Source organism: Mus musculus, chromosome 8 (genome assembly GCF_000001635.26).
Source record: "Mus musculus strain C57BL/6J chromosome 8, GRCm38.p6 C57BL/6J".
NCBI classification, from domain to species: Eukaryota; Metazoa; Chordata; class Mammalia; order Rodentia; family Muridae; genus Mus; species Mus musculus.
Window position 1 is genome coordinate 13,857,561 of NC_000074.6, and position 70,305 is coordinate 13,927,865.

General features: G+C 46.0%; 3 protein-coding genes, 1 non-coding gene and 1 pseudogene across 10 annotated transcripts in view; 4 read left to right on the forward strand and 1 right to left on the reverse strand.

Moving 5' to 3' along the window:
• Positions 1 to 12,080: 12,080 nt before the first annotated feature.
• On the forward strand, positions 12,081 to 24,079 carry Champ1 (chromosome alignment maintaining phosphoprotein 1). Of its 2 annotated transcripts, none has more exons than NM_001363455.1 (2): positions 12,081 to 12,278; positions 20,238 to 24,079. In NM_001363455.1, the coding sequence occupies exon 2, from the start codon at positions 20,284 to 20,286 to the stop codon at positions 22,690 to 22,692; it is 2,409 nt and encodes an 802-aa protein (NP_001350384.1). In that variant the 5' UTR covers positions 12,081 to 12,278; positions 20,238 to 20,283; the 3' UTR covers positions 22,693 to 24,079. The 2 variants fall into 2 exon arrangements, with proteins under 2 accessions (NP_001350384.1, NP_862902.1); NM_181854.2 differs by having other exon boundaries at positions 12,081 to 12,251.
• On the forward strand, positions 18,537 to 18,666 carry LOC115485642. Its single transcript, XR_003947678.1, has one exon. It is a non-coding gene; the product is annotated as a small nucleolar RNA SNORA3/SNORA45 family (small nucleolar RNA).
• A 3,147-nt stretch (positions 24,080 to 27,226) lies between the features above and the next one.
• Coprs (coordinator of PRMT5, differentiation stimulator) lies at positions 27,227 to 32,792 on the reverse strand. 3 transcript variants are annotated; one of them, NM_025556.3, is made up of 4 exons: positions 32,607 to 32,711; positions 30,200 to 30,266; positions 28,106 to 28,321; positions 27,228 to 27,641 (listed from the first exon to the last, which is right to left on the reverse strand). In NM_025556.3, exons 1-4 carry the CDS (start codon positions 32,673 to 32,675, stop codon positions 27,472 to 27,474), a joined length of 522 nt encoding a protein of 173 aa, NP_079832.1. In that variant the 5' UTR covers positions 32,676 to 32,711; the 3' UTR covers positions 27,228 to 27,471. The 3 variants fall into 3 exon arrangements, with proteins under 3 accessions (NP_001345988.1, NP_079832.1, XP_011240372.1); NM_001359059.1 differs by lacking the exon at positions 28,106 to 28,321 and having other exon boundaries at positions 27,227 to 27,641; XM_011242070.3 differs by lacking the exons at positions 27,228 to 27,641; positions 28,106 to 28,321 and adding an exon at positions 28,485 to 29,348 and having other exon boundaries at positions 32,607 to 32,792.
• Gm7676 (predicted gene 7676) lies at positions 38,595 to 39,258 on the forward strand (annotated as a pseudogene).
• Positions 50,176 to 70,305, forward strand: part of Fbxo25 (F-box protein 25) — a 35,140-nt gene continuing 15,010 nt past the window's right edge. For 3 of the 4 annotated variants that reach the window (NM_001359061.1, NM_025785.3, NM_001347316.1), the window contains exons 1-6: positions 50,179 to 50,303; positions 57,384 to 57,524; positions 63,388 to 63,488; positions 64,325 to 64,374; positions 66,365 to 66,457; positions 69,388 to 69,481. In NM_001359061.1, the coding sequence (NP_001345990.1) occupies positions 57,391 to 57,524; positions 63,388 to 63,488; positions 64,325 to 64,374; positions 66,365 to 66,457; positions 69,388 to 69,481 (472 nt within the window). In that variant the 5' untranslated portion in view covers positions 50,179 to 50,303; positions 57,384 to 57,390. Of the gene's footprint in view, positions 50,304 to 57,383; positions 57,525 to 63,387; positions 63,489 to 64,324; positions 64,375 to 66,364; positions 66,458 to 69,387; positions 69,482 to 70,305 lie in introns of all 4 variants that reach the window. The other variant, XM_030243729.1, reaches the window with a different exon arrangement.

Below are 70,305 nucleotides of genomic sequence, written 5' to 3' on the forward strand. Positions count from 1 at the left end.
AAATCTTGGTTCTTACTGTAGTACAAACCCAAAATAAGAACAAATTTTAGACATTGGAATTCACTGTAATAAGGCTGTACTTTAATGTCCCTCACATCACCAAAGGTTTTTACCTCCATAGAAGCCAGGCTAAGAGTTGACAGTTCTTCTGTGCTAAGGAATGAATTGTAGGCACGATTATTTCGATACAGATTTCCTGCTATGGTCAAAGCTATTTGACTTGAGTGATTGTCGTCATTCTCACTCCGCAGGGAACTGGTTACATTCATTTAAGAAACGGTGTGTGTATTAAGATGGTCTATCCATGAAGTCATTCATCAACTGTGTCAATGAACTGTTCTGCTTGGAGGGAGGCACAGACGTTAGGTGAGGGTAGGATTCTGGCTCATTGGATGTGATGAATTTGAAAAGCACTCATTTCAGAAAAAGAGTGACTTATAAGGTCCTCTTCTTCAAAATTGATACAATAATTATAAATGTCAAGCAAAACATTCAGTCTCACTCACTGTTGTTCTCTTACAAGCCACCTCCCAAATTAATTGTCTATATTCCTTTTGGCTGTATAAATAATTTTCAAATATGTAAGCTGTTCTGAAAACCATAGTATAGTATAAAAACATCAAGTAAACAACCCTACTAATAGAGAGGCTGAGACAGAAGAAGCATGATTTCAAGACCATTATTTGGTACAAAGAAAGACACTGTCACGTACAAACAAGCAGAAAATGTATATGGATTGTACAATATTGGACCTGTTTCTCCAATTACCAAATTAGAGAGACCACTGGATGACAACCAACAAATTTCTTTTTTGTGTGTGTGTTTGTTTGGTTTGGTTTGGTTTTTTCAAGACAGGGTTTCTCTGTATAGCCCTGGCCATCCTGGAATGGACTCTGTAGACCAGGCTGGCCTTGAACTCAGAAATCTGCCTGCCTCTGCCTCCCAAGTGATGGGATTAAAGGCATGAGCCACCACTGCCCTGTGATAACAGCCAACAAATTTCTAATTCCTCATAATTTTTAATTCCAATTGGTTAGGATATGTTGGTAATATTAATTTTCATATTAAGAGATAGTAAGGAAACGTGATTGTTACTTCCTGTTATTTTTGTTGTTAGAGGTGGAATTATGTTTGTGTGGGTTTGTTGGAAGATTACGTACTTGCTTTTTCTAGGGTGTAGTTTCCTGCCTCGTGCTGGAGTTTTCCATCTATTACCCTTTGTAGGGCTGGATTTGTGGAAAGATATTGTGTAAATTTGGTTTTGTCATTGAATACCTTGTTTTCTCCATCTATGGTAATTGAGAGTTTTGCTGGGTATAGGAGCCTGGACTGGCATTTGTGTCCTCTTAGTGTCTGTATGACATCTGCCCAGGATATTCTAGCTTTCATATTCTCTGGTGAGAAGTCTGGTGTAATTCTGTTAGGTCTGCCTTTATATGTTACTTGACCTTTTATATGTTGCTTTTAAAATTCTTTCTTTGGTTAGTGCATTTGGTGTTTTGATTATTATGTGACAGAAGGAATTTCTTTTCTGGTCTAGTCTATTTGGAGTTCTGTAGGCTTCTTGTTTGTTCATGGGCATCTCTTTCTTTAGGTTATAGAAGTTTTCTTCTATAATTTTGTTGCAGATATTTACTGACCCTTTAAGTTGGGAATCTTCACTCTCTTCTATACCTATTATCCTTAAGTTTGGTCTTCTCATTGTCTCCTGGATTTCCCAGATGCTTTGGGCTAGAAGCTTTTTGAGTTTTCTTTGACTGTTGTGTCAATGTTTTCTATGGTATCTTCTGCACCTGAGATTCTCTCTTCTATCTCTTGTATTCTGTTGGTGATTCTTGCTTATGTCACTCCTGATCTCTTTCCTAGATTTTCTATCTCCAGAGTTGTCCCCCTTTATAATTTCTTTATTGTTTCTACTTCCATTTCTAGATCCTGGATGGTTTTTTTTTCATTTCCTTCACCTGTTTGATTGTGTTTTCCTGTAATTCTTTAAGGGATTTTTGTGTTACCTCTTTAAGGGCATCTAGCTGTTTACCTGTGTTCTCCTGTATTTCCTTAAGGTAGTTATTGATGTCCTTCTTAAAGTCCTCTATCATCATCATGAGAAGTGATTTTAGATCTGAATCTTGCTTTTCTGGTGTGATGGTGTATCCAGGACTTGCTATGGTGGGAGAATTGGGTCCTGATGATGCCAAGTAACTTTGGTTTCTGTTGCTTATGTTCTTATGCTTGCCTCCCGCCATCTGGTTATCTCTAGTGCTACCTGCCTGGCTATGTCTGACTGGAGCTCATCCTTCCTGAGATCCTGGTTGTGTCAAAGCTCCTGAGAGTCAAGCTGCCTCTGTGATGCTGTGATTCTGTGGTCCTGTGATCCTGAGATCCTGGTTGTGTCAGAGCTCCTCAGAGTCAGCTGCCTCTGGGACCCTGAGATCCTGGTGTGGCCAAGCTCCTGGGATCCTGGGTGTGTTAGAGAGCCTGGGAGTGGAGCTTCCTCTGGTTGTTGTGGAACTGGCTGTGGAGTCTGTGCCCAAGGTCTGCTCAAGGCACTGGCCCAGACAGACTGAAAGGAACTTGTGCCACTGATCTGGCAGAGTTTTTGCGTGCCTGGGTACTACTGGCCCAGTTACTCCGGTGTTGGGACAGATGTTTTCACCATATACTTTTCTATAAAGTAGTCTCTCTTACCTTTTGTCAAAGGAATAATCCTAAAAAGTTACAAATTTTCCACATTATATTATCCATCAATATCCCTATGACAAAAAAATCAATGGGACCACATTGTAGGAAAAACAAAAAACAAAAGCAAAAAACCTTTATTAGCTAAAACAGACACCATGGACCTGTGAGATGTTCTATCAGTTAAAGGCCTTTGCCGTGCAAGCCTGAGTTTCATCTTTGGAACACCCATGCTGTGAGGAGAGAATGGAGCTACAAAGTTGCCCGCCACACACAGCACACACACACACACAGCACACACACAGCACACACACACACACACACACACACACACGACATGTATTCTCTCTCCAGTGAAAGGGGATGCCTTCAGGACACCTGGCTCTGTTTTCTAATAGACTTATCCTCTGCAGTCATGTGACTAGGGTATGGAGTCCAGATCACTTGAGGTGTTGAACACAAACTACTCTGTACTAACTTGACCCGGTGTATTAGTCAGGGTTCTCTAGAGTCACAGAACTTATGGATAGTCTCTAGATAATAAAGGAATTTATTGATGACTTACAGTCGGCAGCTCAATTCCCAACAATCGTTCAGTCACAGCTGTGAATGGAAGTCCAAGGATCTAGCAGTTACTCAGTCTCACGCAGCAAGCAGGCGAAGGAGCAGGAGCAAGAGCTAGACTCCCTTCTTCCAATGTCCTTATATTGTCTCCAGCAAAAGGTGTAGCCCAGATTAAAGGTGTGTTCCACCACACCTTTAATCCCAGATGAAAGGCATAGCCCAGATTAAAGGTGTGTTCCTTAACTCGGAGATTCAATCTTCTGGAATCCATAGCCACTATGGCTCAAGATCTTCAAACCAAGATCCAGATAAGGATCTCCAAGCCTCCAGATAAGGGTCACTGGTGAGCCTTCCAATTCCGGATTGTAGTTCATTCCAAATATTGTCAAGTTGACAACCAGGAATAGCCACTACAATCCACCCCTTGTCAACTTGACACAAATAATATCTCATGTTCACATGAAACAATAACAAGGTTGTAAATACGCCTAACATGATATAACTATCCCTCGTACAATCACAAACGCATTAGTAAATTTACAATGGGCATTCATATTACTTTATAATCCTCGTTTCTGCAACTGGTTACGTGGCCTTAATTGGTATTTATAACTACCTTCCTCTACTACCCATTCTGTATTTCCTTCACCTTCAGCCAGCACCTCAGCAGGTCTTGGCTCTTTTCCTGGAGGATTGACCCATACCTTCATTCCTGATGGGTCTGCGTCCTTTGTCATCCTGCTTGGATTAGGCTGTTGTAGTTTCCCATTGACTTTAATCACAGGACATGGTAGTACTAAGAGACGCCCTAAGGGATCTCCTGCACTCCAGACATAATCTTGCTTACCACCATTGTGAAGAGGTAATCCAATTTCCCCATGGTAATCTGGATCTATCACCCCTCCTAACACTGTTATTCCTTTTTTAGCCTGTTGGTTTAAGGGCATTAGAAGCCCAAAATGACCAGGGGGAAGTCTGAGCTTCCAGTTCAATGAAATGTTTGTTGTAGCTCCTGGTAGGAGCACTCCCCTCTCTGGAGCCAAAACTTCTAAGCCAGCAGAACCTAGAGTTATGGGGACAGGAAGCAAAAATTTTCCTAGAGGGTCACTAGGAGTGATAGTAAGTGGAACTATTCCGTTTTCCACCCCTTGATTCCTGGACCCATGAATCCTGGCTATGGGTGAAACTGTACCATATATCGAGCGCTGATTCAAAGCATATACTGCCTTCTGAAGAACTCTGCCCCAGCCTTCCAAGCTGTTACCACCTAATTGGCGCTGTAACTGCGTCTTCAAAAGGCCATTCCATCTTTCTATCAGCCCAGCTGCTTCAGGATGATGGGGAATGTGGTAAGACCAGTGAATTCCATGATCGTGAGCCCACTGTCGTACTTCTCTGGCTGTGAAATGAGTTCCTTGGTCAGAAGCAATACTGTGTGGAATACCATGACGATAGATGAGGCATTCTGTCAGTCCGTGAATGGTGGTTTTAGCAGAGGCATTACGTGCAGGAAAGGCAAATCCATAACCAGAATAAGTATCTACTCCAGTAAGAACAAAACGCTGTCCTTTCCACGAAGGAAGTGGTCCAATGTAGTCAACCTGCCACCAGGTTGCTGGCTGGTCACCTCGAGGAATGGTGCCATATCTGGGGCTCAGTGTTGGTTTCTGCTGTTGGCAGATCTGGCAATCAGCAGCAGCTGTAGCCAGGTCAGCCTTGGTGAGTGGAAGCCCATGTTGCTGAGCCCAAGCATAACCTCCATCTCGACCAGCATGGCCACTTTGTTCATGTGCCCATTGAGCAATGACAGGGATGGCTGGGGAGAGAGGCTGATTGTCCACAGAACGGGTCATCTTATCCACTTGATTATTGAACTCCTCCTCAGCTGAAGTCACCTTTTGGTGAGCATTTACATGGGACACAAATATCTTCACATCCTTTGCCCATTTGGAGAGATCTATCCACATACTTCTTCCCCAGATGTCTTTCTCACCAATTTTCCAATTGTGATCTTTCCAAGTCCCTGACCATCCAGCCAATCCATTGGCTACAGCCCATGAGTCAGTGTATAATCGTACATCTGGCCATTTCTTCTTGCAAACAAACTGTAATACCATGTGTACTGCCCGAAGTTCTGCCCACTGTGAAGATTTCCCTTCACCTGTGTCTTTCAAGGTTGTCCCAGAAAGGGGTTGTAATGCTGCAGCTGTCCACTTCTGGGTGGTGCCTGCATAACGTGCAGAGCCATCAGTAAACCAGGCTCTAGTCTTCTCCTCTTCGGTCAGTTGATCATAGGGAACACCCCATGAGGCTATAGGCGCATGCTTGGCAGCAGATGGCATTGTAACAGGAATAGAAACCATAGGCATTTGAGCAACTTCTTCATGTAACTTGCTTGTGCCTTCAGGACCTGCTCTGGCCCGATCACGTATATACCACTTCCATTTGATAATAGACTGCTGCTGTGCACGTCCCACTTTATGACTTGCAGGGTCTGATAGTACCCAGCTCATGATGGGTAGTTCAGGTCGCATAGTGACTTGGTGTCCTATTGTCAAACGTTCAGTTTCCACTAAGGCCCAATAGCAGGCCAAGAGCTGTTTTTCAAAGGGAGAATAGTTGTCTGCAGATGATGGTAGAGCTTTGCTCCAAAATCCCAAAGGTCTTTTCTGTGATTCACCTACAGGGGCCTGCCAGAGGCTCCAAACAGCATCTCTATCAGCCACAGATACCTCAAGTACCATCGGGTCTGCTGGGTCATATGGTCCAAGTGGTAGAGCAGCCTGCACAGCAGCCTGGACCTGTTGAAGGGCCTTCTCCTGTTCCAGGCCCCACACAAAGCTAGCAGCTTTCCGAGTCACTTGGTAAATAGGCCTAAGTAACACACCCAAGTGAGGGATGTGTTGTCTCCAGAATCCAAATAGGCCCACTAAACGTTGTGCTTCTTTCTTGGTTGTAGGAGGGGCCAGGTGCAATAACTTATCTTTCACCTTAGAAGGAATATCTCTGCATGCTCCACACCACTGGACTCCTAAGAATTTCACTGAGGTAGATGGTCCTTGAATTTTGGTTGGATTTATTTCCCATCCTCTGATACGCATATGTGTTACCAATGAGTCCAAAGTGGTTGCTACTTCCTGCTCACTTGGTCCAATCAGCATAATGTCATCAATATAGTGCACCAATGTGATATTTTGTGGAAGATCCAAACGATCAAGATCCCTTCTAACTAAATTATGACACAGGGCAGGAGAGTTAATATATCCTTGAGGCAAAACTGTGAAGGTATACTGTTGGCCTTGCCAACTGAAAGCAAATTGCTTCTGGTGGTCCTTATGGACAGGTACTGAGAAGAAGGCATTTGCCAGATCAATAGCCGCATACCAGGTGCCAGGAGATGTGTTAATTTGCTCAAGTAACGAAACTACATCTGGTACAGCAGCTGCAATTGGAGTTACCACCTGATTTAGTTTTCGATAATCAACTGTCATTCTCCATGATCCATCTGTTTTCTGCACTGGCCAGATAGGAGAGTTAAACGGAGATGTGGTGGGAACCACCACCCCTGCATCTTTCAAGTCCTTGATAGTGGCAGTAATTTCTGCAATTCCTCCAGGAATACGATACTGTTTTTGATTCACTATTTTCTTTGGCAGAGGCAACTCTAAAGGCTTCCATTTGGCCTTTCCAACCATAATAGCCCTCACTCTACAGTTCAGGGAACCAATATGAGAATTCTGCCAATTTCTGAGTATATCTATCCCAATTATACATTCTGGAACTGGGGAAATCACCACAGGATGTGTCCGGGGACCTACTGGACCTACTGTGAGTCGGACATCAGTCAAAACTCCATTAATCACCTGCCCTCCATAAGCCCCTACTTTAACTGGAGGGCCACAATGTTTCTTGGGATCCCCTGGGATCAGTGTCAACTCAGAACCAGTATCCAGCAGACCCCGAAAAGTCTGATTATTTCCTTTTCCCCAATGTACAGTTACCCTTGTAAAAGGCCGTAGGTCCCTCTGGGGAAGAACTGGAGAAAGGGTAACAGCAAAACCTTTGAGTGTCTTATCAAGATCCTTCCTCAGCGGAACCTGGCCACCCCTTCATTCAAGGGGTTCTGGATCTGCAAACTGTCTCAAGTCTGGAAATTGATTCACTGGCCGAGATTGCTGTTTACCACGATCTAATGTAGCCTTTCTTTCATTTGGCTGTTTACCACGATCTAATGTAGCCTTTCTTTCATTTGTTTGAGAATTTTTCTGCTTATACAGATCAAACAAATATGCAGTAGGCTTCCTATGTATTTCATTCCTGGAAACACCATGATTGGTTAGCCAGTACCAAAGGTCCAACCGAGTCATGCCATTATAAATTTCACCTCTCCTGTGCTGACCATTACTGGGTATGTTATTATAAACATTCTTTTGTCTACGCTGTCCATTATAATAACTAGAATCACCTTGTCTCCGGCGATTCAATGCTGCCACCTGGCCCTTGTTACCTCGGAATCCAACTAAACCCAGTGAATTTAATTCATCTAATTGAGCAGAAGCATCTCCAATGCTAAGATCTGGCACAAGGAAAAGGGAAAGAACAAAACCCTTCAAATGTGCTGGTGCCCCTCTCACCAATTTGCGTCTTATAGAGCTAGTGAAAGGCATATCTTCTGGACCTTCCCATTGTGGACAATTATGCTTTACACAATATATCCACTCTAGCATTGCAATTTCCCTAAGTCTTAAAATCCCTTCATCAACACTAAGCCACGGAATATCAGGCATCTCCAAGTCATTTCCAGTAGGCCATCTTTTGATAAACACCTCAGCCAACCATTCAAACAAACTTTTGACACCTTTTTTAACTATGCGAGCTTCCGTATTAAACCTAGAATCTCTACTCAGAGGACCCATGTCAATAAACTCAGCCTGCTCTAGTCTTATGTTCCTTCCACCCTTATCCCACACCCTTAAAATCCATTCCCACACATATTCACCAGGTTTCTGCTTGAATGAATTAGCAAACTCATTAAGCTCTTTAGTAGTGTAGCGAATTTCCTCATGGACTACACTTTCTACCTCCCCTCTAGGAGCCTGTTTTGCTTTGAGTCTGGTTACAGGTCTAGAAGAAACTATTGGTGGGCCGTGAGCAGACTCTGCAAAATTAATTTCCTCATGTGGGGAAGGCATTATTTCAAGGGGTGGGGCTGAGGGTACTACTTCCTCAGGTGGGGCAAACCCTTGAGAATCTGAGGATTCAAAATTCTCAGCTTCAACATGGTCTTCCCACACATCCCCATCCCATGTTGTAGGATCCCATTCTTTGCCAATTAGAGCCCTTACTTTAACTGTCGACACACTCTGAGGCTGAGACTTGAATTTTCGCTGTAGTTCAGCCAACCTTACAATGAGAGTTTCTGTTTGATTTTCTGCAACTTGAGCTCTATTGCTACAAGAGAGAAGATTCTCCTCAAGGACACACTTAGCAACTTTTAGATCGTTTACTTGTGTCTGGAGCCTTTCGATTTTATCACACAACTCCTTCCTTTCATTCATCATTTTTTCCACAGATACTAAGAGCAGCCAGCCAGTAAAATCATTTTTCGATTTTTTCCCCATCTTGTAGAAAGCTTTGTGCACTGAATCACCTAATTCATTAAGAAAATCAAGGGCATTAGCTTCTTTAAGTTCGGAATATAGTTTCAACCATGGGTCTTCAAAATTCTCTGAGCTCCCAGGAGGGAGAGAATCTGGAGAGGTTTCAATAGTTGAAAGTGCTGGTGGATCAACAAGCCAATTCCAGAATTTTAAAAGATTCATCCTTGTACTTCTGTTACTCTAGAACCACTCCTGGTACCAACTTCTGTATTAGTCAGGGTTCTCTAGAGTCACAGAACTTATGGATAGTCTCTAGATAATAAAGGAATTTATTGATGACTTACAGTCGGCAGCTCAATTCCCAACAATCGTTCAGTCACAGCTGTGAATGGAAGTCCAAGGATCTAGCAGTTACTCAGTCTCACGCAGCAAGCAGGCGAAGGAGCAGGAGCAAGAGCTAGACTCCCTTCTTCCAATGTCCTTATATTGTCTCCAGCAAAAGGTGTAGCCCAGATTAAAGGTGTGTTCCACCACACCTTTAATCCCAGATGAAAGGCATAGCCCAGATTAAAGGTGTGTTCCTTAACTCGGAGATTCAATCTTCTGGAATCCATAGCCACTATGGCTCAAGATCTTCAAACCAAGATCCAGATAAGGATCTCCAAGCCTCCAGATAAGGGTCACTGGTGAGCCTTCCAATTCCGGATTGTAGTTCATTCCAAATATTGTCAAGTTGACAACCAGGAATAGCCACTACACCCGGTGACTGACTCTGGTCCAGGACTTGGTATAGGACCTCTATCATTCTATGGAGCACTCCTAAGTGTGACCAAGGAGGTGTGCAGTCTCTGCTCAGAAGGTTTCAGGAGTGGACAGAGCCTGGGTTCCCAGTAGGATATTGTTTTGTTTGCTTTTTGTTTGTTTTATCTGTATGGGTGCATGCCTAATGCCCGAGGAGGCCAGAAGACTATGTCAGATCCCCTGAAACTGGAGTTACAGATGTTTGTGAGCTACCATGTGTGACTTGGACCAGCAGATTGGTTTTTTTTTTTCAGTGATAAGAGCATGAGAAGAAGGAGCAGGGAGTAAAAAGATAGGCAGGTTTGGGATCAGGAAGTCTAGCACAGCTATGGCTCATGCCAGGCAAGGTTACTAATAAATGCAGCATCTTACATTCTCTTAGTAGCAGGAAATGGGCCAAGGTCAACAGAAAGCTAAATCAGTGTTGGCAAAGAGAACATAGACACAGCTGCCTTAAGACCATACCCTGGGAGTGGGGGTAAAGGAGAAAGGAATGTTGGCTTCCCAGGGACTGAAACTTTAACTCCTTTCAGGTCCCGGCCCTAGCCCCAAACTAGACCTACCAAGTCAGCCTCTTGGCAAGGACACAGAACTAATGTTCCCTTTGTCCTTTCATTGGAACCTCTGAGGAAGCCTTGGATTAACCTGGCTCCAAACAGGTTCCAGGAAGAGAAGAACCCAGATTCTCTGGAAGGGCAGCCAATGCTCTTAACTACTGAGCCATTGCTCAAGTCCTTCCTGGCTTAATATGCAACAGAACCTTAACAAGCAAAATCATCTGTCCACTACAGTATAATTCTCACAATGGGGTTCTCCAGCCAGAAGCAGTTCTGGTGCCTTCTGGGCACTTGCTAGATTCCTCAGACCTGCCTCAGGACTCAGCATCAGATGCTGTCAGCCTGGGGCCCTGGCCTTATTCTTCAGAGCACTAGGATATCTGTAGAGAGCCTCAACAGAGGGATTTTCTGCATCAGATTGACTATTGGACATTTTTTTTTTTAGTATAGAATAGAGTTTATTCAGGGCATGGGGAGGGGAGTTAAGAGGGTAGCAGAGGCAGAGAGAGGCAGAGAGAAGGAGAGAGCAGAGAAGCAGAGGCCAGCCATGAACATATGGAGAGAAAGGGGAAGGGAATGGGGAGAGATGAGGAACAAGGGGGCGAGAGGCAAGAGAGGCAAGAGTGTAAGAGCACTAGTGGGCATTTTTGTGGAGCATTTTCTTGATTGCTAACTTATGTGGGGAGACCCCCACACACTGGGGGCTGTTCCGTACCTGGGCAGGTGGGCCTAGGCTGTATAAGGAAGGTAACAAGCCATCTAGAAGAAAGCCAGCTAGGAATAGCACCAAGGTCTCTGCTTACTCAAGGTTCCTGCCTTGAGTTTCCTCAGTATCTTATAAAGTAAACCCTTTCCTCCCCTAAGTTCCTTGAAGGTGCCAAACATCCTCACTTAGAATAACAAGGGTTAGACTTCCAGCACCTCAAAAATTGAAAACAAGTTGGGCAGTGGTGGCACTCATTTTTTTTTTTGTTTGTTTGATTTTTTTTGTTTTTCTAGACAGGGTTTCTCTGTATAGCCCTGGCTGTCCTGGAACTCACTTTGTAGACCAGGCTGGCCTCAAACTCAGAAATCTGCCTGCCTCTACCTCCCGAGTGCTGGGATTAAAGGCGTGCACCACCATGCCTAGCGGCACTCACCTTTAATCCCAGCACTTGGGATCAAGAAGTGTGCTTGCTGACTCTTAGACAGTGACTGTTGGTGCAAACGGTCATGGATTCCCAAAAGTGGGTTAGGAATGCTTGTGGTGGCTCGTGCCTTTGAGCCCAGCACCTGAAAGGAGGCAGAGACAGGTGGATATCAGGGCTACATAGGGAGAGACGGTCTTAAAAAAAAACAAAGTCACTAATGTGTTATGTGTCAGACAGCGTGGGATGCTTAAATAAGGTGGCCCTGGGTTCATTTCTATCATCATTCAAGTCCAAAATGCAAGGAATCAAACCACTACCACCACCAATAACAACAAAAAGGCAAAAGCTTAAGAAATTACATAGGTGTATAAAGTAAGGTAAACTAGGTCCTCACAATCTTTCAAAGCAAACAGACTAATACTAAAACTAAAAGTGAATACATTTCAATTGCAATTGAAGCCAATTTTTAGAGTTTTGTGTTTGGAGACATGAAACCTGTTTACTGCCTTCGAAAAGCTTTGTATTTGCCTTGTATTTCTAGTTTAGACAGTATGTCTTATTGGAATGAATGAATGAACGCATCCTTATTAGGAAGGAACAAATCAAAAGACAAAAATAATCAAAACGAACCTACCAAACAAACAAACAAACAAAAAACCCAAACAATCAAAAGAGGGGTTAAGCAAAGAGACAGAAGCCCAGGCCTGGGGCTGGGCCCTTGCTTCCTCCGGCACAGCCCAGCTGGGAACCTTAGGGGCCGGGGGAAGGGGGCGACCCGGAGGCACGCGACGGCACTTCCGGTGCGAGCGCGCGGTACTTCCCGGCTGGTCCTGCGTCCAGCCGCCATTCCCGAGGCCGCACAGCCAGCCCAGAGTTTCCTGTGGGCGTTTCCTCCTCTTCACTTCAGGACGCCTCGCCGGATGGTGAGGAGCGGGCGGGCGGGCGCCTCGGTACGGGCTGCAGGGTTCGGCGGGAGGGCGGGCGCCGTGGTGCGCTTGGCGCGGCCTGGAGGCCGGAGCGCCCGGTGGCCTCATCCTTGCTCTCCGCCTCCGGGGCCAGCCTTGTGTTTTTCTTGCGTGGCGGCGCACAGGATGGGAGGGGGCGGTATCGGTCTGGAATCTGCTTTAGGGCTGCTGTCCCGAGGCTCCGAAGGTCTCTGGACGTGGACCGTATCCGGGCTTAGCCTCGCCCAGGTACCCTTTCGGATGGATGGCTGCAGCCTAGCGGGGTGTTTTCCCGAGAAAGGGCCAGCGCTTTGGCACTTGACTGTGGAGTGTAAACCGGTGCCAATCTAGTATTCCCAAACATTTAATTAATCTAAAGATCGCTCGGTGCCCAGAAGTTCTACCCCCAGGTCAACGGATCTTGCTTGTCAAGAACACAAGGAACTCAGAGCCATTAGCTACACTGTTAGTGGCACACACGTGGCCATGCACTGTCTCTCCTGTAAACTGTGGATCTCCTAAATTAGGCTGACGCTGCGGCTCGATGGTGAGCCCGTGCTTAGCAAGAGTGAGGCCTTGGGTTCCATCCCAGGACTTGGGAACAAAAAAGTGACACTTGTTACAAATTAGCTCACTGATCAACACAAGTTGTTAATGGAATTGGAAAACGTGTAGAAACGTAAGGGTTATTTGTGCTTTGTGTTGTTGTTGTTGTAGTTTTTAAAGAAAAACAACCAGTCAAAAATGTATAACCTTAAAAAAAAAGGCTATTCATAAAGAACAGTCTTATGGGCTGGAGAGATGGTGGCTCAGTGGTTGGGAGCACTGACTGCTCTTCCAAAGGCCCTGAGTTCAGATCCCAGTGACCACGTGGTGGCTCACAACCATTTGTAAGACAGCTACAGTGTACTTATATATAATAAAATAATAATAAGAAAAAACAGTCTTGGGCTGGAGAGATCACTCAATGGTTAAGAGGTCTGACTGCTCTTCCAAAGGTCCTGAGTTCAAATCCCAGCAACCACATGGTGGCTCACAACCATCTGTAATGAGATCTGATGCCCTCTTCTGGGGTGTCTGAAGACAGCTACAGTGTACTTATGTATAATAATGAATCTTTTTTTAAAAAAAGAAAGAACAGTCTTATTAGTATATACGTAGACTAATAGTGCCAACATCCTAGGTTGCTTTCTGTTGCTGTGATCAAAAAACACCTGTGGGGAGGAAAGGATCAATCTCATCTTACAGGTTATAGTCCATTGTTGAGGGAATTAAGGGCAGGAACTCAAGCAGAAAACACAGAGTAGAGCTGTGTTCTAGCTTGTTCCCAAACTCACAATTCAGTTCCCTTTCTTATACAGCAAAGGCCTACACACCTAGGGACAGTACCTGCTACCGTGGGCTGTGCTTCCCACATCAATCATAAATCAAGAAAATGCTCCACAGATGCCTATTAAATCACTATGATGGAGACAGTTCTTCAGGTGAGGTTCCTGTATCCCAGGTGTGTTAAGTTGGCAACTAGTGTAGCTTACATATCCACTAAGCTCACACATGTTCTGTGTTGGAGTTTTAACATAAAACATATATCAAAGTGTATTTTTAAGGGACTATCAAGACCAGGTATGGTGACTCGATGCCTTTCGTCCAAGAACTCGGGAGGCAGGGGAAAGTGGTGCTCTGTGAGTTGGAGGCCAGCCTGGTCTACATGATGAGTTCCAGGACAGCTAGGACGGCCTAGAGACCCTGTGTCAAGAAACAAAGCAGGACTGTCCATAACTAGTATTAGGTCTCCAGGAAGAAAGTGGGAGGGAGTAGGTGCGGATGCCAGAGTGCACCAGGGACCAGCGCGCAGACTTTTAGAGTCTTTTTACAGTTAGTGTTAGAAGTGCTGGAATCCACACTGGAGTCTAGGCACATTGTTCAGCAAAGACTCAAGAGTCAAGCCCTTGAAGAATTACTTTCAAGAAAGGGCATGGACTTGGGTTGGTGGGAAGGATCTGGGAAGAGTGAGGGATAGGAAGTGATCAGACTATACTGTATGAAAACTATTTTTTTTAATTGAAAAGAAAAACCTCAAAAATGCTTATAAAATTTGAAAAGAAGAGTTACTCTGAGCATTTTTCTCTATTGTAAAACAAAGAGGTTGAGCTCTTAGTCCTTCTGGTCTTGTATTGATTGCTAGCTTCTCAGTGTGTGGTACTGCTGACAAACACTTTGTTCCAATTCATGATAAAGCATTTTATAAAATGTTCTGGGGCTGGAGAGCTGGCTCAGCCGCTAAGAGATCTTTTTGTTGCTGTAGAGAACCCAGGTTTAATTCTCACCACCTACTTGGTGGCTCACAATCGTCTGTAGCCTCAGTTGAAGGAATCCAATGCCCTCTTCTGACCTTCATGAGCACCAGGCACACACTGTGCACAGACATAAATGTGTTCAAAATACTCACACATAAATAAATCTAAAAAAGTAAGACTTTTCTGTATTACCCATAGTTTCCCTTTGTGACATATTGATATTCATAAGTGATAATGTTTAAATACTGCTTGTCAACATGGTGTGCTTTACGTATTTTCCCAGCTTGCTCCGATACCCTGCCTCCATTCTTTCTATTGCTAATAATTGAGTCAGGCCCTTGGCCTTACCCATGCCAGGCAAGTGCAATTCCATTAAACTACACCTCTTACAAAGACCCTTAAAAGTATTTTTATCTACTGGGTGGTGGTGGCGGCATATGCTTTGGGAGGCAGAGACAGGCAGATCTCTGAGTTCAAGGCCAGCCTGGTGTACAGAGAGAGTTCCAGGATATTTAGGGCTACATGGAGAAGCACTATCTTAAAAAAACAAAAAACAAAAAAAAAAAAAAAAGAATTAAAAAAAAAAGTTTAATAGTAAGATAGCTGTAATGGATTACTTGACATGGTGGTACACACCTGTAATCTCCCCTTGGCAGAATGAGGTGGGCGATCTACCTGCAAGTTTGTTTGTTTGTTTTTCATTTATTTATTATTTATTCACTTTCATCTCAGTAGCAGCACACACTCAACAGAGCATTCTTGGAAACTGTAGGGCTGCCCTACAGTTGATGCAGTTGATGTGTGGATTACAGATGCTCGCTAGGGGTCCTCAGCTGATTGTGCTGGCTTTCCTCTGCTGTGTCTGCGTCTGTCCTTTGCCAGGCTCTGCTTTTTTGCCTGATGTTAAGCAGATCCTGTTAGGGCTGAGTTTTCTCAGCTGGGGTTTTTGGTGCTTTATTTCTGAGACAGCTTTTCTGTGTCCCAGGCCTGGAACACAGTGTGCAGCTGAGGATGACCTTGGGCTTCTCACCCCCTTTCCAGCTCTTGATGTCTTGACACGAGCACACAGGTCTCCTTTGCTTATAAAGTCTGCGTCGTCACAGAGCAATCTGAGGACTGATCAAGTACTTTCTGAGCACACAGTGCCAGGGACAGGAAAGGGCTACAGGGGTGAACCTGGCTCTATGAGAGCTGAGCTGTCTGGGGTAACTAGGATGCTGACTATGCATCTGACTAGGTTTGAGGGAATTGAAAGGAAGGACTGCCTGTGCTTTAGGGTGACCCCTCTAAAGGGTGGATGGGTTGCCTGTTGGGTAACAAAATGGACTGTACAGAGGAAAAAAACCACCTTTCTTTAGTTCCATCTCTTGAGAACCAGAAGAAGGGAGAGTCCCATGAGTTCAAGGCCAGCCTGGTCTACATGGCAAGCTCCAGGACAGTCCTGGGTACCTAGTGAGACAAAACAGCAATACTAGTAATAATGTATTATATAATATATAATATATTTAATATATAAGTCCTAATAAAATAGGACTTACAGAATTTAAAATGTTATTCTTGTGTTCACTGATTTTGAAATAAGGGTGATCCTGTAATTTTTAGAAGCTGCAATCTGTGCTGCTCACTGAGGGCTCAGAAAGAATGTGAGTATGGTTGCACCATTGCCTCCATCATACATGTGTTCAGCAGTGGCCAGTACTTTTGCTAAATTGTCCCAGACAAACCTCACTTGGGTTCTCGATCCACGGGCAAAAGGGTTCCGGTTACAGGTGGGCAAAGAAGTCAGGGAAAGTGGAGTGACAAACAGACTCGACACAAGGGAGTGTGGATCTGAATGTAATTTGTCAAAATGAGCATCATACTTTTTTTTTTTAAGATTTATTTATTATTATATGTAAGTACACTGTAGCTGTCTTCAGACACACCAGAAGAGGGAGTCAGATCTTGTTACGGATGGTTGTGAGCCACCATGTGGTTGCTGGGATTTGAACTCTGGACCTTCGGAAGAGCAGTCGGGTGCTCTTACCCACTGAGCCATCTCACCAGCCCGAGCATCATACTTTTTAATACAGATGAAAATAGGGAAGTTAGGTGACACGCTGGCAAGGTACAATGAGGTTACTGGATTCTTACACAAAACAGGAATTCAAACATGGAAGGACTGGCAGGAACCAACTGGGATAAAATTCAATGTTAACAACTGGGATCAAAAACAGCTCTACCTAAGGTCCACTTAATCTTAGAAGCCAGGGGCAAGGGCCCTTGCCATAGCTCCTACTCTAGTCTATTGTATAGTCCACCTTCCCCCTAGGCCATTGTAAATACTGTGTATGGGTATAACTCAGCTATCTATAGTTCTAAGTATCTACTCTGGTTCCTCTTTAGGTCACAAACTTCCTTCTTCCTAGATAATGGTAAATTTCTGTGTAGGGCAGTGACTTAGCTATCCATGCCCAAGGTCGGATCAAGGACTGCCTAGAATCTAACTTAGCTATATGTCAAATAGAGGCACTTATAATAAAGCAATATTAAGGGAAAGCACACAGATCCGTTTACCAACTAAAGCAAGGACATTGGAGTATTCGTTATACAGGATGCCACAATTCCAGGAGACTAAGTTTCCGTGAACTTTTTTGCCTCGGGACAGTGCCCAGGTTTTCGGGGACCTGTTGTGCTTGTCACTACTGGAATGGATGTAGCACTAAGTAGTAGAGTTATCCTTTAATGGGAAGTAAGATTTATTTTTAGAGACACAGTCTTACTGTGTTTCTCAGGCTAGTCTCAACACTCACTCTTAGGTTCAAGTGAGCCTCTTGCTCTTAGCTTCCTGAATGGCCAGCCCTGCCAGTCTGCAGGCATATATCACTTCCCTTGACAGTGAAGAGAAGATTTTGCAATGACTGAGTTTACTGTGTGTAATGGCTACAGTTTTATCAGTTACTGGTTCCTGTGTGGAGGAGCTAGCATGCCAGAGTGGGCAGTGAAAGTGGTGAGAAATAGGGAGAGAAAAACCAGAGTTCAGAATAAACATAAAACTTAGTAAATATTAAACGCAACATTGCATAGTAAGCAAAGAAAGGGGGTTTGTTTGTTTTTGTTTGGTTTTTCGAGACAGAGTTTCTATGTATAGCCCTGGCTGTCCTGGAACTCACTTTGTAGACCAGGCTGGCCTCGAACTCAGAAATCCGCCTGCCTCTGCCTCCCAAGTGCAGGGTTAAAAGTGTGTGTCACTACTCCTGACAGAAAGGGGTTTTCTAGTCTAGGGTTGAAACCGCTGATTTTGGGTAAAAAGGACAGGCTAGATTTCTCTGTCCTTCTAAAGGTAGATTAAAGATGCAAATTTACTGTTGCTAAGGATGGAGCTTAGGGCTGAGCATCTACCAGCACTTGCAAGGCGCTGCATTCAACTCACAGCACTGCCAAAACTAAGCTACAGCGTGGATTGGGGAAATCTCAGAAACCCAACTCCCAGATGAAGAGTTCTAGACAGGCGCTGAGAGAGAATCAGCTTTCCTGGGGATTAACCCCCTAATTGCTTATCCACGATGGAGCGGCTAGCCCTAAAAACATACATACAAGGAACACTAAATGAGCTCCACAGGTATGGGGAAGGGGGAGAGAAGAGTAATAATTAAAGAAAAAGTCATGAATTTGGTGGGGGCCTGACACAGGATTATGTCCATATCTATGAAAGTTTTATGGTAAGTTTTTTTTAAAAAAATTAAAAATTGAAAGTAAACTAAAATGAAAAACAACAAACCAAAGGATGGGAGTGTTAGAAAGTATGATATGACCAACATTAGAAAAACATACTAAATGATTAAAAAATAGCGGGGTAAGAAGGCATGTGAGGTGCTGTGCTTGTAATCCTAGCATATGGGAGGCCCAGGCAGGTGAATCAAGAGTTTGGGAAGCAGGCCAAACTGCTACATAATGAGACCCTGGGCTCACAAAAAGCATCACTTAGTCCGAGGCTAGAGTCACGCTCTGGTATTGCTTGTTGCCTTAGTGTGCTAGAGTCCTCGAAGAATAACTGCTGACCTTATTCACTGGCTGTGGACTTTCTGGCACAGTCAGTCACCAGGTTAGTGACATCCGACATATGTCAGGTTAACCCATTCAAAGTTACGTTGGCTTTTGTCAGCCCTATTTCTTTAGGGAACCCTTTAAAGAGAGGGGGTGCTAGTTAGTGACCTGACTTCTGCTTTGAAAATTATATCTGGTGCCTGCTGTGTCAGTGTTCCCAAGAGTGAACATTTACACTCACTAGTAGACGACTACAAAGATAAGCTTACTCGGAGTGAGGCTCTGAAGATGGTTGGGGAAAAAAGCATCACTTAGAAACCCAGATTCTAAGCCTTATGTTTTAAATTTTGTATGTAAACCAGTGTGTGTTTTATAAAAACCATTTGTGGTTAGATACTATAAAGTTAATGAGATAAATAATAAGCTGGAAAATATTTTAGATAAGGACTGTTCTCTTTGTAATTATATATTAAAGTTTACAACTAAGAAAGGTAGATATAGAAAATGAACCAATACCTAATTTTTAAAAAGACAAAAGGCTAGTAGGGAAATTGTTCAGTCTTTCTCATGAAAGAACAACACAGTAAAGCTGGGTATGGTGCTGTACGCACCTTGGGCTGCATGGTAAGGAGCAGGTTAACTGTGCTACCTATCAAAAGCCTGCCTTTCAAAAAAAATAAACGAACTCATAGGATAAAAGGAAACACCGTTAAACAGCAGGAGTGAGAGTCTTCCCGTGTAGCAAGGAGTTTTACTCAGTTTTGAGGAGTTGGGGGAATCTTTCTCACCTGTACTCATGGTATATTTTAAAATCCAAACAGCCTTTGAGCCAAGTAGTAATTTACTATTTTCTATAGAAATACTCTCATATAAAAAAGTAGAAGGGAGTTTTATGCTTACTCTCTATAGCACGTGGGCATAGGTTGAATGTGAGCCATATGTGTAAAATGCTCTGTGCTTGTATATGGCCAGAACAGTTAGTTCCTCAGTAACACTGGTTACAATGAAAAAAAAAAAAAAAAAAAAAACTTGCTAAAAATGTATCCTCCATGCCTGATGTCTGTGAGACACCCTGAAGAGCTGTAGGCTCAGAAAGGCCCTTTTGACAGCTTCTCTGTTTTTATTCTAAGAGTGGTTAAAATATTCCAAAAGTTGATAGAAAATAAGGCCAGGATCATGTTGCAATCTTTCCATAGCTAGACTTAATAATTTCCTGGAAAGGATCTAAAGTTTCTTCCTAGATTTAAGTCACCTAGATATGCATCAGCTCTGTGTGTGGACAGCTTGTTGATTGAAGATCTTAGGGCCTAAGTGTAAGGCTACAGTAAGTAGTGGGAGTTGATTCTTGAGAAACTGATAGTCCTGGCCCTGGGCTAGAGCGAGTCAGTCAGTGTCTGGGAAGGTACGGCTATGTCTTCCCGCAGGAATGAAGAGGGTGTGCTTGAGCGACAGCCTTAGAGTTACCTGAGAGGCCCCAAATAAAACTCCAAGTGCTGTGCTCAGCCAGAGTTAGTCTCCCTTTTCTCAGAAATCTTGTAGACATTTTTAGTAAAGCATATGCCATTCCGGGCTCACAACTATGCAAGTACAGTATTGTGTTCAGCACAGAGTCCTTTGGAAATAACTTCTTTCTCTGTTGCAGCACTGTTGAAGTCTTTCAAGTGCAGTTCTACGGCGTGTGACAGAAGATGGAAGTGTGTCAGGAATTGAGGAAACCAGCGCTAAGCCTGGAGTGTGGGCACTGCAGTTTCAGAGGCACCGATTATGAGAATGTGCAGCTCCACATGGGCTCCATTCATCCTGAGTTCTGTGATGATATGGATGCCGGGGGCCTGGGCAAGCTCATCTTTTACCAGAAGAGTGCAAAGCTCTTCCATTGCCATAAGTGCTTCTTCACCAGCAAGCTGTACGCCAATGTGTACTATCACATCACGGCCAGACACGCAGCCTCGGACAAGTGGAGTGAGCAGCCGAAAGAGCAGCCGAGCAAAGACACCGAGTCTGGGAAAAGCCCTTCCCCTCCTGAGCGGCAGAACCCAGCCTTTGACCCAGCAGAGGCGAGGCCCACTCCAGCCCTCCCCATGGAAGCACAGAAAACGAGCCCGAGCTTGTGTCCAGAGTCACAGGCTTCTGGTCCTCCAGTTCTGGAGCCTCAGGGCGCTGGTCCTCTTATTTCGCCCGAGCCCCAAGCCCCTTGTCTTCCTGCTGAGGCCTCAAAAGCTGCTCCTGTTCCTTGCCCTGAGCGTGTAGACCCACCCTGTGAGCTTCCTGAGCTGGAGAAGCCTGAGCGAGGCCCTTCTCCTGAGTCAGTCAAGTCTGCTCTTGTCAGCTCCAAACCCCCAAAGCACTCTTCCTTTGCAGACACAGGGGCTGCCCCTTCAGCTTTGTCTCCAGAGTCACCAGTACTGGCCACTTCCCCTGAACCTTGGGGACCATCCCTCAGTGCATCTCCAGAGTCTCGGAAGCCAGCGAGGACTGCCTCCCCTGAGCCAAGGAAGCCATCCCCAGCAGAGTCTCCTGAACTTTGGAAGCCATTCCCTGCCATCGCTTCAGAGCCTCGGAGACCAACCCCAGCAGTGTCGCCAGGTTCCTGGAAGCCAGGGCCGCCTGGTTCTCCTAGGCCTTGGAAATCCAGTCCTTCAGCAACATCAGGACCGTGGAAGTCATCTAAACCTGTTCAACCTATGTCTCCTGGACCTTGGAAACCAATACCTTCTGTATCACCTGGGCCTTGGAAACCTGCCCCATCTATGTCCACTGCATCCTGGAAGTCTTCAGTCTCATCTGGTTCCTGGAAAACACCACCCACATCTCCAGAGTCATGGAAGTCTGGCCCACCTGAACTCCGGAAGACAGCCCTTCCCTTGTCTCCTGAGCACTGGAAGGCAGTGCCTCCCGTGTCTCCTGAGCTCCGCAGACCAGGCCCACCACTTTCCCCAGAGATCCGAAGTCCAGCAGGTTCTCCAGAGCTCAAGAAGCCTTCAAGCTCACCAGACCTTTGGAAGGTTTCTCCTGACCAGCGGAAAACTTCTCCTGCTTCACTTGATTTCCCTGAGCCCCAGAAAAGTTCTTGTGGTAGTCCTCCTGATCTCTGGAAGTCTTCCTTCATTATGGAGTCTCAGAAACCTAACGTCTTCTCTGAGACGAGGAAGCACACTGCTTCGGGCTCATCTGAGTCACCGAAGGTAGCGTCAGACATATGGAAGCCTGTCTTGTCTATCGATGCTGAGCCTAGGAAGTCCACACTGTTTCCTGAGCCCACCAAAGCAGTCCTTCCTGCTTCTCCCGAGCCACGGAAACGCGCACTTTTCCCAGAGTCCCGGAAGCACGTGTTTCTACCTGAACTTCCCAAATCCGCTGTGTTCTCAGACGCCCAGAAGGCCCCTGAGCTTAGTGAGGAGATACAACTTGAAGCTGTGGATAATGCAAAATGCGATAGTCTGGCCCAGGAAGGGCTTCTGGCCACCCCCAAGAAACTGTTAGACGAGGCTTTATCTCCTTCTTCAAAGAAGCTCAAGAAGGACAGCCAGGAGAACTCGGATGCCGAGCTCAGTAGCAGTGAATACATCAGAGCAGATTTAGACACGTTGGACACGAAGGGCCAGGAGTCAAGCAGCGATCAGGAACAGGTGGATGTGGAATCGATTGATTTTAGCAAAGAGAACAAAATGGAGATGGGTAGTACAGAGCAAGCCAAAAATGTGCTTCAGTTCACCGAGGAGAAGGAGGCCTTCATCTCTGAGGAGGAGATCGCAAAGTACATGAAGCGTGGGAAAGGGAAATACTACTGCAAAATCTGTTGCTGTCGGGCCATGAAAAAGGGCGCTGTCTTGCACCACTTGGTTAATAAGCACAATGTCCACAGTCCATATAAGTGCACAATTTGTGGAAAAGCGTTTCTTTTGGAGTCTCTTCTTAAAAACCACGTAGCAGCCCACGGGCAGAGTTTACTTAAATGTCCACGCTGTAATTTTGAATCAAATTTCCCAAGAGGCTTTAAGAAACACTTAACTCACTGTCAGAGCCGGCATAATGAAGAGGTGAATAAGAAGCTGATGGAAGCCCTGGAGTCGCCATTGGAGGAGCAGCAGATTTGATCTTCAGACAGTGGCCCTTGCTCTACAGTGTTGCTTGCCAGACTCTTAGGTTGTTGAGTAGCCTAGATGGACCAGTAGCCAGTATGTGTGTAGTGGTGTATCCTGGTCTGTAAGTAGTGTTACAAAAAATAAGTACTTGGTTATTTTTTCATATGATCCGTTGTTTATGTGGATGGCTATTTTATAAGTCTTAATACATTTCTGTTATAGATTCCAGATGGATATAACTCATTTTCCTTAAGTTTTATTTTTGTTATAATACAAGGAGTGGGGGAAAATAGGCAGGCCATTTAATAAACAAGTAAGTTTAAACCTAATCAGAGTCTTTGTCCTCCACCATGTGTGTGTGTGTAACTGATTTCAGAACATAGAACTTATTAGATGAGGGCTCAGTGGTAGAGCCTCGACTAGCATGTTTTGCATACTTATCAGTTCCAGGGTTCTATCCCCAATACCTTTAAAAAAAAAAAGTGGAATGTATGAGAATTGAGCATGAAAAGTAAATTTGAGAAAAATTTTGTTAAATGTACTTTTGAAACATGTCTTATATCTTATTTTTTCATGTAAAATTAGTTTATAAGTCTTTAATACTTTCATGATGATCATTAATGCTGTTACAGAGCGGCACTTCTCGCCCTGGGGGTAGAATGACCCTTTCACAGAAAGCAGAGATATTACATAATGGTGATAGCAAAGTTAGTTATAAAGCAGCAATGAAAATGTGATGGTTGGAGGGGCCACCATTACATGAGGAACTGTATTGAAGGGTCACAGCGTTAGGAAAGTCGAGAATGCTGTTGAAGAGAGTTGGAGTCTTAGAGCCGCTGGTTTTCTGCTGCTAGGACAACTGAGTGGGTTTGCAAAGCAGTGTTGGTATTTTCTGCAGGCTGAGAAGACCACATGATTAAGGCCACCGCTTCCCTCTAGTTGTTTGCAATGGCGTCTTCCTTGTGGGGTCTTGCCCTTCACGTCCCTGCCTGATCACATCAACAGATGGTCTTCACTTGCCAAACGTGTTAGTGTCTGTACCTCCTACCCTGGGTCTTATGTGCTTTCTGTCGGGTGGGGCTTGAGACCCAAGTAATGAGCAGGAGCTCAAAGTCTTCCAGATTGACAGTAAAAGGTTAATAAACAGCGCTGGTGCGGCAGCCAGCGATCCACACTGGATGCCGACTTGGTTGGTTGGGAGCTGAATTGATGAGGGCTCACTGTATCTCACCGTGGGCAGCACAGTGAAGCCCTGCCTCAAAAGCATTCCTGTCTGAAAGACATGTCGCTTTGGTTTCACATGGTTTTGCCATTGTAAATACCTTGTATCTCTCTGTGGATTATTCTAATAGTTTGTTAAATGTGTATCAACCAAATTAAAAAGGCTTTCACGATAACATCTTCATGTGTACTTAATTTTTATAATTGTATTATAATCAGACTTATGATGCCTGAGGAAGATAGTTTAAAATAAGACTTATTTTAGTTTTGTAGGTTTCAATGGCTTGTAGGCATGTGGCAAGGATTGGAAGGGTGTGGCAGAGAAACACTGCTGCCCTCAAGGTATCCAGAAGAAAGAGAAGAGGAATGGAAAACGCCCAGGGCCAAGATATGTCCCTCACAGGCACACCACGAGTGACCCACCTTGCCCAAGTGTGCCACCACTTCCCATTGGTGTATTCCGTTTTTACTGTAGAGGCTGAAGCATTGTCCAGAGCAGAGCCTTCACAATGTACTCCCGAAAGTGCCCTCTGGCACATGGATGTGCTGCACTAATGTCTGTCCACTCAAGTCAAGATGAATTGCAGGGATTTTCAGTGGCTTATACCCAAATGTCATCCTAAGAGACTAGTTTTCATGTGTTGAGCAGTCCATTCTAAGCCACGTTTCCCCTTAGTTCTGTAAGGTGGTTTGATTTCAGCGGGTTGCCAGTCTCAGCTACAACTGAGACACAGATTTAGCTCTTTGGGTTTGGCGCCTACACCCTGTTCTGTTTTAAAGTGTGAGATTTAAGCCGTTGTTCTTGCCCCGTCCACTCTGGTTTTAGACCTTGTATGTATTAAGAACAACTAACTAATGTGATGGAACGACTTTGCCTCCTGTACAGCTGCCACTTAATAATATGACCGGCTTAGCGCACCTTTATTTTCTTCCTCTGTAAGACTGGTTGTAATGCGTCTCAACTCAGTGTTTTCATGGACTACAACGGGAAGAAAACAGTGGTAGCCACATCTGTGGGGTGGAGTCTGTGACATCCTTGGATACTAACATACCTGAAAAAGCATCCTAACAGGGTCTTGTCCCCCAAGAAAGTTCTTTTCCCAAGCTCTGGCCCCATTCCCTCCTGGGCTTGAAGAAAGTTCCTGCTTGCTAAAAGTGGAGTCATTCTCTTATCTCTGGCAAGAGCAGCTTATGACCCATTTACAGGGGGCTTGGGTGCCTCCTGTCAAGATCCAGGCTAGCCTCTAAGCTCCCTGTTGCTGCTCACCAGCCCCAGCCCAGCTCACAAACTCCCTTTCTCCCAGTCCTGTTTAACCCTGAGTCTCCCAGGTAGCTCTGCCTGCTTGCTTTCCTGGGAGTGAGCCTTGGCACTTTGGAATAAACTTCCCTTTTCACCCACGGAGCAGCTGTTGTGGTTTCCTTACTGCACCCGTTTTCATTTGGGTCCAGGCCCCAGATCTAAAATCAAGATTTCCAGTGTAGTAGTTACCTGTTTATATATACATTTGACAGCATGGTAAATTCCCTGTCACTGTGCCCTCAAGTTAACCCCAGCTGGCCTAAGGGCAAGATAAATTCTAATTGTAATTAGCCCTTGGGATTGAATTGCTGTGGTTGGCAAACCACTCAGGCAGCTCTATCTTGAGCTCCTAGTCTGCCTGTATGCTGAGTGACCTATGGCTCTGCCAATAGCATGAGAAAGGTCCAGGCTCTACAGAGTATTTACCACTGAAGTAGCTTGGGGGTCTGGTCAACAAAAAAAGTGGCCTGTGTACCCAAGTGTCAGACAAACACAGGATTAATAAAAGATGTAGCTCTATGCTACTTAAAAAACATACAAGATGCCGGGCATGGTGGCACGCCTTTAATCCCAGCACTTGGGAGGCAGAGGCAGGCAGGCAGATTTCTGAGTTCAAAGCCAGCCTAGTCTACAAAGTGCGTTCCAGGACAGCCAGGGCTACACAGAGAAACCCTGTCTCGAAAAACAAAAAAAAAAAAAAAAAAAAAAAAAAACCATACAAGAACAAAGTTAAAAGAAAAACAAACCACTAAAAGGTTTGCTGTTTCTGATAGTTGCTTGATTTTGGAGCCAGGGTCTCATATAGCCCACATTGACCTTGAATTTATATGTAGCTGAGGATCAGTTTGAACCTGTGGTCCTCCAGTCTACCTCGTGAATGCTGAGACTTCAGGTATTCACTACCATGCAGAGTTTATGTGATGCTGGGCATTGAACCCAGGGCCTTGTGCACGTTAAGCAAGCACTCTACCAATCAAGACTCACCCTTAACCAATACTGCTTTAGGGAAGGAGGTACAACAGCCATACATGTTATTAATGAACAAGGGGTGAGTTTAGCGGCAACTGCAATGGTCCTAAGTATTTATCTGTACATTAAAAATATATAAGGCAAAAGCTGATGAATCAAAAAAAAGGAAGTTGGAAAATTTACCTCTCAAACGAGAAGCGTATCAATACCAAGGCTATATACAAGATCTGGTCTCTTGGGAGCTATGTGTCTTATTACTGTAAAACTCAGGAGCTGCAAGGTAGGTACATTTCAAGTATCCGTTGGCATGATGAAAACAGTCTGGGCCTAGAATAAATTTAAAACCTCCAAGGACTGAATGTTTCTAGCTCTATTACTGTGGAATCAAGTTAGAAATCACTAGTGAAATGAAGCATTCCGGGTGTTCTGAGATTAAATGACACTGTTCTAGATGACCAAAATGGAAGTCGTTGGTGTCAAATGATGGTTAAGTATATGATAGGGACTCTGAGCTGCAGCTAGAGCTGTGGACAGAGGAAGATGAGGGCAGGGGGAAGAAATGCATTTTTAAACTGTCCCCTAGGCTAGAGAGATGATGGTTCAGCGGTTAAGAGCACTGACTGCTCTCCCAGGGGTCCTGAGTTCAATTCCCAGCAACCACATGGTGGCCCACAACCATCAGTAATGGGATTTGATACCCTCTTCTGGTGTGTTTGAAAACAGCAACAGTGTACTCATATACATAAAATAAATAAATCTTTATTTTAAAAAGGATTATATAATTTCTGGCTTAAAGTGCCATTTAGTTTCCTTCCTTGTAAACTAGTAAATGTTTAGCCTTTCCTTCAGAGGCAACAGAAACAAGCCACACAGTCACCAGTGACCCCTGGGTTACAATCCCTGCTAAAACATGCAGGATACACAGAAGCAAAGCCATGCGCCTTCTCTCTCTGAGAGTACTATTTCCATCCTTAACATGTAACTCAAGGGCTTTGAGAGAAGGAGCAAGGCACTGACCAGAAGTCATAACTATAGGGAAGAGACGCAGACAGAGCATACTAGGTGATTTTTCCCTAACTTTATTTATAAAGAACACAACTCTAACACAGACAAAAATTCCAACACACTCCAGAGTCCATTAACAACAACCACCACAACAACATGCCCCAGTTAATGCCTGTCTATAGCCCACACTGAGGAGTCGCTGAGAACGGACAGAGTATCTCACTTGAAACACAGGAAACAACTTGTGATCTGGAGGACACAAAAACTCCCCCACTCCACTGTGGAAAGTGACACTTCTAGTCTTCGGCATCATCAAACTGTCCTGTTTCGAAGACCATCTTGGAGTAGTGTGGTATGAGTGGAGGTGGATGGTGCCAACTGGGGTCGTATATCATGTCTCCCTGTGGTGCACAGCACACCCAAGGCTTGATCTCTTGGGAAATGCTCCCCTGGATGTCATCAGCATCTGCAGACAGTTTCCAAGAGATGCAAGAGGGAGAGTCAAACTGGACTGCACAGAAAAATGCCTAGGAAATAAACCTGCAAGTATTTTAATAGAAGACACACATATTCTTGGGCATGCATGCACACTCGCGTGCGCCCACACACGCACACACACACACATGTCCTTTCCTGAGGAAATGCACACAAGCCACTCTAAACAACCCATAAAGGAATACAAAGGGACAGACAGCAGAGTACTTCCATCTGCAGCCGCTCAGCTCAAACACTTTAGGAGAATTTTCTTGTTAAAGCAAATTGACATGTTGTGGATTCAGTGTACTTGTTTTTAATACAGAAAAGAAGCAGAGATTCCAGTCCTGGGACAATGGAGCAATGAACACCATCTGACTTCCACACTGTTTGCCTTTAGGGCCAGGGTGCAGGGTCTGAGCTGCTCAGGCTCAACCCCAGAGGCTCCCTACCTACCGTAAGGATTTCCTTGGTCTGCTTTCAGCTCCAAGTCCCAGTCCTCATTAAAAAGATCTGCAGCCTGTTCCATGGGTGGGCAGGATGGACCCTCTGACAGCTCCCAGGCATACAACTCCCCATCAGCTTCCTTCTCCACTGCAAAGCCTTCCTCCTCAGAACTTGGGCCCTCGGCATGGGCAGGAATGTCAGCAGGGATGCTCTGAGCTCCACTGGCTATGAACAGACAGACAGTTTTTAAAAATGATAAACTGGAGGTCTGCTCATATGGTTAGAAACTTTCTGCCGGGCGTGGTGGCACACGCCTTTAATCCCAGCACTCGGGAGGCAGACGCACTTTGCGGATTTCTGAGTTCTAGGCTAGCCTGGTCTACAAAGTGAGTTCCAGGACAGCCAGGGCTACACAGAGAAACCCTGTCTCGGGGGGAAAAAAAAAAAAAAAAAGAAACTTTCTAATAGCCGTTTTCTAAGGAAGCAATAAAAAATCTACAGATAGTTCTTTCATTACGTGAGCACTTACTGACTGGAGTATTTAGTTTATATTTTAGAAATGAAGTTGATCATTTTTTCCAAGATGTTTTGTCATAAACAAGGCCACTCAGTCAGTACAGAGGGTATCGGCTTATAAAGGGGACATCTTCAGGTCGTTTACAGTGAACCCAATGGCCTCTGGCAGAGTGTACTTCCGCTATTCAAGCCCATGCCCCACTTTTCCTTTTGAAGCTTGTTAGATGCAAGTGCACAAAGGAAAACAGAACGGAGCCTGTCCAGTCCCCGTGTTCTTCCTCCTGAATTCAGGGAAGCCACACAGTAACGTAACAAAGCCTACAGAAGGACAGTAGACCTCCAAAACATGGGTTGCTATGGTGATACCAGGTCTGAGGAAAGGAAGCAAGTGGCCTGAGAACAGCCATGGTGTTAAGACTGTCATCACAGCTATAACACAATTCAGTGGAGAGCACGGAATCTGGAGACAGACTGCCTCAGGTCAGATCTGTTCTGAGCTGTCTGACACTGAAGGTAACTAACCCTGAATTACCACATGCTCTGGCAACTCCGCTTCAAACAGTGCACACTTCAGACAAGAAAAGATGTTCACTGCAGCACCATTCAGCCACCAAATGCCACCAGGGGATAAATGATCCACAAAGTGCAGGAAACCTGGTGGTGGGCGTGCTCAGTCTTGTGGGTGAGGGGTGCTGACGCAGGCTGCTACAGGAATGGACCCTGGAAATGTGCTGAGCTGGAAGAAGCAGGACGTAAGAGACCAAAATTTCCTTTACTGTGAATTCACACTTGCATGTCCATACCAGGTAATTCATTAGGGGTGGGGAGCTATCAGTAGTTAGGGGCTTGAGAACTAAAGAGTGGAGAGTGCTCCAGAGACAGGGCTTCCTTTTGGGGTCGTGACAACATCCTAGAGGTAGCAGTGACAGTTGTACACACTATCACAGAGCGGAATGAGCCAGGTCATATAGTTAATATAGTTAACAGGTAAAGCCAAGTCTATATCTTTTGCTGTATTTTAAGACTTTACTATGTACCTTAAGTTTCTCATTGGTGAAATAGTCCTCAGATTGTTGTGAGTTTATTTAGGGGGAAAAAAGGAAACACTCAGATCTGTGCCTGAAACACTTAGCACCTACTCTGATCATACCCATGCTGTCTGTACCCAGGCTGTATAGACCAGTGCTACCCAGTGTAACTCAGTACATCACAGAGCTACACAGTGGCAGTGTCATTACAGATCTTCTCATTCAACACGACGAAGTACCCTACTTTAAAGATAAAGCCATCTAGAGATGAAAAAGGCAAGCCCAAGGACTACAACCTGGGTCTGAAACTGAAACAGTCTTCCTAGCTACACACACTAGATGCTTTTCCTCCCAGTGAAATGGGGTGGTTTGGGTCCACGGTCATCCAGTACCTCCTCGAAGCTTCTAAACCAAGAGTCCCGCTGAGACAGTGGGCAAAGAAGGTAACTCAGTGGCTAAGTGGGTCAGCTAGCAAGAGAAGATAGACAAGACAGCGGGACTGTGCTGTCTCCATCTCTTCCAATGGCCACCCCAGCCCCAGTCTCTGCCGTCTACTTGCCTAGTCGATCCACGGCCAGCTCAGTCTCCGTCTCCCGACCAGAGAGGTCAGCTGTGGCAAAGCCAGCCTGTGGAAGAAGAAATAATTACCAGGAACTTGGGTAGTAGGACATGTCACTGCTTTGAAGCTCCAAACCCGCCCACCCATAATGCCCTGCACGATGTAGAGTTTGCACACCCTTCTGAGGACCTGGCAAGGCCTCAGAACAGGGCCTGTAGGCTACAGGCATCACCCAGGAACACTTCTCCGTTCTGACCGCTGGGAGTGCCCTTTTGCGGTGCCCAATGGACAGCTGTCACAGCTGTCAGTTTTGCTCTCAGCCCCAGGCCCTCTTCAGAAGTCTGGGCAGCAGGACTTCTCCAAGCTCAGAGACCCTAGAGCCAGATGGGACAGCTCCCTGGTCTCGGCTTGTAACCTCAAGTCTGTGTGTAAACTCTTTCCTCTAAGTCCAAAAACACTTTAACTGCTCTAACTTCTCTTTTTTCCTGGCCAGGATTGATAGTTGTCTCCTGAACCTGCAACTTCTCTGCACACCTTTGCCCTTCTCAGGTCTTTATGTCTAACAACTCCTTCCAACACAGCCATTCCACAGCGGTCCACGGGAGAAGCAGCCTGAGTTCTACACACTGGAAAGAATACCTAACCCCGCCCCCCCCCCAATGCCAACCAGGTAATTTTGCGGCCTGTTGCCTCAAAGTTCCCCAAACTTTACTCCCCCCAAGGTCTCTCTGCAGTGGAAACAGTAATGTCCAGGGCTTGGATGATCAGGCTGATGTCAGTTGTTGCCCCACCATGCACGTAGGCTGTGACCTTTAGATACTGGAATGGCTGTTCTGATCTGGCAGGGGTCGTATGATGGAGGATATTTATAAAACATCTAACATATGTTGGAGACGTAGCTCAGTTGGTCAAGTGTCTGCCTAGTGTACACAAAGCTACACACTGATTTTTCCAACACTACATAAAACCAGGCATGGTGGGCCACTCTGTAATCTGAGCATTTAGGAGATAGGTGCAGGAGGATCAGAAGTCCTGGCCACAGAGTGAGCCCAGCTCCTGGGCTACATGAGACCCTGTCTCAAAAATATTACAATAAAGCCAACAATAATAACAAAACCACCTGTTAGACTGCAAGAAGTAACACTTCTTTGACTTAAATTGCAATATTTATTTTATTTGTGTATATTTGTGTGTGTGTGAATATACCAGGAGGATCCCCTGGAGAGGGAGTTGCAGAGGGCTGAGACATCTGTTGTGGGTGCTAAGAGCCAAGCCAAACTCTGTAAGACCACCATGGCTGTCTTTCCAGCCTTCATCCTGCATGTAAATAAACTGTACTTAGCACTCACCCTAATTACCGTTCATTATCTAGTCACCCCTGAGCTTTAATGACTCTATCTCCTGTAGTCCGTGATAACCACAGACCACTGCTGCCCCCTATGGTGCTGGACCTCTTACTTGAACCTCACGCCTATCTCCCTACTCCTGCTCACCCTTCCACTTAAAAGCTTCGCGAGCCCTCCACTGCCATCACAGACCAGCAATGCCATTCATATTGACTCTCACGTTCCTTTCTGTAAGAAGCCTGCTCTCCGACCCAAGCTCCAAGGCCATTTGCCTTGCCCTTTCTCATATCCAGACCTTTGCTGGGCCTACCCTCTCACCCAAGAACATCCTTTCCAGATCCGCCCTAACAACATCACTCTCCTATTTTGCAAAAGTGATTTTCTTTGCAAATCTATTGGTACTTGAATAGCAGCTTCAAGTACCATCACTGAGGCTCTGGTAAGCGTTCTATTCATTCATCCAATTAGGATACACCAGGCATAGGTGCGGCTTCTGGGAAACAGGATGTCTACAGTCAAGAAGCTCGCAGTAGGTGGATGCAATACGGGCAGGTCATGGGGAAAGGCTGTATGGCGCGCACTTAAAAACAAGTTTCTGAAAACCCGTGTCACAAGGGGACCATTCGTTTCATCAAATGGGAAAAAGCACGGGTGACATCTGGCGTCCAAGGTCAGCTACACATCCCCACCAATGGCCAGAGGTCCTCAAGGTGAGAAAAAAAAAATCCGTTTCCTCGCAGCTCCCACCTGACCCAGCCCCCTGCGGCTGGAGCGGGCTCAGGGCAGCCGGCTCCGGGAAGCCAGCTCCGCGTTCCCTGCATTCACTCCCGCAGATGCTCCCCAGCAGCCCCAGTGTCCCTCTCCCTTCAGCGCCAGCCACAGCCTAGGGCTCGGGTCCGCGCGCGTTCCCGCGCCCACTGCCGTTACCGGCCAGGCTCTCTGCGTGCACTCGCGCGGCCCCGGCGTTTCCCGGGTGAGCGGCCTCCCGGCAGCGCGTGAACCCCGCGGTTTCCCGCCTGGGTGGTCGCGGATGCCCGCGTCCCCCACCCCGTCGCGCTCACCTCCGCGCTGGGGGCCTCCTGCGAACTCCGCTCGCCCGGGCCCCGACCGGTGGCTGCCTGAGGGTCCATGCCCGGCCGCCCACAGCCAGGCGCCTGGGACGCTCCGGCACGTGACGGCCGACGGGCTGCGGACAAGCCAATCGGCGTGGGGCGGCGCGGCGACCGAGGGGGCGGGGCGGCGCAGGGGCAGCGCCGGACGGCACGCCCACCTGCGTTGTTGTGCGGGACCGCAGGCTCTACAGCTCTTTCTGACCTCTAGTGCTGGTTTCGAGCCTTAGGCCTGATTGGGCACTGAGCCATCCCAGCCACACGGGGCTTTCCTACTGCATTGTGAAATGACACATAGAGCCCACCCGGGTGTCACACAGTCACAGCCGATGGGCTCCATCACTTTTCTCTCTACCCAATCACAGGGTTTTCCAGATTGCAGGCTGCACCCGCACTACAGCATCCCTTAATGAGGGACTTCAGCAACCTGAAATGATCTGAAATGATAACCCAGCAGCCTGGAGACATGCTGCTTTGATTTAATGATCGTCTTTAAAGTCAATCTGCAAGGAACCAGGATAAAGGAGCAAAACAACGTGCCACCACAAAAACAAGGTGGTGTTAGGAACTTAGAGTCAAAAGCCAGTGCTCCAAGTCAGTAATGTGACTTTGTTGAATAATTCTCCGTTTTCCGTTTCTCTTAGGAGTGTCAGAGGCTACAGCTAAAAAGTTTTGCCCACATGACTACTGGAACAGGAGCTGGACAAAGATGATACCAGTAGACATGCTAATTGGCTCACAAAGCCTCAACCCTACACACAGAACTATAGGCAACTAAGGATTGCTGAGAGTGGGAGAGATAGCCTTCCCCAAGGAAGAGTACCGTTGGTTATCCAGTACCCAGTGGTTGGTTATCCAGTATTCAGTGGTTGGTTATTCAGTACCCAATGGTCTGCCCTGGAAGCCCTACACATGCAAGTAACATTGTATAGACTGAGCAGATTGTATTTAGGTACATTCACATACACACACACACACACACACACACACACACACACACACATGCACACATACACATTCACACATTCACACATACACATTCACAGATACACACATTTGTCACACATATACACATACAAATGAGCGTTCACACACAACACATTCGCGCGCGCACATTCACACACGTTCACACATATATTTCTCACACACACATTCACACATACATTTCTCACACATATACACACACATTCACCCATACACATTCACACACGTTCACACACACACACACAAATAGATTTCACACACGCACACACACAAGCGCGCGTTTGACTAACCTGTTCTCAGGAGATACTTGCTTCCCACTGCATGATTGCTATTCCCACAGCAGCTTGGGGAAAGGAATCAGAAATGTTTACTTACCTTCCAATTTTGTTTTGAACAGGAGTCTTGCTAGACAGCCCAAGTTCAATTAGAAATCGAGATCTTCCTGTCTGTTTCAGCTTTCCAAGTGCAGAGATTACACGTGTGAGCCACCACACTCTGACTGAAAGAGAAATCTGCACCGAATGATAACAAGCTTTAAAAATAGCACGCACTGCCATGACTTAGAAACTACAAATCCATCTTCCCAGACAAGACATGCTTATACAACGTACTTGCTCCTTTTTGAGCAACATAATTTTACTGAAAAAAAAAAAGACAAAAAGATGGATAATTGTCCTGTAAACTAAAAAGGATGAAATGTCTTCTTCTACAAGGACAGAAAGCCTATTGCATCTTGTGTAAGCAGACACCCAGGCCAGCGCCTCCATAGCAGTTTAAATGAGGACACATCTGCGAATCAATACAAGAAGTGGAGACTGACAGTTGGTTATTCCCGTCTCAGTCAACATTTAGTGACATTAGCCACCCCTGAATTATGGTGTTTACTTCTCTTCCTGATCTTCTTGCCTTATTTATTTATTTATTTATTTAATGTTTGAGTACTCTATCTGTACATACACCTGCATGCCAGAAGAGGGCATCGGATCCCATCATAGATGATTGTGAGCTGCCATGTGGTTGCTGGGAATTGAACTCAGGACTTCGGGATTATTTAAAATCTTAATCCAATTACATTTCAGGGTACTTTGGAGACCAACAATTCTATTTCAAAGAATATATTCTAGTAGCCAATCTCCAACGTGGACAAATAGTATTTCTACCTACTGTGTACAAAGAATCTACACACCATACAGCTGTTTGTTGTTGTTGTCATTGTCTGAGGCACATGATCTCACAATATTAGCCAAGCTTTCTCCAACTCCTGGATTTAAACAATTCTGATGCTGCTTTCTACCAAGTAGCTGGTATCTGAGACTAAAGGTGTGTGTCACGGTATAATTCCATGGGACTTAGGTTTAATAAGTGACTTCGGGTTTGTTCTTGTGGTAGGAGTTCATTCTGTAGTTCAGGCTGGCCTGAAACTATCTTGCTCAGGCTGGCCTTGAACTCACAACCCCCACCCCCACCTTCAGCCTCTCTAGTACTGGAATTACAGGTGTGAGCCAGGGCAGCCGTAATTTTTATTGGAATTCTTACTGAAGGAGGAAGGGCAGGCAAGTGTTGATCCACAAATGCAAACTGTGATTGTGATATAATCTCAACTCTATAAGACACATCTCAAATGATACAGTAGCATCTTTCTTCTTGATGGGATTACAGTGATCAACAGCAATGAATGGCTTTTACTGTTCATAAAAAGAAACATCAAGGAAACACAGTTTGGCAGTGGGAGTCTCTGAGAGTACTTCCTCAATACTATATTTATGGTACATATAGTCTTGAAGGGCCAAGTACAGGCAGAAGGACTGGGAACAGTTTCAATGTGAGTACCTTTTTCAAGCCAGCTCTGGTGCTTATTGTAGCCACCAATTTGAGAAATACAGTTTGAGTATTTATTTGTCAGAGTTACTGCATTGACAACAGTGAGCTCTGTCTTAAAAGAAAAAGGGAGACAAGCTTTGTAAAGAAACTCACAGATAGTAAAGCCCTCCCAGAGAGCCACCATCCATTTGATGGTGCTCTGGGAATATCTGATGATGATATTCCCAGAGCTCCTGTTATAGGAGGCTCTGAACCCGGAACCTATGCTTTATACATCGCTTTTGTCTCGTTACTCCATCCTGCCCAAGAAATCTCAAGGGCAGACGAACCTGCTCAAAACCTACAATGTCAGAAAATTAACTGCTCAGCATAGTGCGCTGGCGATGGATGATTATGAAGACAGGTTCCTTCTGAGATAATCGATGCATGAATACAGATTCACTTCTAATCTGTGCTAATTAGGAGAGGACTCTTATTGCCCTGCAGGAACAGCATGTTAGAACACAGCCTTCTGGCCAAGTCACACAGAGAGACACTCACCTGATCCTGTTCTTAGATCCACCCTGGTGGGGAGGCAGTGACTACGGTTTCATCAGTTATAGATCTTTCAAGTAAGCCCCACTACCACTCAGACCTACAGCCACACAGTCGTCTCTGTTGTCTGGAATCCATAACGCACCTAACCCAGGCTGATTACATCATGCTTGCTCTTTCAGAGGCAAGCATAAATGAGTTGTAAATGTTTTCCCGCCGTACCTTCTAAAATACTTTCCTCCCACTTACATAAAGATCTATAACAACTCCTTAAGGCTTACAAGTGTTTTTAAAGTTTAGGCTTCTGATCAGTTGTGGAGGCAGATGAGAATAATATCATATTAGGAACTGTAGGCTATCTACGTAGACTAGGAGGTTTGGCATAATTTAGTAATGCATTAGAAACAGGCTATTCAGATCTTGACCCTTAATAAGAAATGCCACAATGCTGGAGAGATGGCTCAGTGATTAAGAACATCTGATTGCTCTTTGTAGAGGTCCTGAGTTCAAATCCCATGGTGGCTCACAACCATCTGTAATGGGATCTGATGCCCTCTTTTGGTGTGTCTGAGGACAGCGACAGTGTACATATATATATATATATATATATAGTACATATATACATATGTAGAGACAATGTACATATATATATATGTAGAGAGAAAGAGAGAGAAGAAATACCACCCCAAGGTTCTTTCTCAAAAGACAAATAGATTCCAAATGAGTTTTTATTAAAGTCTTAAAACATGTCCTAAAGAGAATGAAACACAAGTGGATCATCTTATATGTATGTGGTTTCAGGAGCAGCCTTCTCAAAAACATGGCTGCCCAGGGCCTTTGAGTGAACAAGCTCCTGGGCCTCACAACACTGGCCAGGCCAGAGCTTCCAGCATGCCTAGAGCACCTCGAGACATACGGTGTGACATGTATATATGCTCATGAATGTGGACATGTGGATGTTTCCATGTGTGTGTGTGGACACGTGCCTATGTTTGTGAGCACATATTTATGAATATGTACGTGTTTATACTTACATATGCAAATCATTATGTGTGTTCGTGTTTATATATGTGACTACATGTATACTAAAATGTGTATACATGTACATATAAATATTTACATGTGACTACATGTGTATATCTATGTGTATGCATATAGTAGTGTCTAAGTGTATATATATCTATATGTCTGCACACATGTAAACATTTATATATGTATGTGTGTATACACATGCATATTTGTGTTGTACATATATATATATACATATATATATATATATGTAGGTGCACATATGTATATATATGTGAGAAAAAATGTTTATTTGTGTGAACATGTGTATATTTATGTTTCTATACATGTATATATATTTGTGTGTATATTTGAATATGCATGCATACATATGTACATATATGTACATGCACATATATATCTGTGGATATGTATACATGTAAATATTATCTTACAAGTGTATATTTACGTGTATTTGTGTGTATATTTATGTATACTTGCATTTTTATCTTTATACATATATATTTATGTGTGTATATGTGTGTAACTGAGTACATGCATATATTTATTTGCATATATGTGTATGTTTTTGTACATGTATTTTGTACATATATGTGTGTATCTTTTTTGTTTACATATGTGTTTCTCTGTGTATATGTATATTTATGTGTATACATGTGTGTGTTTATGTGTGTACATGGGTAAGTTTGTGGGTATGTACATGTGTATGTTAATATGTTTACAGGTATATATTGATGTGTGTTTATATCTATATGTGTATATGCACCTGTATGTGTACCTGTGTGTCTAATATATGGATGTTTATGTGTATTCATGTGTCTGTTTATGTGCTTATTTATATATATATATTTATATAGATGTATATGTGAATACTTAAAATTAACCCTAACTTTACCCTCTGAATCTAACTCAAACCATAATCATGGTCCTAACTTTAACATAAACACTACTCCCTTACTGTAGTCCTAACCCTAACCCCTAGCCCAACCCTAACTCCAACCTGTAACCCTCACTCTCTAATGCTAACCCTAACCAAATCCACAGTCCCACTATAACCCTAACCCTAACCTTTAACCCTAACCATAACCACAATCCCACTCTAACTGCAACCCTAACCTTTAACCCTATCTATAACCTCAACCCCACTCTAATTGCAACCCTAACTTCTAACCCTAGCCCTAACCTCAGCACTACTGTAACCCTAACCCCAGCCCCCGCTCGAGCACAGCTTGCCAGAATTATATGCATTTTAGTTTTCTTCTCAAAACCTCTTGGCTTCAGGGAGGAAACAAGTTGGTACCACAGTCCTGTGAGGAGAGCAGCGCCTAAGCCTCCCTCTGCCAGGGTACTTTGTTGGCTTAGTCACATGGGGTTCTGTCATCTGAAAATGTAGCTTAGCGATATCTATGTACTATAGCTTCTCTAAGAAATAGAGTTGTTTCTGAAAACACAGTTGCTAAAGAGGCGTAGAAGCTAACATGATGAAGGAGCTCTGAGTTGCTAGAGATGAAGTTGCTAGAGCATGATCTGGCTGCTCACCCTGGTCTCCTGCAGGTTTAAGAAGGTTTGTGGACACCAAATTGTAAACATAAGGAAGTAGGTTTCTGAGAAACAGACCCCGCTGGAGAAAAAAGGCCGGCCCACTGCGCAGCAGGCTCCGGACTGCCCAGTTTGAAAAGCCTTCTCATTCCTTCCTTATTCTCACTCTGCAGCTTCAAAAGCCAAGAGATGCCTAAGGAGCAGCAAGAGGTGGTTTTACTGGGGTCACCCCACATCTCAACTTCTGCGACAGCCACCACAATCAACATGCCTGAGATCTCCACGCCTGACCATGTGATCTGGTCCCTGTTCAATACACTCTTCATGAACTTCTGCTGCCTGGGCTTCATAGCCTATGCCTACTCCGTGAAGTCTAAGGACAGGAAGATGGTGGGTGATACGACTGGGGCCCAGGCCTTCGCCTCCACCGCCAGGTGCCTGAACATCAGCTCCCTGTTCTTCACCATCCTCATGGCCATCGTCGTCATCGTTGTCTATGCCACTAGATGATGTGAGATGTCTTGCAACATCTCACAGTAGATAACAGATTCTGGGGCCTCCCGGGCTTGCTATGTGTTTCCTTGTCTATCACTGCCCCAAACCCTAGACTTAGTCCTGACCATTTGCCCCATACATATGCAAATGTGACACTCACAAATCTGTCCATGGTGGACTCAATAAAGTGCACGTGCTGTGAAAAAAAAAAAAAAGAAGGTTTGTGCATAGAGAATGAAGAGCCCTAGACTTGTAATTAGCATGGCTCATCCCTGTCACTTCAATACTCAGCCCTCGGTCACCGCGAGTCCACGGGCTTGATGAAGAGATGGCTCGGGCATTGGTTTTGGTTGAACATGCTCCACTCTTCAAATGTCAGCCCAGCGCTGACATTTCATGGGGTAGTGCTGGACCAGGAAGCCAGCTAAGTATTCCCTGTTTCCTAGTAAGGTAAGGAAGGAACTAATCTACATGTGCATCTACCTACATAAAACTTCCATGCTACAGTGTGCTAAGAGGTGTTTATAGTAGCTAAAATAAAAACATTAAAGCACTACTGAAGCAATTTCACATTTTTGTAGAGGGGTCACATTCCACCCTGATTCCTCCTCCTGATCCTTGACCTTTTTGTGGGAAATAGAAGGGAAAGTCCTGCACATTCCATGAAGGGGGAGGAACCCTCCCTGAATGGCACCAGACTTTGTTCTTAGCTAGGGCTGCTTTCTACAGAGCGGTTCAGCAGAGCCTAATTAACACAGTGCTTTGGCCAAAGTCACCCCTAGGCCGTTTCCTCTTTCTGCCCCAGCTGGGAAGAGGAGCTGGGCATCACTTGGAAGGCCTTTATCTGGGATACCTGGAAGGTAACCCCAGGGGCACATTCTGACCGTGCAGGAGGATAGACACTGTCCTGACACTCACATACTAAAAATATGCCACTTTATCTCCAGGGCAGCTGCCTTCCTTATATGGAGCATGTGTGCAGGGTACAAAGATCTCCCTTCTGACTTGAGATTAAATTGCTGGTTATACATCCTGCACATTGCCCAGGTGAGAGCCATAAAAATCGAACCAAAGTTCACATTTGGCATGCAAAGAACTGTAAGCAAATTCACCCCACCTCTTCTCAGTATCACTGGCTCTCAGCAGCATCCTTGGCGTGTTCCACCCTGCCCCGCCCCCAGCCTTGCCTGCCCATCACCCCAGGCTGCCCCTGCCTGAGTTCTCTTACAAGGACTAGTCCCTGACAGTTCCACTCATGCCCTACCTGCGATCCTTGAAAAAGCCTTTTATAAATCACCCTAACTTGAACGTCCATTGGTTCCCTGCTAGGACTCGGTTACTCCTAAAAAGGGCAGAGTTCAATGTGTGGCCTAGATCTCTGTATTCCATTTGACGGAATAAGGAGCCATCCCATTGTTCATGCATCCATGGGTGCTGTGTCTTGACCTCACTGGCATAAGCATGTACAATTTCACTGAGCAGGGCTCATCTCTTCTTGGGGAAGGGAGAAGGACTCTAGTGACATCAGAGCCAAAGCCACAGGACAGAACACTGGGCCAGCGCTGGAGGACTGGCGGAATGCTGATGGTGTGTCTCAACATCACTCCGTGGTAGAGATCTTCCATCTTCCTCAATAAAAACACCACCTAAAGCACCCAACTGCCTCCTGTTTCCACAATGAAAGGCCTCTTGGCTGGAAGCTTCTTATGGGTCAGCACAGAGACAGGCATTGTTTAGCTGCCTCAGAGAGTGGGCAGGGTTATGTGTGGCATCTGCTGGGAGTACACTTCTCTGCTCTGGAAGCTAACACAATGGGCATAGAGTCTAGCTGTGATGGTTAATCCCCACTGTCCACTCCATGGTATTTAGAACCACACACCTCTGAGCATGTCTATAAGGGCTTCTCCAGAGAGGTGTAACTCGGGAGGGAAGACACACTCTGAATTTAGGGGTCACTAGTTGATGGTTGTGGTTCTGGCCTAGATAATGAGGTGGAAGTTGAGCCCCAGTGGTTCTCTCTCTGCTTCCTGACTGTGGATGTCACCTGCTTCTCACGCCTGCCGCCATGACCCCCCAGTGTGATGGACCAGAGCCATGATCCCCCAGCATGATGGACCAGACGCTCTCTCAAACTGTGAACCCACATAACCCTTCCTGCCTGCCCGATGTCTTGTCACAGCACTGAAGGATTAGCTGGTACCGTCTCCAAAGCAGTGAGATTCTGTCCTTGGTGTGCACTGGCACCACCCTGTTTGGGCTCTAGAACTGGATGACTCTTGGAGTGAGCCTTTTTCACGCCGGGTGCTTGGCGTTCGTTGCCTAACCACTCTCCAGCACCTCTCCTAGTTCTGTGAGGGGTGTAAAATTAAAGACTAAGATGGAGTATGGGCTCCAGGAAGTCTGTAGCTCAGCCCAAGCTTTGGATTAGGACATGCTGATTCAACTGTGGGCAGCCTCAGAACACACCTTCACCTCTAACCTCTAAGACGAGGGTGTTGGCAGGGCTCAAATCTTTCCTGGATGATCCATCTTCCACACCTTGTTTTTCTTTCTTAGATTTTTATTTTCAATCTCTCTCTCTCTCTCTCTCTCTCTCTCTCTCTCTCTCTGTGTGTGTGTGTGTGTGTGTGTGTGTGTGTGTGTGTGTGTGTGTGCCTGCTCACATGAGTTCGAGTGCCTGCAGAGCATTTTGGATTCCTGGGAGCTGTAGTTATAAATCTTTGTGCCCTGCCTGGAGCAAAGTTTATGGGCTTACAGAGACACGCATGAGCCAGGCATGATGGTGTACTCGTGAAATCCTAGCCCTCTGGAGACCAAGGCAGGAGGGATTAAGTTGAGGCGAGCCTAGGGAGACTTTCCCTTAGCTTCCACAGGGAAAGAGGGAAAGGAGAAGAGACAGGCCTGTCCCCACATCAGCGTTTCTCCGTCGGAGCCTGCGCAGCTGCTGGGTCTTCCTCCATGAGAGGATGAAAGGCAGCAGCCCAGGAAAGCATGCCACTGTAATTGTAGGAACTGTAGCAAGCGGCTCCTTCTTACAAACACCCTTTCTAAGTGCGTTGGTTCTAACAGCTCAACTGCCCTTCAGTCAAGGGAGAAATATCTATACAAAGTATGTTATTTTCTCCATTAAAAAAAAATACTTGCAGTTTCCTCTGTGCATCTCTAAGGCACAATAGCGGCTGAATGTATTCTACCTATGTGATTTTCTTTTAGTAAGGCAAGATGATATCTGGAAATATTCATCTTCCTTTCCTCCCCCTCTGCTTTCTATCACATCACGTGGCTCCCACGGTGAGACAGAGTAGCCATGCTGCTATGAGAAGTAGAATCTTTAGAGAATGAAAAGCAACATAAAAGGCATAATTTTTCATTCTTAAAATCTTCCCAGACAGGAGCAAGTTAACACAAGGAAGCAAACCAACACCCAGTGATGTAGCTGGCCAGGCTTTACCCATACTTGGGAGCTCCCAGGTCCAATTCCTTATTGCATCTTGCTTGTTCTTCTCAGTCCTGAACTTTGGCATTCCCACCGAGTCCCCTCCCAGTAAGGGAGGCACAGGGCCTCTCTCAGTGCTTAGGTAGAACTGGGCCACACAGAAGCAACCCTGTCACCAAGAAATCCGATCTGGAGTTCAGCTGGAGAAAATCTGACTTTCTGCTCCCATTTCTTTGTCTTTTAAAATCATCATAGGTATATTCACAGTCAATCTACACATTCATGCAGAACCATCGTGTTATGTGTGTCTGACCATTTCAAGGTGACCATTAGAAGATCCCAAGAAGGCCTCAACACTCTGCACAGTTCCCTCTTAGATGGCCAGGGAACAAAGTATACTGTAACATCAGAGCCCTGAGCAGACCCAGCCATATACATTTTTTCTTCTTAAACAAGTTCTCTTAATATGAGTAAATATGGTTTGTCAAAATCATGTGGGAATAAAAATCAGGAAACTGTAAGACATAGTTAAATCTGGGCAGATAAATCTACTCCCTCATGGCTAGAGGGAACTGCCACCTCCATCAGTAGCTGATCAGATATACAAGTGGCTTTAGATGCATGAGGCACAGTAGGCACTCAGCAATAGCAACAGTCATTTCATGATCCTGTCCTGAGTGTGCTGTCAGAAATATAGACAAACATGCTCTGTGTTGGCTTAGATCCTTTAAAGCCTACTTTAATAAGGGTTCTTAAATGCTTCAACCTCCCTTCTAGCCCACTGACCAAAGATGGGGAGAAAGATGGTTAACGGGGCTAGTGGGTGTGGAGCTGCCTAGAAATAGTTCTTTGGCATGTTTCCAATCTTCATTGTCAGTATAGCAGCAGTCCAGTCCAATTGGCAAATAGCAAACATTAAATCAGTGGCAGTGGCTCCATCCAGAAGAAACCTCGAGGCTGTGCCAAATCAGCATGAGTCTGCAGAAGCAGCAAGAAGTAGCTGGAAAGCCATGAGAAGTTCTTTAGTGCTTTTCTCTCTGTGAAGCCATGACAACAAAGAAGATCAGCAAAGATCAGCAAAGACCAGCAAAGTGTTGCAAGGAGAACCAATGCAAGAGCATTGTTCACTGTCTGTTGGGTTCTACTTGTCCTCTTCCAAACATCATGTTTCCTCTCCAGTGTCTACCTCAGTAAAGCATCCTCTCGTGTGTCTGCTTTAGCAAAAGATACTGTCATAAAACAACTTCCAGAAAAACATCACTTGACACAATTGAATCTCCAAAGAAACCAGAAATTTTCAATTCACTTCTTTCAACAACATTAGAATTTATTGGATGACAATAAATTCACAAGGTACCGCAGCTTCAGTGGCAGCTACTTAATCCTGCTTTTCTTGGTAATCTGGTCTTCAACACTAACACATGTCATTTTATTCCACTCTTAATGTTAACTCTTGTATCACATATCACAGCAAATGTATCGTGTATGTATGTATGTATATGTGTGCATTTTATACAATATATGCAAAAGATTCTAGAAGGTTGCAGTCAGGTCTCAAGTGGTTTCAGAAACAGGTTGAATGGGGTCTGTGTTGATAATAAAATAATTACACCAGCCACAGTGAAGAAGCTGTGCTTGTGGAGTCAGGCTGCCCCAGGCTACAGGGCTAAAAATGGAGCTATAAAGTTTAATCAGCTGCAGAGATCAAAGGGAAGGATCTGGACCAAATGAATGAACAGATGGATGGATGGATGGATGGATGGATGGATGGACAGATGGATGGATGGGTGGGTGGATGGATGGATGAATGGATGGATGAAGAGATGGATAGATGAAAAGATGGATGGATGGATGGATGGATGGATGGATGGATGGATGAACGGATAGATGAACAGATAGATGGATTAACGGATGGATGAATGGATGGATGGATCGATAATAGGAAAAAGGGCAAACAGTAGGTGAATAGGCTGTATCAATAGCAGGGTCCTCCAGAGACACTCAAGACAGGCAAGAGTTATACTGACAGTCAGATGACAGGTCAGGGCTGTCACCATCACAGTGCTTCGTGCCCACCTTTTTATGAGGTCCAGGGGAGGGAATTACCCATTGTCTTTCATCTGATGTGGGCAATGAATGCTTGGGCCTAACTTCCCTGATACAACTTTTCTTTTTTTTTTTTCTCTGTGACAGAGTTTCTCTGTGTAGCCCTGGCTGTCCTGGAATTCACTTTGTAGACCAGGCTGGCCTCAAACTCAGAAATCCACCTGCCTCCGTCTGAGTGCTGGGATTAAAGCTGTGCGCCACCACACCTGGCTCTGATACACCTTTAGTATGCCCATGTAGTCTTAACCAGTCTTCATTTACTCTGATAAATGTGTAGCATAGAACCCTCTTTACTCCTAAAATGTAAGTAACTTAACAGTCTCTGCTACCTCGGTGGTCCTGGAGCGACTGTGCACTCGGGTGCATGCTTGGTCTCCATCCTTAGAACGGAGCCAAAGGCTTTTTGTGAAAGGGAGTCTCTCAGTTTGGTTTTGTTTTCATAACATAGAGTAACTTGGACTGGGGCATAGCCTGATATCACGTCCTTAGCATCTAAGCAGAATTTTGTCTAAGTTGTTTCCTAACCTAAGTGCAAAAGTCAGCTTCCTGAGTTCTCCAAGTTGGCTTGCCTTAAAGTTTTTCTGTGATATCTATGAAACATGCAGCTATTTGGGGGGGGGGGGCCTGACCTAAAATTGCTTTGGTTTATCAGAGTGGAAAAGTTTTAGAGTATTCTAACATAGAAGTCACATTTTATATATGTGAGTATATATGTACATGTATATATATGTGTACACACATATGTCACTCCTGTCTCCTGAGATTGCTTCCAGGTCCCAAGCTGACACTCTACCAGCTGTTAATCTTTTGGACTTCTGTTGTTACTTTGTGGAATCCTTGTCCTGCTGTAGGATCCTGTTACATTGTGGCCCTCTGTTGTTACTCTATTTTACTGCTGTATAACATTGAAGCACAGGATAGTATAATATTCAATGTGAATACCCATGTGCTATTTAAACTTGTTGAAAGCTGATTATGGGAGCCACTTCTTAGCCTCAAGCAGGTCTATGTCAATGTTCTTCAAAACCCCAACCTGGTTCAGGAGAGGAGAGGAAAAACAGCCCCTTGGCTCTGTGATGAGAGAGGGAAACACAGAAGCAACTCAGGGCATTAAAACATTGCATCCTTGGAACAGTTGAACAGTAAACCATTTCCAGCCGAGGTTGTGATAGTTTGTTCCAATGCTCTAATGATGCCTGTGGTGGGAACAGGAAGTAGAAAGCTGTTCCGTGGGGAGGTTTTCAACTTGGAGTCCATTTCTGCAGGATGTTGCAAGGACTTGATGATAACTTTGGTTGCCTCTGAATTACACTCTTCCAGTCTGTCTTAGTCAGGGTTTCTATTCCTGCACAAACATCATGACCAAGAAACAAGTTGGGGAGGAAAGGGTTTATTCGGCTTACACTTCCATACTGCTGTTCATCACCAAGGAAGCCAGGACTGGAACTCAAGCAGGTCAGAAAGCAGGAGCTGATGCAGAGGCCATGGAGGGATGTTCTTTACTGGCTTGCCTTGCCTGGCTTGCTCAGCCTGCTCTCTTATAGAACCCAAGACTACCAGCCCAGAGATGGTCCCACCCACAAGGGGCCTTTCCCCCTTGATCACTAATTGAGAAAATGCCTTAGAGTTGGATCTCATGGAGGCATTTCCTCAACTGAAGCTCCTTTCTCTGTGATAACCCCAGCTGTGTCAAGTTGACACAAAAGTAGCCAGTACAATTGACCCCTTGTCAACTTGGCACACAAACACATCACTAGTAAGCCTCAACCCTTACATTCTTATTCATCCCCAAGATCTAAATAACTTTAAAAGTTCCACAGTCTTTACATATTCTTAAAATTTCAATCTCTTTAAAATGTCCATCTCTTTTAAAATCCAAAGTCTTTTTACAATTAAAAGTCTCTTAACTGTGGGCTCCACTAAAACAGTTTCTTCCTTCAAGAGGGAAAATATCAGGGCACAGCCACAATCAAAAGCAAAAGTCAATCTCCAACCGTCCAATGTCTGGGATCCAACTTACGATCTTCTGGGCTCCTCCAAGGGCTTGGATCACTTCTCCAGCCATGCCCTTTGTAGCACACGCGTCATCCTCTAGGCTCCAGATGCCTGTACTCCACTGCTGCTGCTGCTCTTGGTGGTCATCTCATGGTACTGGCATCTCCAAAACACTGCATGACCCCTTCAGTCCTGGGCCATCAATTGCAACTGAGACTGGACTTTCACCAATGGCCTTCCATGGCCTCTCACAGTGCCAAGCCTCACCTGCTCTGCTCAACTCCTTCATGCCTTCAAAACCAGTATCACCTGGGTGACCCTTACACATTACCAAGTCCAGCCACAGCACAAGGTACAACTTTGGCTATATCTGGAACACAGCCACTGTGCTCTCAGAAAACACTTCCCAGAAGATGTCACCTCAATGATGCTGGTCTCTTCTTAATCACCGCTAATTTCTTAGCTCCAGCTAACCAGCATCAATAGTCCCAGTAATGCAAAGTTTTTGCTTTAGTAGTTCTGGTATCTTGTTAATCACAGCTGATTCTTCAGCCCCAGCTAACCAGAACTACAGAATCTTCACAATCAAAACAGCAATGGCCCTGAAAAGAGTCTTTAATTTTCCCTCTGAAATTTCACAAGCCAGGCCTCCATCTTCTGCACTGTTCTCAACATTATCTTCCAAGCTCCTACACAACATCCCACAGAGCTCTTAACAACGAATGGATCTTCAAGACCAAAGTTCCAAAGTCCTTCCACAGACCTCCCCAAAACATGGTCAGGTTGTCACAGGAATACCCCACTCTGCTGGTACCAATTTGTCTTAGTCAGGGTTTCTATTCCTGCACAAACATCATGACCAAGAAACAAGTTGGGGAGGAAAGGGTTTATTCGGCTTACACTTCCATACTGCTGTTCATCACCAAGGAAGCCAGGACTGGAACTCAAGCAGGTCAGAAAGCAGGAGCTGATGCAGAGGCCATGGAGGGATGTTCTTTACTGGCTTGCCTTGCCTGGCTTGCTCAGCCTGCTCTCTTATAGAACCCAAGACTACCAGCCCAGAGATGGTCCTACCCACAAGGGGCCTTTCCCCCTTGATCACTAATTGAGAAAATGCCTTAGAGTTGGATCTCATGGAGGCATTTCCTCAACTGAAGCTCCTTTCTCTGTGATAACCCCAGCTGTGTCAAGTTGACACAAAACTAGCCAGTACACAGTCATTGCTGGGGTACCAGATGTGATGATATTTTGTTACATATCTGTTGTTACTGCTGGCTACCTTCTACTTGTTTTGGTTTTCTGCATACTTAATAAAGTCATTTATTTGAAACCAAAGCATTGCCACTGTACATGATCCTCTGGACTCTAATGATCATGCTGCCGTTCCTGCTAGTATGAGTATCTGTTGTTACTCCTATTGCTCATCCGTGGCACTGTGGGCTACTGTTGTTTGTGGTTTCTCATATTAACCTGTGAATTTCTAGTGTTACTTCATGGGCTCCTCTTTACGAGTTTCTGCAATCACTTGACTCTTCTTCTTCTTTTGTTTTTTTGAGACAGGGTTTCTCTGTGTAGCCCTAGCTGTCTTGGAACTCACTTTGAAGACCAGGCTGGTCTTGAACTCAGAAATCCGCCTCTGCCTCCCAAGTGCTGGGATTAAAGCCGTGCACCACCACCTCCCGGCACTTGACTCTTCTTAATATAATTGGTAAAACTCTTTTTAAGAGAATGATGCGGATGCTACTAAATTAATTAAATTAATACAGATGTTCACAAGAAATCAACTTAAGATGTTTTAACTCTTCTATAGTGTAATAGCATTTTCTTACTTCCAAATATCCTTCACTTTTAGCACATTATTCAATAAATCATTGATGAGTGATTTTTTCCCCTGGAGATATGTAACCAAATACTTATTCACCCTAGTTATAACAGCAACATCAGACCAAAGAAATAATTTCACCCATATTTGGCTTAGTGAACCAATGGGTTTAATTACTAGGGTGACTCACAGGAGCATGGGTGGACTCAAAGACTACATCACAGAAAAGCTCACATCAGGCTGACGATTTGCCTCTGGAACTCCCTGCAGATTGCTACTGTTTATTTAATCTTGGGTGGGAATTTTGTGAATCTTCTTTCAGGGGCTTTCCCACCCTTTAGGTTTCCTTTGCCTCTGAGTCTTGGGTGCCCTATTCTTGTCTCCAGGAGGGAAGATTTCAATTCAGAGGACATACCTAGCCACACAACATATTTAACATACTTTAAAATAGCTTTTAAATTTCCTTTTGATCAGGCAAGGTGCATAAAGGACAATTACGGGAGTCAGTGCTTTCCTTCCACCAAATGGGATCCCAGGGTTAAACTCATGTTTCCAGGATTCCACAGGAGCACTGTCACCAGCTGAGACATCTCACTGGCTCTAAACTCGGTTTTAAGTAGACCTTGTTAAATACTTTCACCTGATCATAGGTTTTCTATGTTCTGAGGGTTTGTGGCAGGCTGGGTATAACCTATGCTGCGTGTATTAGGTGCACTTTGGACTTAGTGTTTTCACCTTGCATGGGTTTATCAGGACAAACCCCACTGGAAGCTGGACAGCTCTATCTTATTGTCTCTGTTCACTTATTATCTTGGCTTGGTAACAGCGACAAAAACTTCAAACAGTCTGAATTAAGGTTAGCCTTTGCTTGCAAACACACCTCTACAAGTTCAATAAACAAAAGCACAGAGCCACTGGGCATGGTTTAGAATCGAGAGCCACACGCCTAGATTAGGTGTGTGGACGGAATAATGCTGACTTCCACCCATAATTGGTCTAGTATTTTTAAAGTGTATAGCGCAAAACACTATTAGACTAAAAGCACGTCAGAAATTATTTACATAATACATTTCAAATATGAATACCTGCTATTTAAAAATGTAAAAGACTAACCTGAATATATATGTTTTTGCTCATTACACACTAGGCACTTTAAAATATTTTTGTTTACTCGGGTAAGAACCATTCCTAGTTCCGTTTTGTTATCAAGGCAGAAGAGCTCCACAACCTGCAGTGGTCCAGTTTCCCTCTCCTTTCTACAGACCCTATACTACCTATTTGGAAAACATTCCACCTGTTGACACTGCTTTCCCAGCTTTCTAGGAACTGAAAGCCATTCTAGGCTGCAGGTCAGCAAGACTGTCTTTGAGCCCCAGGGCTACGAGCAAGAAGACTCTGGCGTGTAGGAGATTGGGGCAGTCCGAACAGACCCTTGCATTCACAGATGCCTAGCTAGGCAGGCAGGTAAATGGGACAGTGAGGTGAGGGACCCGAGTGTAGACCAGCGGTGTCCTTGCTAGCCCCAGCCCGGCGCAAGGGAGGTCTGTAGGTCCGGAGAGGACGTCTGGAAACTGAGGCTAACCACACGGGTTCCGCCAGACAACTTGGGCAATGCCAACAAGGCGGGTCAAAAAAAAAAACCACCAGAACCGACCCTGGGGCGCCTAGGATGGGTGGGTGGGGCTTGTGCTCACTGAGCACGCGCGCCCCGAGGCCTCCGAGTTCGGGTAGCAACACGAATCACGTGGCTCCTCTCCGGCCAATCAGCGGGACGCCAAGGCGGGGCGTCCAGCGGTGGCCCTCGGCGGGAGGCGGACGGCTTCCGGCAATAATTGGACGCTGCGGCTCGGTGTGGTTGGTGGCTGTCTCGTCTGGAAGGGACCCGCAGGTGAGAAGGGCCTCAGGACGGGGAGGGGCAGTCGGGCAGGGCGTCCCTGGCTCGCCCTCCGATGTCCGCCGTGCTGCTCCGGGGGCCCCGAGCGGGCTGTGGGCTCGTCCAACCTCGGTAGATGCAGGCGTCCGCCCCCCACCGCCGCCGGCCTGTCCCCTGCGGGTCCGTGCGGCCTCCCGTGCACACCTGTGTGTGCACCATCCTTCAGGCCGGCGTGTGCGCTCGCCGCGAGGCACGCGAAATTTGCATCTTTGTCCTCACAGCTCCTTTCTGCCTCTGTTCCAGGGCAGTTCCATCTCCATCCCTGGGCCTATTCAAACTCCCCAGAACTCAGACGTCTGGAGAACTGTCCCTGTGAAGGCCCCCCACCCCCCACCCTTTTACCTGCAGCGCCAAGGCTTGATTTCCCACCATTATCAGAAAAGATCCCCCATTTCCTTCACATTCCGTTTTCCTTCGTTCCTGGGCATGTTGTCCTACTACGAAGCATCTGTGATGATCTCTCTAGATTCCTTGGAGTAAACCCCATTTCTGACATTCAGCCTAAATATACAGTGGTTTTGTTTGTTTGTTGTTGTTTGTTTTTTTATATGATCTTTCACAATCAAATTTACCCACCTATACAAACTCTTCACGTTTGATCCAAGTTGTTGGAATTTAATTTACTTGAAAATCTTGTAAGAAAGCTAGAGCAGCGGAAAAATCAAATGCTTACTAGGTTGAAGATGGGCTTCATTTTAAAAAGGGATTTGTTACTGTTAATTATGAGTGAGCCTGTGTGTGGGCACATGCACGAGTGCCTGGGGAGACCAGAGGCTTCCATCCTGATGGGCTGGAGTTATGGTGTCAGCTGCCTGACTTGGCTGCTGGGAACCAAGGGCGGGGTCTTCTGCAAGAGCAGTTACAGTGAGTGAGCTCTTAACCCGCTGACCCATCTCTCCAGCCCAGGCCATACATTCTTTCTTACTCTAGAACAATGGAGATTATCGTTCTCGAAATTTTAAATGAAAAAATAAGAGTGAAGCTTTTTTTCTCCAAAAGTGAACCTGCCTTGCTATTTTTGTTATAAACTGTTTTATTATAATGCCCCTGCTATACGCTCAAAGCGTTTGTTTTGAAGATGAAGGCCATTGATGTACAATCCGATTATTTTTTTATGTAATTTACAAATAGAGCAACACACATATAAAGCCAAAAAATAGAAGACAAAGAACAAAAACGCAAACCACTGAAACCTGTAATTTCCTGGAACCTGTTTTAATAGGCTGTTATGATTACTATAAATATAGTGCCTTAAGAGCATGGCTTGTGGAGTGAGAGTCCGTAATTTTGAATCCCGTCCTATGGGATTCTTTGCCTCTGTACTGTCATGGATAAATAGAGTGTTTTGTTATGATGCTGGTGGTTGAACAAACATAGCCCCTTGAATATGCTAAGCTCGAGCTGAGCCTTCAAATAGAGAATTATATTTGCAAAGTGTGGCAGTTTTCTACTTTACAGGTTAGTGTGAGGACTAAACTCAGTGCAATTCAGTGAATTATTCAGCGTTAATGCCTGGCCCATTCTGAGTTCTAGTGTTTGCTGTAACTGTTTTCATTAGGAGAACGTGTGTTTGTTGTTGTTGTTGTTGTTGAAGAAGGAGAAGGAGAAGAAGAAGAAGAAGAAGAAGAAGAAGAAGAAAGTATATTTTGCTTAGTTCAAGATCTTTAGTGTTCGTTTCTCCTAGGACATGGATTTGAAGAAATCATCCTGCTCATCTGAAGTGCCCCACATTCATGTCCCACCATGGGAAATAGAAACTCAGAAAAGACCTAAAGATCTTCGGCCCCAAGTGACTTTTGGCATTAGCTTGACATTCTTGTGCTTAAGTTTTAGTGTGTATACGGGCAGGAGAGATGACTCAGTGGTTAAGAAGCCTGCTGCTCTTGCAGAGGACTAGCTTAAGTTCCCAGCACCCACATGGTGGCTTCCCACGGGATAGAACTGCAGTTCCAGGAGGATAGGATGCCTTTGTCCGATCTACTGGGCACCCATGGATGTGGTACTACACTCACGCATACAAGCAAAGCACTCATACACATAAAATAAATATGTATATATTTTAAAAGGACGGATTGTATAAGCTGTGTCACAGCTGAGTAGACTCAGACATTACTCATACATATACATTTTCAGAAATGATTTCTGGATTTTACTTTATATGATGGTTAGACTTGGTTGCCAACTTGACACACCTGGGAATAGGGAACCTTAATTAACTCCGTGATGTTGGCCTCTGGCAGTGGCTCTCAGCCTTCCTAATGCTGTGACCCTTTAAGACAGTCCCTCGTGCTGTAGTGAACCCCCAGCCATAAAATTATTTTTGTTGCTAGTTCATAACTGTAATTTCGCTGCTGGTGTGAATTGTGATATAAATATCTGATATGCAGGATATGTGCTCCCCACCCCAAAGGGGCTGAGACCCACAGGTTGAGAGCCACTGGCCTGTGGCCTATTTATTGACTGTTTTCTTGACTGGTAAGTGTCGTATGGTGACCCAGTGTACTTGGGGTTATACAGCCCTGTGCAGGAGGGTCTGAGCTATATGAAGAAAATACTGTGGCAAGCCACAGTCATGAGCCAGTTAGAAGTATTCTGTGGTTGGTTTCTGCTTGCATTTCTGCCTGACTTGCACAGAGGGTGTGGACTATAACCTGTGAAATGAAATAAACCATTTTATTAACCATTAAACCATTAACCTTAAACCATTTCCATTTCTTTTTTTTTTTTTTTTTTTTTTACGATTTATTTAATGAATGTGAGTGCTCTGTAGCTGTACATATGGTTGTGAGCCTTCGTGTGGTTGTTAGGAATTGAATTTTAAGACCTCTGCTTGCTGCGGTCAACCCCGTTGGCCCTGCTTGCTCCGGCCCAAAGCTTTATTTAACATTATACATAATGTACATAATGTACGCTGCAGCTGTCTTCAAACGCACCAGAAGGGGGCGTCAGATCTCATTACAGATGGTTGTGAGTCACCATGTGGTTGCTGGGATTTGAACTCAGGACCTTCGGAAGAGCAGTCAGTGCTCTTACCCGCTGAGCCATCTCCCCAGGAGACCTCACACCCCAACAAAGGTTTTAGTCAGAATGTTTTATCTCTGCAACAGAAAAGAAACTAGACTGTCTGAGCCTTTGCAAATTCTCCAAACAAAGGTGGTTTTAATTTAAATACATTAATGAAAATTCTGGCAGTTCATGTCTTCTAATCAAGTAGATAGATTTCCATAAAATGTGGGTTGTCATCATTTAAAATCTTTTAGTAACGTTATTTCCTGATCAGACGCTCCATAACAGGTATGAACCTTTTAAATTACGTGTCTTTTGTTTTATGAGAAAGGGTCTTTGTCCAGAGCCCAGGTTGGTCTTGAACTCCTGCCTCAGGTACCTGAGTGCTAGGCTTACAGGTGTGCTTGTGTATGTCGCCCATACCTAGCCCCAGTGGTGTTTTTGTTTGTTTGTTTTTAGTGGTGCTTGGGCTTGAACCCAGGGCCTTATGAGCAACTCCGCAAGCACTGTGGTACCTACCGGTCTATAGCCCCGGATCCGGGGGGGCCTTTTGTTATTGTTTATCAATACATTTGCTCCCAGAATTCGCCTTAGGTTATGAACTATAGAGACTGAACTTTAAGCTAGTGGACTGACACTGCAGTCACAAGACCGTGTCATGACAAGTCTGTGAAGTAAATTGTTAAGAGAACAAATATTTTCCTGTAGGTTGGGAAGTCAGGGACATAAGGGTTTTATTTCTATGGTTTACTGGCTGCTGTGCCAGTCCTTTAAAAATCGAAACACTTAGCTGATGAAGTGGTTATACCAAACTATTTCCTCACTAAGTTGTTTAGAGAATTACAGTCGCATAGAGTTGGCAGTAATCAAAATATAGTTGGAAATGCCACAGTGGCTCTTTTTATAAATACAGTTAATTTTTTTTTGAAGCTAAAAGGTAAGTATACCTAAGAGGTAGTGGCTGCCTAGATTAGTGCAATGTTTGCATGTTATGAAGCTTAAGGTAATTTGCTAGCTGTGGACACGGGTTTACCTAAGACAAAGGTGAGGAACTGTTGGTTCAGGAGGGTTGTTTGTTTTGTTTTGTTTTGTTTTGTTTTTTCCTGTTTTGTTCTTCCTTTTCATTTTGTGCTACAGACCCTAGAACATTGTCTTTCTAAGCATACTCTTCATAAGAGCACATTGCTCAAAAATGAAGTCTCAGAGGTCGGAGTCTCTCACGGTCCTAGTCACAGTTCTAGGACGTCAGCACAACCAGACTTCTGTTCAGTGTGTCAAAGCTGGGACCTACACTGCATCCTTCATCTTCTCCCCAGGTGCCTGTCACTGCTGTTGCTCAAGCTCGAGTCTCCATTTATTTGCATGCACGCATGCATGCATACATACATACATACATACATACATGTGTAGCCATGTTCCGTTGTCAGGAGCTTCCTAGCTATGCTGCCTTTCTCTCTAGTTTCTCTCCTTATCACGTATGGTATTCATACTCTAGTCTGTGTGTGTACACGTAATTCATAACTCATGTATGTGAGTTGTCTTTGAATGTTCTCATCTTACTATTTTAGTTCCTGTGCTGGGCTGCTTCCCATAGGCAGGTGTGACATCTCATTACTTAGTCTATGTCCAGTGGTTATCATTCAAACAGTCCTTCATCTAATCATTAGGAACTTTAAGGATTTCCAGGGTTGGTTTATTTTGCTCTGGACCATTTCTCTGTGAAATGGCAGTTGGGGGAGTTGCTTGTGACAGCCATGTGTGCTTAGGCTGAGGTTTCTGTGTAAAGTTTCCCTCACGTCTCCTGTCCTCTAAAGTGTTCTCTGCCCCAATCCTGAACGTTGTTGACAATCTGATAAGTCTGGATTGACGGAATGTGGTGGTGAACTTTGCATTTTGAGATTAATGGTAGCTATGAAATAGGTTTGTAATATAAAAGGTTTAAAAATCTAAAGAACATTTTGTTATGCACCCCCTGATGCAGGATTTTAATCGATACACAGGAGAAGAAGACGTGTAAAGCAGGTTAGAAGGGGCTTGCATTCCTTTTGGTATAAAAAACAAAAACAAAATGAGTTTAGCATGCATTTCACATACTAGGCCAGGACTTCTTGAAGATAATTCGTGGGTAGTGTTGAAATCTACATAGTTTCCTTTCTGTTTGTTTCTTATAATATAGAATAAATGTCTATTGGTAACCTGGCCTTTGCTGGTTAATGTAAATAGAGTTCGAGATCTCCCAAGTCCTCAAAGCGATGAAATACCTGCTTTGATTGGCTTGTCTTTTCAGTGCTGAGGATATTAAACTGAGAACCTCATCCTTATTAGGCAGATGCCCTGCCACTTACTTGCGAATGGGATAGGGACCTCCGTTCTGATGTAAATACTGTGTGTCTGAGGATCCAGGCTGCTCTGCTGAAGTTCTGTGCAAATCAAAGCATCCTCTATAACTAAACTAAAAACTGTCCACCCGTGAACCCCAGTGTCGTATGGCTTCTTGATAATATTTCTCCTGTCATCCCTTTCTCTAAATGTGCTCTTTGGTTGGCTCCTGCCTTTCTCTCCACAGCCTCAGTCTTCTTCGCAGGTCCCTTCCCTGGCTTGTCTCCATCCATTTCCCGTCACCCGTTGTGTTCTTTCTTTTTTTTCTAAAGGTTTATTTTATTTATGTAAGTACACTGAGGCTGTCTTCAGACTCACCAGAAGAGGGCATGGGATCCCACTACAGATGGTTGTGAACCTCCATGTGGTTGCTGGGAATTGAACTCAGGACCTCTGGAAGAGCAGTCAGTGCTCTTACCCGCTGAGCCATCTAGAACTCCTTCCTCTGCCACCTTCGTTTTTCCCATGCTGCTGAGTCGTAGGATGCCATGCGCTTCTGAGATATGTTTACTGAACTCTGGCTGTGCCTGAAATTGCTCTGGTAATTGGGTAGAACACTAAGCAAGACATTGCATTCTCTTGGAGGAGAAGATAAATGATTTCAGGTGACAGTGGCAGAGACGGATGAAGCGGGTGGAGATGTGGAAGGGCCTTGTTTGCATGAAGAGACCAGCTAAGCCTCTGTAGGGAGACGGCATCTTGAATATGTAAGCGTGACTAGCTGGGGCTGTTTTTTACATTCAGTATGTATGCGAGTCACCTTTGGACCTTAATACTCAGTGGGCATCCCTGCCCCTGCCACTCCCAAGCCTGCTGCTCTGCTGTGTGCCTGCCGGAGAGCTCAGTGGTTAGGAGCACTTGCTGCTCTTGCAGACGGCCTAGGTTCACTTCCCAGCACCTACATGGCACCATTGTGCCTGACTGACTGCTTCAGTGTGGCTCGGGTTGCACCCCCAGTCCGCTGCCCTTGACTCAGTGTAAAGCACAGGTCTGATCAGATCGTTTGCCTTCCAACTGCCTGCCTCTGGTTTTCTTAGAATGAAGCCAGGCTCCTTCCTTCTTCTGGTCTCATGCCTTGTCTGACTTCCTGACCATAGTCCACTCCGACGTTCTGTCTCTGATGTCTGGAATAAGCGGGGATTGATTCAGTTGGTTGCCACATACCACTGCACAGGGGTGGAAGGGGTGGGGACCGCTGTTTAGAATGGAATTCCTCAGCCGGCTCAGGACACATCGTCTGCCAGTGCGACCGCCTGTGCTTAACCCAGTTACCACTTCAGTACAGAGTACTGTACAACCCTCACTGCTTGCTCGCCACGGCTAGCCAGTGCTGAGACACATGCATTCACATGTAAAGAGTTCCAAATGAGAAAAAATTGTGTTTTTTATGTGTATGCAACTTTAAAAAAATGATTTATTTATTTATTTATTTTATGTATGTGAGTACACTGTCGCTGTCTTCAGACACACCAGAAGAGGTTCTCAGGTCCCATTGCAGATGGTTGTGAGCTACCATGTGGTTGCTGGGATTTGAACTCAGGACCTCTGGGAGAGCAGTCAGTGCTCTTAACCGCTGAGCCATCTCTCCAGTCCCTGTGTATAACTTTTAATGAAAACTGATTTTTTTTTTTTTAATTTTCTACCTTACAGGAGCACGATGCCGTTTCTGGGTCAGGACTGGAGGTCCCCTGGATGGAGCTGGATTAAAACCGAGGATGGGTGGAAAAGGTGTGACCCCTGTAGCCACGAGCTCAGGAGCGAGGATAGCCAGTACACCATCAACCACAGCATGTGAGTCCCTGTGAGGCCCTGTCGCTGCTGTCAGCCTCTGCATTTGTCAGCTCACGGCAGAGCGTGGTCACCTACCACTTTGCCCACCTTTCTGTCTAGGCGTGTCTCGTCCACGACAGTCATCGGTTAAAGGAGTCGTCAGTCATACCCAGCTTGCACGTGGGTGCTGAGGATTCGACCTCAGTCTTCCTGCTTGTCCATGCGCTCAGTGTGGACTGGTGGTGTTCCTTTGTGCTTAAGGCTGTTGCCTTGTGCGGATCAGTCACGTTTGTTCATGTGTGCTGTTTTGGTAGCCGTGGGGAATGCCCGGACATGTCACAGTTGTCACTAGAGCTGTTAGGAGTGCGGGAGTGTGGACATCTCAAGACTGTGCTTTCAATCCCTTTGGTTGAGATGGTAACTCGCTCAGTGTTATAAAGACCTGGGTGTGCTGTTCCATGCTGGCTGTACCGTTATATGTTTCCAGCACTGGTGCTTAAAGGCTCTTGCTGTCTACATCCTCCCCAAAGCTCACTTGCTGTACTTTTGGACGGTATAGTAGCCATCTTAATGGAGGTCAGGGATTATGGCATTTTAATCTGATTTCCTTGAGAATGATGCTGCCCATATGTTCGTGTGTCCTTAGGCCGTTTGCATTGCTTCCTTGGAGAAATAGTAAAGTTTTCTGCCTGCCCTAAGGGGATTTATTGTTGAAATTCTCTCTCTTTCTTCCTTCCTTCCTTTCTTTCTTTCTTTCTTTCTTTCTTTCTTTCTCTCTCTCTCCCTCCTTCCCTCCCTCCCTCCCTCCATTCATTCATTCATTCATTCATCCATTTATTTATTTATTTATTTTATGTATGTGAGTACACTGCTACTGTCTTCAGACACACCAGAAGAGGGCATTACAGATCCCATTACAGATGATTGAGAGCCACTATGTGGTTGCTGGGAATTGAATTCAGGACCTCTGGGAAAGCAGTCAGAGCTCTTAACTGCTGAGCCATCTCTCCAGCCCTCCCTCCTCTTCCTCCTCCTTTTTTTTTTTTCTAAAAAAAAGCTGGATAAGGGACATTCATCTTAGTCATATGACCAAAGGTTATAAAAATAGGGAGTGTTTGCTCTAAATTGTAGTTAACTGATAGTTTATATACATGAAAAAACTGAAAGGTTTGTACAATATAAATAATTTTATTAACATTTATACACATTAAATTTTAATCCTGGAAGCATTTTTTCTTCACTTTTAGATTTTCATAAACCTGGCTATAAAAAAAATCACCAAAAAGTGTGACCTTCCTACCTCAAAATGCATTATAAAAATAGCAGCTGGTTAATAATTTCCTCAGTGTAGGCATTGTTCTTTATCCTGACCTCTGGGTCTCCTGTGGCTCCATTCCCAAGTCCTCTGATTCCCATCCAACACCAGGCAGAAGCACTCAGCAGTGGCCATTGTGCCAGCAACGTCAGTGGTGTGGGAGCTGCCACAGCCAGGTGGTGTGGGGCCTGCAGCCAGGTGTGGGTCTGCCGCAGCCAGGTGTGGGGGCTGCAGCCAGGTGTTGTGGGACCGCAGCCAGGTGTGGGTCTGCCGCAGCCAGGTGTGGGGGCTGCCACAGCCAGGTGTGGGTCTGCCGCAGCCAGGTGTAGGGGCTGCAGCCAGGTGGTGTGGGGCTACAGCCAGGTGTGGGGGCTGCCACAGCCAGGTGTGGGTCTGCCGCAGCCAGGTGTGGGGGCTGCAGCCAGGTGGTGTGGGGCCGCAGCCAGGTGTAGGGGCTGCCACAGCCTGTGCGTGACTCAGTGGAAATGAGTGTTCCCTGCACCTGATGGTGGCATGTTAAATAGCCTACAGCTCCTGCACATGGCGCTCCAGCCTAGGAAGCTGACTGGATGTCCTCTTCTGTGGCCTCCCATTTCTGTGACACTGCTTCAGGAGAGCAGTAGCCGATCATTTTTCCTTTGATAAGTTTGTGACTTTAGTTAGAAAGCTTTTTCAGATTCAAAACGATCTAGTGTTTGAATCGGTGTGAATAGACCAGCACTAGAGTAAGTATAAGATCATCAGATTCAAGGCCTTGTGTGTGCTCTGGAGTGGGTGTCATGACTCGGCTGTGACAGGATGTAGTTGTGTGTTTGAGGTGCTCTCTGGCTGCTTGGTGATTGGCCGCCATTGTCTGCGTTGTTTCCTTACTGACAGGGACGGACAGACTTAATGTGGCAAACTCAGCTGTTTGATTAAAAGTGCACACTGCAGTGGGTGAAGCGTGGCTTTCACACAGTCTTCTCATCAGGAGCAGTGACAGGGAAATGAGCGAGCACTGTTAAATCGGTGGTTTCCAGTGCCATTATACACAGGCTCCACCAGCCAGCCTGGATCCACGACACTTTTTTCCCTGCCTTAGACCAAAAATTAACTGCAGCGTGTCCAAAAAAATGGGATTTTAGTTTTCATGGTGTGGATTACTGTTATACTTTTTGTTTGTTTGTTTGTTTGAGGCAGGGTTTCATTGTGTAGACCTGGCTGTCATGGAACTCGTTCTGTAGACTGGGCTGGTATAGTTTTAATTATTACAAGGAGAAAACTTCGTTTTAAAGAAAAGATGTTTGTATTGTCATGACTTGACTTGAAGTTTCATAAAAAATGAAAATGCTAAAATATTTTAAATGTATTTAAATATCATAAAGGTAACTTTGATCCGTCTGGTTCTATTAAGTACTTTGAAATATTTGATAGATGCTTATAGAAAAAATGCATAGCACAGCAGCCGTCAGGGTCAGTGCAGCAGCAGTCAGGTCAGTGCAGCAGCAGTCAGGGTCAGTGCAGCAGCAGTCAGGGTCAGTGCAGCAGCAGGCAGGGTCAGTGCAGCAGCAGGCAGGGTCAGTGCAGCAGCAGGCAGGTCAGTGCAGCAGCAGGCAGGGTCAGTGCAGCAGCAGGCAGGGTCAGTGCTGCAGCAGGCAGGGTCAGTGCAGCAGCAGGCAGGGTCAGTGCAGCAGCAGGCAGGGTCAGTGCAGCAGCAGGCAGGGTCAGTGCAGCAGCAGGCAGGGTCAGTGTAGCAGCAGGCAGGGTCAGTGCAGCAGCAGTCAGGTCAGTGCAGCAGCAGGCAGGGTCAGTGCAGCAGCAGTCAGGTCAGTGCAGCAGCAGTCAGGTCAGTGCAGCAGCAGGCAGGGTCAGTGCAGCAGCAGTCAGGTCAGTGCAGCAGCAGTCAGGTCAGTGCAGCAGCAGGCAGGGTCAGTGCAGCAGGCAGGTCAGTGCAGCAGCAGTCAGGTCAGTGCAGCAGCAGTCAGGTCAGTGCAGCAGCAGGCAGGGTCAGTGCTACAGAAGGCAGGGTCAGTGCAGCAGCAGGCAGGTCAGTGCAGCAGCAGGCAGGGTCAGTGCAGCAGCAGGCAGGGTCAGTGCAGCAGCAGGCAGGGTCAGTGCAGCAGCAGGCAGGGTCAGTGCAGCAGCAGGCAGGGTCAGTGCAGCAGCAGGCAGGGTCAGTGCAGCAGCAGGCAGGGTCAGTGCAGCAGCAGTCAGGTCAGTGCAGCAGCAGGCAGGGTCAGTGCAGCAGCAGTCAGGTCAGTGCAGCAGCAGTCAGGTCAGTGCAGCAGCAGGCAGGGTCAGTGCAGCAGGCAGGTCAGTGCAGCAGCAGTCAGGTCAGTGCAGCAGCAGTCAGGTCAGTGCAGCAGCAGGCAGGTCAGTGCAGCAGCAGGCAGGGTCAGTGCAGCAGCAGTCAGGTCAGTGCAGCAGCAGTCAGGGTCAGTGCAGCAGCAGGCAGGGTCAGTGCTGCAGCAGGCAGGGTCAGTGCAGCAGCAGACAGGTCAGTGCTGCAGCAGTCAGGTCAGTGCAGCAGCAGGCAGGTCAGTGCAGCAACAGGCAGGGTCAGTGCTGCAGCAGTCAGGGTCAGTGCAGCAGCAGTCAGGTCAGTGCAGCAGCAGGCAGGGTCAGTGCTGCAGCAGTCAGGGTCAGTGCAGCAGCAGGCAGGGTCAGTGCAGCAGCAGGCAGGGTCAGTGCAGCAGCAGGCAGGTCAGTGCAGCAGCAGGCAGGGTCAGTGCAGCAGCAGGCAGGGTCAGTGCAGCAGCAGGCAGGGTCAGTGCAGCAGGCAGGTCAGTGCAGCAGCAGGCAGGGTCAGTGCAGCAGCAGGCAGGGTCAGCGCAGGAGCAGGCAGGGTCAGTGCTGCAGCAGTCAGGTCAGTGCAGCAGTAGTCAGGTCAGTGTAGCAGCAGGCAGGGTCAGTGCAGCAGCAGGCAGGGTCAGTGCAGCAGCAGGCAGGGTCAGTGCAGCAGCAGGCAGGTCAGTGCAGCAGCAGGCAGGTCAGTGCAGCAGCAGGCAGGGTCAGTGCAGCAGCAGGCAGGTCAGTGCAGCAGCAGGCAGGGTCAGTGCAGCAGCAGTCAGGTCAGTGCAGCAGCAGGCAGGTTAGTGCAGCAGCAGTCAGGGTCAGTGCAGCAGCAGGCAGGTTAGTGCAGCAGCAGTCAGGGTCAGTGCAGCAGCAGTCAGGTCAGTGCAGCAGCAGGCAGGGTCAGTGCTACAGAAGGCAGGGTCAGTGCAGCAGCAGGCAGGTCTGTGCAGCAGCAGGCAGGGTCAGTGCAGCAGGCAGGTCAGTGCAGCAGCAGGCAGGGTCAGTGCAGCAGCAGGCAGGGTCAGTGCAGCAGCAGGCAGGGTCAGTGCAGCAGCAGTCAGGTCAGTGCAGCAGCAGGCAGGGTCATTGCAGCAGGCAGGTCAGTGCAGCAGCAGGCAGGGTCAGTGCAGCAGCAGTCAGGTCAGTGCAGCAGCAGTCAGGTCAGTGCAGCAGTAGTCAGGTCAGTGCAGCAGCAGGCAGGGTCAGTGCAGCAGCAGTCAGGTCAGTGCAGCAGCAGGCAGGGTCAGTGCAGCAGCAGGCAGGGTCAGTGCAGCAGCAGGCAGGGTCAGCGCAGGAGCAGGCAGGGTCAGTGCTGCAGCAGTCAGGTCAGTGCAGCAGTAGTCAGGTCAGTGTAGCAGCAGGCAGGGTCAGTGCAGCAGCAGGCAGGGTCAGTGCAGCAGCAGGCAGGGTCAGTGCAGCAGCAGGCAGGTCAGTGCAGCAGCAGGCAGGGTCAGTGCAGCAGCAGGCAGGGTCAGTGCAGCAGCAGGCAGGTCAGTGCAGCAGCAGGCAGGGTCAGTGCAGCAGCAGTCAGGTCAGTGCAGCAGCAGGCAGGTTAGTGCAGCAGCAGGCAGGGTCAGTGCAGCAGCAGGCAGGTCAGTGCAGCAGCAGGCAGGGTCAGTGCAGCAGCAGGCAGGTCAGTGCAGCAGCAGGCAGGTCAGTGCAGCAGCAGGCAGGGTCAGTGCAGCAGCAGGCTGGGTCAGTGCTGCAGCAGGCAGGGTCAGTGCAGCAGCAGGCAGGGTCAGTGCAGCAGGCAGGTCAGTGCAGCAGCAGGCAGGGTCAGTGCAGCAGGCAGGGTCAGTGCAGCAGCAGGCAGGGTCAGTGCAGCAGTAGTTTATATCAGCACAGCAGTAGTTATTATCAGCCCAATATCTGAAAAGTGTAGATGATAAACAAGAACAGAATGTTTACTCAGCTTCCATTGGGGACATAGCAATTTTAATGTCATAGTCATATTGCTACTAGGATTCTGTTCATGGCTTTTATGGTTGTTTATAAATGCTTAGGTCTTAAAGTCTTATAATGTTTGGGAGATTCTAAAGCCCATCTCCCTTTCTGGAGTAATGTTTTTTAAAAGAAATACGAATAAATCTTAGTTCCTTCCAAATGAAAAACAAATGAACGTAGGATCCCCTGAGTTTCCAGCTCTCAGCTTCCTTGTAGTTTAGCTCGTGCTCGTCAGGGTTAGTAGCAACTTTATTTTGATCCCCAAATTACCAATCAAACACTCCCTTAGCAAAGACGTGGTAAATGAATTTCTCCATGAAAAACTTAATTAATGAAGCATCTTTATTTCAGTATCTTAAATAGTGGTGAAGAAGAAATATTCAACAATGAGTGTGAATACGCAGCCAAAAAGAGGAAGAAGGAACATTTTGGAAATGACACAGCTGCTCACAGTAAGAGTGTTTTCATGATAAGTCTAGACTTTTACGTATTTAATGTATATGCTACCACAATGAATTGCACGGCAGTGCTCTGTGAGGCACAGGGGCGGAGGTGTGCGCTCACACACTGTGCTCAGTGCTGCCCATGTGTCTGGGGCAGACTGCTGACAGCTCAGCTGTGTGCTTGGTAAGGTTTATGCATCAAACATGGCAAGCCTGAGGCTCATGTCTGCTTCTGAGTGGCCAGGTATGGCCCTGTGCTGAGTTTCTTTCTGAGCAGGAAGGCCCCTAGGAGGGATTGTCTAGATGTGGGGACATGGAGAGCGAGCACAGGAGCCAGCGCTGGGCAGAGCTGGGACAGAGGGCAGTGGTGGAATGGTAGACGGGCTTGAGGAAGTTCTGTCACAGCTCTGCCCACCTTGGCACATGGCACGAGTACCTGTTAAGGTGAGAAGAAGGTGGAGCCATGTGAAGCAGCTTCATGGTCTTACTCATGTGCACCATGTATGGCTGTCACAGGCGGTAAGACCAGGACCTTCTAGTTGGTATACAGTGACACAGAGATAAGGTAGGATTTCTTAAGCATTTATACTTTGGTACAAAAATAGCAATTTTCTTCTAAGTTAATAAAGTATGGTAGTGTCAAAATTAATAACTTTTCATGGACAGGAGTCTAAGTACTTCCATGATATTAGGGAATAAAGTGCATTTTAACACTTATCCAAGCAGAGGCATCTCTTAGCTGGAACAGGGAGTCAATGTTAGCATGCCCTGTCATCAGAGTGTCCCTAAAATACTGAGGTTGAGATGACTTTCCAGGTTTTAAAGACATTTCATCTTTGTTCTAGGTTTTTATCGTGAAAAATGGATCTACGTCCATAAGGAAAGCACAAAGGAAGTAAGTGTGCATTAAAGGAGTGTGCAATGTAAGTAAGTGAGTAAGTGTGCATTAGAGGAGTGTGCAATGTAAGGAAGGAAGTGTGCATTAGAGGAGTGTGCAATGTATTGTTTCTGTTGAGTATGCCACAGGGATTAGTCATGTTATAATTCATAATTATATTCATTAGCAACATGAGGTCACCACAAATGCCATGAGCCCCTCCTTCCACAATGCAAAGTTGCTCATGGGAAGCTACATCGAGGCTGGCTCTGCAGAACGCTGTGGACTTTTATCTGTATGTGATTGCTAAGCTGAGTCACTCTAAGGGTGCAGTTTTACATTACACAAGTATGAGGTTAGGGTTAGTTAAATGTTCCAGAAATGGTAATATCTTTTTTTTTTAATTTATCACATTTATTTATTCAGAGTGTGTGTGTGTGTGTGTGTGTGTGTGTGTGTGTGTGTGTGCGCGCTTACCTGTTATGGTAGGGATGGGAAGGTCTACTTGTAGGAGAACTTGTAGGCGTCAGCTTTCTCCTTCTACTGTAGGTCCTGGGACTTGAACTCCAGTTGTTAGACTTTGTGGCAGGTACCTTCCCAGTGATGTCTTTAAACTATCTCAGCTTCCTAGAAGATACTTGATTGTGGGAAAGAAAGCTTACTTGGTGATGGTTACTGTCCTTAAAGTGGTTGTCCAATGAGTCCAGTCCTTGACATACATACTACTGAAAGACTGTCAGAGCTAACCTAATTGTACAAAGCCAAGCTCAATTAAATATCGCCCCTACTTTGTGAGTCGTGTGGATTCCATCTGGGAAAAGCAACAAGGGGAGGTTGTTAGGAGACTGCCAGGGTGTCCTGTGACTTCGTGGGATGGGGTCTGATGTTAGGAGATTGCCAAGGCATCCTGTGCCATCCTTCATCCCTGTAGTGACCCAGGTCGTTGCAGACAGGTGCTCCTGAGTACATGCTAACCTTGTACTGTGTGAGGGTCGTCACCGCGGAGAGATGTCCTCACCACCATAAGGTTTTTCCTTAAAGTGAGATATACCTCAGATTCTACACTGTGCTCTACCCTTTGTTCCCCACAACTCCACAGCAGTGCTTGGTGTGTTGCACACACTGAGAAAACGTGGGTCTCAGTGTTTCCTGTGAGTGTGTGGTTGGGTTGTACACGTTAGGGCTGTTCTTAGAGCTGTGTCGTCTCCCCACGCGATCAACAGATCCGTTGCTGTCTCCACTGCTCCTCAGCAGCCCTGGCAACCTTTCACTCAGAGTCCCCTGTGGTTCCTTACTGCCCTGCAGCTCACCTGCCCCCAAAACTCTCAACTGGAAATCTGTGTAGTGTACGTATTTCAGATGCAGAAGGAAGGTTTTAAGATCTGTCCTGACCTGAGGTGAAATCCATACAGATCGATACAGAAAACAAAAGAGATTTCAGACAGAATGCCAATAGTTTACTTATATTTCACCCTTGATTCCCAGACCTCTGTATCTCATTGTAGTAGTTGGCTTTTGGCGTGCTCAGCTCACATGATCCCAGCTTGGGTCATATACCCTCAGGCCTGCTCACACCTGTTTTTCAGAGATGCCTCCGGTTGCCAGTGGCCCCCGTAAGGCTCACTCCTTGGTGGTTGGACACATTTCCAGCAGAGCAGTGAGAATTCCCTGCAGAGAATTGCTCCCTGAGTGTGTACAGCACCAGATCCCGAGGCCTCCTGTCCTCCCACCCCCTCCCCCTTGTCCCCAGCAACAGAAAGCAGAGTGGAGTTTCACTAGTACTCACTCTAGCAGCAATGTGAAAAACTGCCGTGCCTCCTGTCTCAGTAACACACAGTTGGCTTACGTTTAGTATTGCTGTCTTTGCTCTGTTCTCATTTATGTCTGACATGGGTTTTAGAACTAATACAAATACCTTTCACTAGAGGCTTTTATGCCCTAGCCGGTGTCAGATGTTGACTGACTTTCCTTGGCTGGCTGACGTCCCTGCCTGTCTGATGTCTTGTAGAGGCATGGCTACTGCACCCTGGGAGAAGCCTTCAACCGGCTAGACTTCTCAAGTGCCATTCAGGACATCAGGAGGTTCACTTACGTGGTCAAAGTAAGTGGTTCTTGCGGAAGCAGCTTTGATGACTCCCGAATGACTAGTTTGAAGGTTACAGGTATGAGATTACATAACGGGTCACCTGTCTATGTACAGAAAGGAAAGGGACAGCTCAGGAGAAGATATGGAGGGGGGTTGCAACACTTAGGTCACAGTTGCAAGTCCCAGAGGCCACAGGAACTAAGACATTGCAGGGTCCTTTTCTTGGAAATGCCTCCCACGTTTGAGCTCATGAGGACCCCTGATGGTTCCACATGCATGTTCCACTTCTCGTGTTCACCCGGAATGAGCCTTGTTGTATACACAGGAACAACTGGCCAGTAGACAAGAGGATTTCATAAGGACTAGAACTCCAGAAAGTCTCCCTGCAGTACTGACGGCTGTTGAGGAGTTTCTGCCTTGGGCGATCTTCAGAAGGGCGAGGTCTTTGCTGTGATAGCTCTCATGCAGTTTGCTTTTGTCTGTGGCTCATCCACGCCACTGCATTGTGGGTAAAGCACCAGTCAGGCTTCACACCGGCCGGCCCGTTCCCAGTGCTGCCAGAAGACTCTCACTGCCTCCTAGGCGGTTAGAAGTGTTGCTGCAGGACAGAGATGTGAGACTGGATGGCTCTTGACCTCCGCTAGTGTGATATGTAATGTGTGATTCTAGACAGCACGGGTGGGTGCAGGCGAGGCAGCCACGGCGTCTTCTGGTGTCCAGTGTACACAGGGCAGTGGCCCCTGACCTCCTGCAGGGCATCCAAGTCCGCTGCCCTGGTGATGGACCTTGTTTAGGAGTGGAGGAGTTAAGCATCCAGGGAGGACACAGGCCAGCGCTCACAGTACCAGTGCTGCCAGCTCTAAAAGACCTCTGTAAATAATCCTCTTTACAAAGTAGAAGTGACAGTGACGGGGGCTGGAGAGATGGCTCAGTGGTTAAGAGCACCGACTGCTCTTCCAGAGTTCAATTCCCAGCAACCACATGGTGGCTCACAACCATCTGTAATGGGATCTGATGCCCTCTCCTGGTGAGTCTGAAGACAGTGACAGTGCACTCATATACATAAAATATAAAATAAGTAAATCTTTAAAAATAAAACAAAACCAAAAAAAAGTAGAAGTGACTTATTCTGTTTCTAAATAAGAAGTTTTCTTAAAAGAGTCAGGACTTATGCCTATTCAGAAGATAATTAACCCTGCCCTGCTGGCTGGGTGTCAGCTTCCTGGTGCTGCGATGAAATACTCTGACAAAAAGCAACATGAGGGATGAAGGGTCTTGTTTCAGATCACAGGGAGCTTTGGTGTGCCACTCACTGTGGTGGCAGCGCTGGGCTGGCTTGTGTGTCCTCAGTGGTGGCCGCCCTGGGCTGGCTCCTGTGTCCTCAGTGGCAGCAGTCCTGGGCTGGCTCGTGTGTCCTTAGCCCTTTGGTTCCTTCTACACTTGTTTGTTATGGTTGGAGGTTGTTGGGTTTGAGCAAATGCTCCTTCTGTGTTTATTGAGAGGATTGTGAGTTTTCCTACACTGTTAATGTGCATGCGGCTGACTGGTTTCCCATGAGAAATGGCTCCCTTCATTTTAGGAGTCCTGAGTGGTGGTGAAAGGCTTGCTGTGCAGCTGGTTTCTGTGTCCTGGAATTGGGCAAGGGAGCAGATTTTAGTATGGTTTGTTTGTTGGTTTGATTTTTTTTTTTTAAATAGGGTTTTGTCCTGTAGTGGCTTGTTGATTTTGTCTTCTAATTTGCTTTTGGTCAATACCAAATATGCAAGTCTCATGGTGTGCATTTGGAAGACGTCCTTGCCTTCTTGGAATGTTTTGAGAAGAAATGGCATTGGTTCTTTACATGTGTGGTAGCACTCAGCGGCAGAGCTGTGTGACCCAGGGTGTTTCCTTGGGAACCCTTGTCACACTGCCTCAGTCTTGCTGTCCACCACAGCTCTGTTGAGGGTCCGTTGTGCTGTGAGGCATTCTCCGGCTAAGATGAGAGCAAACTATGGTCCAGATGTTATCCCATGCCACAGAGCTGTGGAAGGGAGGAGAGACAAGAAGGTGACAGGTTTGTTGTGACTTGGAACAGGCAACTGACATAGCTGGATGTTTCCTCTGCAGCCCGAGAGGGCAAGAGAGTCATGTAGTCATGTATTACAGAAGTGCCTTATGAACAGAAGAATGGAAGCCCTCCTGAGGAGTTTCTGTAAGTTATAAAGACATGTCAGAATTAAGCCAAACCTTTACTGTATCAGTAGACGCTAACAAGTTGGTGAAGTGAATGTTTCTAGTTTGGGTCAAAAAGTATCCCAGCTCCAAGTCATGCATAGTAAATCCCCAGGATGTAGGAACCTGATGTTGGGAAAGAGAGTGGGAAGATACAAGTAAGAGCGGAGAGGAGCGGAAGCAGGGGAGGACACAGCAGGCCCTGTGCAGAGCCAGCAAGGCTCAGTGTGTAACAGACGGTGGTTGTGCGGCCGCGGGAGGCACCGGCGGCAGGGAGAGCCCTTGTCTTTCCATCATGGTTGGCGTCACTTAGATCCTCACATTGATCTTCCTTGGTTCCCTGATTTTCTTCAGTGTTTGAAGTGGCACCTGAAGAGCTTGGGTGTGACAATCTTTTAAAATCTCAACTTAGAAGGAAGCTTTTGACAGTGGGTCAGAGCATGAAGGAGCGTGTGGAGAGTCTGCTAGTGACTAGGACCCTCGCAGCTAGGAGGCCGAGTGTCTATTTATCTCACCGGCCCATAGCGGACCTGTGGAGACTCTTGAGCAGCACAGAAAGCAGGTCTCCTTACCTCAGGAGCTGGAGTCGTCCCCACCATACACAGAGAGCAGGCCTTCCCTGAAACCACCTTACTGGAGTCTTCATATCAGTGCATCTCACACCGAGCTCCACTGGGTGACCACGGTGTTTCCATAGTTAACAGGCGGCTTAACGTTTCTCTTTTTTCTTCAAGCTACTGCAGCTAATTGCGAAGTCCCAGTTAACCTCACTGAGTGGAGTGGCACAGAAGAACTACTTCAACATTTTGGATAAAATCGTCCAAAAGGGTATGATTATTACTGGAATATTTGTTGTCTTTTTTAAAATAAAATATTTATTGATTAATAATTCACAGAGTATACAACCTGGCCATTTACACATTCATTAATTCTTAATGCAGCATATTCATAGGAGTGGGAAGCCATTGCTGATTTTAATTTTATAACATTTCTGACAGTTACATGTCATAGGATCAGGTAGGCAAGCCTTTGCAGCATTTTCTAAATTAGCGATTTATGGGGGAGGGCCCAACCCATTGTGGGTGGTGCCATCCCTGGGCTGATGGGATTGGGTGCTATAAGGAAGCAGACTGAGCAAGCCATGAGGAGCAAGCCAGTGAGCAGCACCCCTCCATGGCCTCTGTGTCAGCTCCTGCCTCCAGGTGCCTGCCCTGTCTATTTCCTTGGGTGGTGAACAATGATGTAGAAGTATGAGCTGAATAAACCCTTTCCTCCCCAGGTTGCTTTGATCATGGTGGGTTGTTTGTTTGTTTGTTTTTTGGTTTTTTGTTTTTTGTTTTGGTTTTTTGAGACAGGGTTTCTCTGTATAGCCCTGGCTATCCTGGAACTCACTCTGTAGACCAGGCTGGCCTCGAACCCAGAAATCCACCTGCCTCTGCCTCCCGAGTGCTGGGATTAAAGGCGTGCGCCACCACGCCTGGCTTGATCATGGTGTTTTATCACAGCAGTAGTAACTAAGATGCTTCCTCACCCCCTTCTCCCCCTGGTCCCCCTCCTACTTAGGCAGGCAGCCATAGCCGCTGAGTGCCTGTGACTGCAGTGGCCATGGTGTGTTTAGAAGGCGGCATTTCGTCGCACTCCTCCCTGTCCGT

What these genes read in the sequence shown, in the direction of transcription:
- Champ1 (NM_001363455.1), top strand. Translation starts at nt 20,284, where the DNA reads ATGGAAGTGTGTCAGGAATTGAGGAAACCAGCGCTAAGCCTGGAGTGT.
- Coprs (NM_025556.3), bottom strand. Translation starts at nt 32,675, where the DNA reads ATGGACCCTCAGGCAGCCACCGGTCGGGGCCCGGGCGAGCGGAGTTCG. An exon ending in AGGAGGCCCCCAGCGCGGAG is followed by an intron (nt 30,267 to 32,606) that starts GTGAGCGCGACG and finishes CTTCTTCCACAG; the next exon opens with GCTGGCTTTGCCACAGCTGA. An exon ending in GCTGGCCGTGGATCGACTAG is followed by an intron (nt 28,322 to 30,199) that starts GCAAGTAGACGG and finishes GTCTGTTCATAG; the next exon opens with CCAGTGGAGCTCAGAGCATC.